This window comes from Mustela putorius, unplaced genomic scaffold (genome assembly GCF_011764305.1).
Source record: "Mustela putorius furo isolate JIRA1106 unplaced genomic scaffold, ASM1176430v1.1 tig00537291_pilon_pilon_pilon, whole genome shotgun sequence".
Taxonomy (NCBI): domain Eukaryota; kingdom Metazoa; phylum Chordata; class Mammalia; order Carnivora; family Mustelidae; genus Mustela; species Mustela putorius.
In genome coordinates, this window is record NW_025422429.1 from 130,273 (window position 1) to 202,361 (window position 72,089).

The 72,089-nt window shown below is 46.0% G+C and overlaps 1 long non-coding RNA gene across 2 annotated transcripts; it reads right to left on the reverse strand.

The window, feature by feature from the left end:
- Positions 1-42,917: 42,917 nt before the first annotated feature.
- On the reverse strand, positions 42,918-50,493 carry LOC123390205. 2 transcript variants are annotated; one of them, XR_006604873.1, is made up of 6 exons: positions 50,082-50,493; positions 49,524-49,584; positions 48,836-48,882; positions 48,395-48,452; positions 47,826-47,897; positions 42,918-47,592 (listed from the first exon to the last, which is right to left on the reverse strand). It is a non-coding gene; the product is annotated as an uncharacterized LOC123390205 (long non-coding RNA). The 2 variants fall into 2 exon arrangements; XR_006604872.1 differs by having other exon boundaries at positions 48,395-48,882.
- Positions 50,494-72,089: the final 21,596 nt, after the last annotated feature.

A 72,089-nucleotide genomic window follows, 5' to 3' on the forward strand; every position in this document is an offset into this window, starting at 1 on the left:
AGAGAATATAAAACTAACCAAGGGATAGGAAAAACATCAGAAACACAACAAAACATTCAAGACAATAAACACCCACAGAGTGTTAAGAGAGACTGCAACATGCAAGGTACCACATATATAAAACAGACTTTATTTTGGAGACATATCTAAAATATAATAAATCAAAGTCTACCATATCCCAAAATTCGTTTTTTTAAAAGGTTTTATTTATCTGACAGAGAGAGAGAGAGCTTGAGCACAAGCAGGGGAGGGTCAGAAGAAGTGGGAGAAGCAGGCTTCCCGCTGACCAGGGACCCCCCAATGCGGGGCTTGATCCCAGGACTCTGGGATTGTGACCTGAGCCGAAGGCAGGTGCTCCATTGACTGAGCCCCCCAGGCATCCTATATCCAAAAATTCTTACAAATGAGCTACGAGGATGACAGCAACAACAAAGCTAAGGGGTCCCAATCTTAAAAAAATCCACAAAAGACACAAAATCCACAAAAGATGGGCATTTCCAGAGAAGAATACTAAAAATCCATTTGGTGAAAAGATATTCTATCCACAAGTAAGCTAGAAAATGTATGTTGAAATAATGAGATACACTTCACATCCATCAAAGTGACTAATAACGGAGTCATAATAACATGTGTCAGCCTAGGTGGAGGAAACAGCCTTTTGAGCCCTTCTGTGGGAGTGTAAATCACAGAACATTCTAGAAAGGAGTCCAGGGAGCATTCAATGACAAAAAGTGTGTGTCCTGTGACCAGTTATCTCATTCCTGAGCTTCTCTCTAGAGATACTCTTAAATTCGTCCATAGGGAGACAAAGAAACAGGCTCAGTGTGTTGTGGCAGGGAATTAGAAAGAACGTACTCTCTATTGTTGGTGAACTGATGAGACAGAAGCAGTCAGTACTTGCTACAGAACCTGTGGCAGGGGAAAAGCCCTAAGTGGGAAGAAGAACCAACAACAACATAAGTAGCCCCAGAGTGCACAGAGAAAGGAGAAAGCAGAGAATGAGATTTTGGGAGCAGAACTGGAAAAGGAAAAGCACATGCTTAGGCCCCCACGTTGTACCCAGCTGCAAAGTCTTTAGGGACACACACAAACATACTAAGAGGAGTGTTTTGTGCAGAAGGGAACAGAAACATGAGGATAAGGGTGGGGAACACTGTGAGGACGGTGTTTGCGGATCCCTGGTTCTATTAACCTCTGTGCAGAGGAAGGTGACTAATTTACTCCAAGTAATGGAATTTTTTTTAATTAGGAAGCAATAATTTGGACATGTCCTACGGCCCAGAAGAGACTGGTGCATAAGTGGAATGAGGTAAAAATACGAGCTCCCGTTCAGGATACAGATAAACAAAAATGTGGTCTATCCACACAACAGACTACTATTTGGCTGTAAAAAAAAAAAAAAAAAAAAAGTACAATAAGTGCTCCGGTGTGGATGGCTCTCAAACATGTGATCAGCACAAGAAGGCAGACACAAAGGGTCACATATTATTTCATTCTATTTATAAGAAATAGTTAAAACTGTGAATCCACAGAGACATGAAGCAAGTCCGTGCTTTCCAGGGGAGATGGGGGTGAGGGAAAAGGGAGTAACTGCCTAAGGGTTTGGGATCTCCTTTGGGGGCAACAAAATTATTTTGGCTCCACACAAAGATAACTGTTGCACAAGATTGTGGCTAAACTAAATCCCAGTAAATTGTAGACTTTAAAATAGTAAGTTCTATGTTATCTGAACTCTACTTCAATGGAAGTGTGATCTCCATGGTTACCATGGAGAAGAGCAGATGAATTCTCTCTGAAGGGACACAGTCTTGTCATAAATCCCAGTTTACTAAATAATTTGTCTCAATCCCAAAAACTGAGGGAAGCACACCTCTCAGACCAATCATTTGGAGCAGAAGCAGAGTATATCTCAAGTCTTTATAATCCATAGTTTGGCCAGGAACCAAATAATGGATTTTAATAATGCCTTAGACATGCATTACTACATTAATAATTAACAATGTTTAATATTTCTTTGTGGTATAGGTATATGTGGTTATTATGCATTATATATATGTATATTTGCATTAAACATATATTATACATATAATCATTAAATTATAATATCATATATTTATGTAATCATATATTACCCATGTGAGTGTATATAAGCTTACATGATGTAGATAATTATATGCATTATACATCCTGTATCAAGTGTATTCTAGTTCTGTGTTTGTGGGGGGTGTGTGTGTGTAGAGAGAGAGATGTGCACACACTTGTGCATGTTAGGGAATGTTGCCAGAAGTGAAGTTCGGTATCTTATCCTCAAGACTTTCTAAGGTTTCATTAAGGGTCTTTCTCCTTAGCACAGGAATTTTAATGGATAGCCATTAAAATGTATTAAGAAGGGCACTGGGATGGCTCATTGGTTAAGTATCTGCCTTCTGTTCAGGTCATGATCCTGGAGTCCTGGGATCCAGCCATGAGTTGGGCTCCCTGCTCAGTGGGGAGTTTGCTTCTCCTTCTGACCCCCCCCCTTCATGCTATCTCTCTCTCATACACACAAATAAATAAAATCTTTTAAAAATGTATTAAGACAAGAATAGATAACTTTGATAAACATTTTGAAAAGACTATTCTCACTCCATGTGGAGAATAGATAGCATTAGTCTAACGTGGGTGTAGATGGGTCAGGGAGGGGTCTCCTGAGGGTTCATGGAGAATGGGCAATTTGGATCTGGCTGATATCCAGGGAGAAAGACTTTTATGGCTTGATTTGAACCACCCTCAGGATAAGACCAGAATGACTGGTATCAGGAAACAAAGATGTCAGGGATTCTGCTGGGCTTCCGGCTGGCTTCACAATCAGACAGGAATGCCAGGAGTGAGACCCTGGCTGTGTTTCGAATGGGATGGGATTGAGGTGTGTCTGATGGCTCCTGGCAGGGCTGCCACGTAATCCATGCTCCCAAACAGAGGCCGCTTATGGGAGAGGTGTTCCCCTCCTAGGGGATAAGCAAAGCCAGAGGCGTGGAGCAGATGGTTTATTGGATTTAAAGTGAAACCAGCATCCATTTCTGGTTACCGATTTAGGGGGATTGGTATTTAGGGGAATTCAAAGGGGAATTTAAAGCCTGACACCAATATTTGAGTTAAAGGGCAATTAGTATTAACATTTCATCCAAACTCAAAGCTGTATTTGAACATAACCCAACCTACTCAAGGCATTTGGCATATGCTAATTAGCGATGTACTAATCTCACTGAGTACTGATCTCACTAGCAAACAGCCAGACTCCTCTGAACCCAGCTGAATCCACAGATCACCTCCTATGTTAAGTCCCATTAAAAAGTAACATGACAGAAAGCCAACTTTCCTCCAAAAGTTCGAGCCTGAAGGAGGCAATCCCAAATGCCTTGGGGCTGGATATTGAGGATAGAAGGAACAGAAAGGCAGATCAGACACATTTGCCAAGATGGACCCACTAAGCAGAGAGTCTGCATCTAATGTGGCGGCTTTGGGTCAGTTTGTCCAATCGGTTGCTTGGCAGAAACATAACCCAAAAGGTGGCTTTTTCTCAGTAAAGCTAAAGCACCAGGCCAGCCTTGGTGTACTACAAAGGTGGAGATTCAAAGCTCAGGAGATTTGGTAGGCAGTTTGGGCTGGTGGACAAAGCAGCATGGTTGGGGACCATAATCACAGCAGGCTTATTTATTTCTCACAGTCACTGGGTCTGGAGGCCTGAGGTCAGGACACCAGCGTGGTCAGCTTCTGGCGAGAGCCCAGGTTGCAGACTGCCAGTTTTCTCCCAAGGTTTCTGGAATGTTTTTCCAAAGGGCCTTAATCCCATCCATGATGGTTGCCCCCTCCTGATTTAATCATCTCACCAAGGACCTCCTACCAAGACCATCACACCAGGGGACTGGAATTATGGCATAGGGATTTTGGCAGAGAGAAAGACTTCATCTGTTGCTGCAGGCTGGGGAAGTGAGAGTGTAGTTGTCATGAAGACATTCTGACCCACCCTGGGAAGGACCTGGGAAGGACCAGACCCCAGATCTTCCACCAGGACTGTGAGAAATCACCAGTGAGTGGAGGCTGCACCTTTGAGGGTTTGTTCTTCACCATGAGCCAGACCCTCCAGCTGGAACTGTGGCTATAACAGGGAAACTGGCATGCATTAGAATTGGTTGGATCAGGGGTGGCATGGTCCAGGGGTAGCACCCCACAACCAAAGCCACATGGACCTGCGGCCATCGTGGACAGCAGAGCCAACACAGTAATTGGCACTTGATCCCTGCATTCTAGAAAGGAAAGAAATGGTATGTCCAATACTCGACCTGTGTGAGCAATGTCAGTCGAGTGAACAGACCTTAACTTGAGGCCTGGAAACAGAGAGCTATGGCTCCTCAGTCTTGAGCCAGTTTGCGGACCCAAAACACCTTGAGTGGATGGAAAGCCAAGAGGGTGACTCTGCTGCAATGCCAAAAATTTTTACTATTAATTCTTTACCCAGACTTCCCCAAAGGAACCTCTGGCCCTCTGCAGGGTTACTGTGCATTGCAAAAAAGAAAATAATCAGGCTTTTCAGAGACTATGAACACAGGCTCCGAATTGACAGAATTTCAGGAGACCTGAAACGTCCCTGTTGTCCACCACTCATAGTAGGAGCTGACAGTCGAAGGCTGATCTCATATTTGACCCAGTGGATCCCTAAGTTTATCCTGTGGTTATTTTGCAGGTCTGGACTGCATAGTTGGGAAGACCTTCCCGGCAGCCAGCAGCATCCCTGTGTTGATTCTATGGCCTATTAATAAGTGCTATTATGGTGAGAAAGCCAAGTGGAAGCCACTAGAACTGTCTCTAGTGGAAAACTGTAAGTTATGGCACATTTCTAGAGGGACTGCAGAGATGAACACCACCACCAAGGACTTGAGGGGTGCAGAGTGGTGACGGCCAACCCCTCCCCATCTGGCTTGCCTATTAAGTCTGTGCAGAAAACAGATGGATCCTGAATAATGACTATGGGTTCTCATAAATTTACCCAGATGGTGACTGCGCTCCTGCACCAGATGTAGCCTCATTGCTTGGATAAATTAACACATCTCCCACAATCGAGTCTACAGCTATCAACCTAAAAAACACTCTCTCTTCCAACCTGTTGGTAAAAACCACCAGAAGCAGTTTCCTTTCAGCTGGCCAGGCCAAAAATACCTTGTCCTGTCCTATTGGGGTGTATCAACTCTCCAGCCCTGTGCCATGGTTTAGTTCACAGTGATCTTGACTGCTTTTCCCTTCCACACAAGAGACCATGCTTAAACGAGCCCATGGCATTGATGAATGGACCTCATGAACAAGAAGCTGCAACCACTGTAGAGTTATTGGGAAGATGTTAGTACAACAGAGGATGGGAAGTACATCAGACAAATTCAGAGGCCTTGACCTCGGTGAAATTTCTAGGGTCCCACCCTGTGGAGCACAATGAGATGTCCCTTCTAATTTGTCACTTGTTGTATCTGACCTCTCCAACAGCCACGAATGAGGCATGATGCCCATGACCTCCTTGATTTTTGGAGACAAAACAGTCCTCATTTAGATGTTGGACTCCAGTTCACTTATTGAGTGACCCAAAAAACTGCTGATTTTGAGTGAAACCCAGAACGACAAAAGGCTCTGCAGCAGGTCCAGGCTGCTGTGCAAGCTGCTTGGCCACTCGGTCCGAGTGCAGATAGGATTGCTATTTGAAGCTTTGGCCGATTCTCATAGGTGACCTGCAGTGCAGGACCTTAAAGTTTGGGGACCAAGCCCCACCATCCTCTTTGGATAATTGTTTCTTTTGAGAAACAGCTCAAGACCCATTAGAGGGCCTTAGGAGAATTACTTAATCTTGGGCTACTGACTTAACAGGTGACCTGAACATGACACACGGTGACACTCAACCATCAGGTGGGTGTCATCTGACCCACCACGCCACAAAGTAAAACATTTCAAGCAGCGTTCCATTGTGCAGCAGGACTGCTATACACATGGCTGGGCCCAGGCAGTCCTGGGCATGTAATTTACACAAATAAGCTGTCCAAGGGTGCGTGGTTCCCCACTCATGACCCGCTGCCTTCCTTCCCATTATGTGCCTATGGCCTCCTCATGGGGAGTTACCTGTGGTCAGGTGACATAAGAAGATAAAAATCGTACCTGGTTCAGAGATGCTCCTGGCAGGTACTCAGGCACCACCTGGAAGTGGATGGTCGCCTCCCTGCAGCCCCTGTCCAGGACTTCCATGAAGGAAAATACTCCCAGGGCACAGAACGTCAAGCAGCATGCCTAGGAATTCCCTTTCCTGAAAGGGAAAGCATCAAGACAGGGAATTCTATACCAGTTCAGGGGCTGCTGTCCACATTTTGGCTGGATGGTCAAGGACTTGAGCACGATTGGAAAAATTGGTGGCAAGGGAAACTGGGGAAAGTTCTATGAATGGAATTCTCTGGATGGTTAAAAATTGTGGAGACATTTATGTCCATGAGAATGCTCAGCACAGGAGCCGTTAAATCAGCGAGTACATAGGATGACTTGTTCTGTGGACCCCAGCCACCACTGCCATTGCTCAAAGGGTTCATGAGGAAAGGGCTGTGGTGGGAGAGAGTATATGTATGGGCTCAGCAACACATCTTCCCACTTAGTACTGCTGATCGCCTGATCTGCCAGCAGCAGAGTCTGACATGGCACCAACTCTGTATTTTTAAAAGGACATGGATGGCCATGTGTCGCTCCAGGGGAAAAGAAACAGGAGAGAGTGAAGTCTGAAATCCATGTCCTCAGGAGCAGAGGAGGCAACTAAGGTGATCAAGGGGAGGGAGGAAACCTGTGTGTCTTATGGGAAATAAACAAACGTTACTCAGAGACTCCGGTCCAGAACAGAGAGAGCCGGGGCTCACAAAGAGTGGGGTTTACCTCTTTAATGCTCCCATGAGTCCCTTTCTGCAGGTCGGGGCAGCTACTGGGGAGGACACTGGCTACAGACTCCTCTAATGCAGGAGAAGGTATATGGGGATACAGGAGGAGAGAAGGAGCATGGCTTGAGGCAACTTTAGCCAAAGGTCATCTGACAACCAAATTTTATAGACCAGGTACCAGAAGCCCGGGGAACAAATGAACCACACAGCTGATGGGTGCCTGGACTTCTCTGACATCCCCCAAACCTATGACAGGGCTCTGTGTCTGTGAGAGCCAGTGTGCCCAAGCATCACCAACCTCATCCCAAGAGCCTTGATTTCCAGACGCAACTTTGTCTTCTCTCAAATGGGTGGCTTTTAGGAAGCATTTTTTGTTGCCATTCCATAAATGTCTCTGCTGACAAACGGCGTCATTCCTCGTTCTGTGTGACAGCTCCATGCTTTTAAGTTTGCGAGCTCTGGCAAATCCCGTAATCCCAGAAGTCTCATCCGTTCACACTAACTGAAACTCCTCTATAAGATTTACCATTTTCTGGGGGGTTTCCCACGAAATACCCTGTTCCCTGGACTTGAGGCACTTGTCTCCATTCTGAACTCTTTGTTCACACTGAAAAGTAGATTTCCTGTTTTCAGCTGTGAAGGCCATCTCCAAAAGAACTCTTTTTCCAAACTGATTTTCTCCATAAGATAGTCATCCCTCCAACAACCCATGTGAGTGGCCAGAACAGGACATGAGCACAGTGGAGATTCGGGTCTTCTCATACAAGGAAGAAAATGTGCCTAAAAGCGGAAGTACACTTTATCATAAAATCCTGCATCCTTCATCCTCCTTAACAGTGTAAAGTATACATAGAAAAAAGTTAGAAGTAATTTTCATAGAAATGAAAAACCACAAAAAAATAACTGAGATAAGGGCTTTCTTTGTCTTACATTTGAAGGGAAGGATCTGTATAGAATGCAACAGTAGAAAATGAGAGAATAACGGACAATGACTTGAAGAGTGAATTCCTGAAAATCATGGAAACATTCTTACAGGATGTGCTTCTTACTGTCTCCTTGACATTTATGCATTTTTCTTTACCCGAGGGTGATTAGTCATTTGCACTTACCTGTCCACCCGGGAGGAGAAACTTAAGGTACGCTCTTTAAGGTAGGATGGGCAGGACCAGTGCCCATGTGGTCTACTTCTAGCTGTTTCTGAGCCTTTCTGGAAGGAGAATTCCTTAGATGCTTAATTAAGGAAGGTTCAAATGAAGAAAGCAGGTCTTCACGCCCCCCATCTGGGTCCTGAGGCAGGAAGACCCTCAGCCTCACCCCAGATCTCGGAGTAGGTTACCAGGTAGACAGCCACAGCTCTGCAATATGGCTCCTGGTATCTGGAAAGAGGGGATGGGACCATTTGGAAGCTCCCCAAATACATTTTAATAAGGACAAATCCAAATTCTCAAGATGGCATCATTTGGGCCTTGATCTATAATTTTTTTTTTTTTTTTTTTTTTAATCACTCGCCAATGATTTAAGATCTCAGGTAGGGTGAGCTCAACTTGTCACCGTTATAATGTGCAGCACGAGGACACCCCCCCCCTCCCGCTTTCTGGCATCTCTTATTATGGTGTCTTTACCTGGATGTGTGGGGATATTTAGCTGCTATGTATCCCTCTCCCCATGCTGTAATGTGTCAGCTTCTGATAGGTGTCCAGATCTGAATCTAGACAAGGGTTATCATAAGTGAAAAGGGGAGGAGGGATGGCCAGATATCAGAGTCAGAGAGACGCTATCAGAAAACACTTGACACAGATTTCTCAATGTAGTTTTATTTTGAATCTCCCTGATGGCTAGTGATGATAAACATATTTTCACGTGTCTGATAGCCATCTGTATGTCTTCATTGGAGAAGATTTCTCTTAATGAGTAAATGAACATGGGAGGAAATGAGTGCTTTCCAAGCCACTCACTTATTACCCAAACTCGCTTGGCCAGAACATACTTCTCTTAAAAACACAGGAATTTAAAAGGAATAAAACCATAGGTAAAGATTCCCAGAAGAAAGAAATTAAGTATAATTTTCTAGTATGATCTTCAGCAAACACTCTACAGTTCTGCTCAAAGATGAGCAAAATCATGACAGAACCATCAACAGATCTGTGCCTTTGTTTGAATATGGTAATGAAGAGAAAGGAATGTGTCCTCACCGCCAAGGGTCCTTACAAGCCGATGCTTCGAACATCTAGTGACGAGTCCCTCCAGTTTCACATCTCTGTTAGGAGGGACTATACTTAACCTCTATCAGAGCCAAGAGACGGCCAGATGATTCCACAGCAAAATGCTAAAATCACAAAAGAGGAGCCAGGATAGTGCAAGGAGAAACTGTCTTCCTCAAGCACCTTCCAGAACAATTTTCACTGGTCAAAACAACCCTCCCTTCCATTAACCATTTAAATGCTCTGTCCATGTAAATCACACACACCAGATTTTTATTTTATTTATTTTTTTTTTTTTTTTAGAGAGGACAAACGGGCAAAGTGTAAGGTAGAGGAGGCAGAGAGAGAAGCAGGCTCCCCCCTGAGCGAGGACCCCAATGCAGGACTCAATCCCAGGACCCTGGCATCATGACCTGAGCTGAGGGCAGCAGTTTAACTGACTGAGCCACCCAGGTGTCCCACACACCAGATTTTAAAGATTAAAATTTTTTAATCTTTAAAAGTTTTGACCACAAAGAAAAGGTAAAATATCTCCTTTACATTCAACACACCTCATTGACATATTTGGGTATATGGGATTAAATAAAACATATTGTTAAAATTAATTTCACCCATTTCCTTTTTTTTTTTTTTTTTTTTTTTGATTCAACTACTAGGAAGTCCTTAAACTATGTAAGTGCCCACCTCTGAGGCCAGTGCTTGTGCTCTTCTTGCATAGTTCTGGTCTAAACAGAGCTTGAGTTCCCTCCAAGCTCTGTAGCCTGGTTCCACCACCCAATCATAATAGGAACGGCCTGGGTCTGCTCCAGTCGGCCATGACAACAAAGCAACACCAACTGGGAGGTTTCAGTAGAAGCCAGAAGTCTAAAATCCAGGTGAGACAGATTTGATTCCTTCCAGGGGCCATGACGGAAGGATCTGTTCCAGTCTTGTCTCTGACCTGTAGATGGCTGTCTTCTCTCTGTGTGTCTTTATGTGTCTTCCCTCCTTGGGTCTGTGTCCAAATCTCATCCTCTCTAAGGACACCAGTCCTACTGGATTACAGCCCAGCTCAATGCCCTCAAAACAACTGGTTCCCTGTGTCAAGACCCTCTCTCTCTAAATTAGGCCACCCTCTGAGTTACAGGGAGTTAGGACTCCAGCACATGAATTTGATGGCAGGCACATGATGCAGCCTGAAACAGGACGTGAGTCTGGAGAACCCCCCCCCCCGGATGAACAGGGCAATTTGTCAAATCAAAGGAAACCATCTCTGCATGGAGGGCTCTCTTGTTTCCTTTTCCATTTGGTGGCAAGTTCTGACCATGCTACTGGCCCATTCCATGCTGTTTTGTTTTACAGTGAGAAACATCCACTCAGAGCAATTTAATTCTAATCCGGACAGATTATTCTAATGTTGTGGAAGCTTCTGGAAGAGCTCCAGATCAGATTCAGTCCCTCCTTTTCTGGGGGACAGGGAGGAGTCTGCAGCAACACCAACTGAACAATATGGGGAGTTCTTACCTCTCGGACAGAAGGAAGGAAAATTCACCATCACGTCACATCTGTGGGGCTCAGAGCCCTTCCCATGTTACCTAGAAAGATCATCCTTTTTATGAACTTGAGAATTTAAATAAACAAACAAAAGTGTCTTGGGTTGCAGTACAAACCACAGGTGATGCAAGGACCAGATCAGGGCGTGGGGCATGGCTGGGCCAGGATGGCCCCTCTCCCTTCACAGTGCACTCAGCTGGCCAAGCCCCCTGGTTTTTTGAAGGTAAAACTTCACCATTCTCTTTTCCACATTGGTCTTCTCTTTGACCTAATTCAGTGAAGATTTTGCCCAGATAGGTTTCCAAAAATTAGTGAAAAAAGAAAAAATAAAATTTAAAGCCCAGATAGAAACTTCATCTTTTGAAATTCAGCACCAGATCCAAATTTACAACCTACATCCATCAGATGATTTATGCGTGGACAGTGAGCCATAAGATTGTTATTCTCATAAGGGAAAGGTAGCATCATTTTAAGGGAAGTTAAATAAATGAATGTGGGCTGCTCTGAAAGATAAAGGAGAGGCCTCCTCATATGGTAGCTCCCCAGAGGCTTTCTGCTCTCTTCCTGAACCCTGTAGGGTTTGGAATCTCAGAGCTAACGATGGAAAATATAATAAACCAGGAATACAGAGTTGACGTCAGATACAAAGTCCTTAGAAGATCTGACATTTCGTGTCCACAGAGACAAGGGAAGACAGTTCTCAGACCACTTTCCTCATTCGGAACAGCCTTACAACATTATCTGAGGCATAAAAAAAATGGAAATGGAAGAAAGGCAGCTTTTGCATGCAAAGTGTTAAGAGCCATACAGGCAAAGTGCAACAATACAGACTGAAACAGGAAACCGTTTATTAATGGGTGAAGTTTTAAGGAAAAGTGAAACAGAGGATAATTAATTAATCCAGATGACATGAGCAGACTTACAGTGGATTTCTTTGGAGAGGATTATGAGTACCTACAGGTCATCATTGATGCTAAGAACTTATTAAATGGCCCATAAAGCAAAGACTGAAGACTCTGACACTGTCATAAACTTAATTTACTCTTTTGCCTAGTTGTCTCATTTCTTTGTGTTGCAAAGAATTTCCAGGAGAAATAATGGCATCATAGTAATGTTTGTTTTTCCTGCAATTGATATATGCTTACCCTAAAAATGTCCCCGAATTTTCCAAGAATAGATACATTAGTGAACACAGTCAAGGCCCTCTTGTATGTGGATGATGGGTACAATTCAGACATGCTATAGCAAGAGAGGCATCTTGGCTTGTGTAATCCAAATGTTCAAGATGAGGCTTCAGGTACAGCTGTATCCAGTACACCCACAATCGTTTGGATCGGGTCTGACTATCTCCACCCTTGCCTTCTTCGGATTAGCATCATTTTCTTCTGTTTTCTGCAGTGACTCCTCTCTGGCTTTCTTCATGTGTTGATATCTCTTAGTTACCTGCTCATGTTTGTGGAGTGGAACCATGACTGCTGGAGAGCTGGTGTCTATCGCCTGAGCCCAGATGAAAACCCTCTTCTCTGGATATGGATGTGATTTGGATAAGAGGAGGCTAGCTCTGGGTGATATATGGATGGTGCAGGCTTTCCTCCAGAGTGTGGGCATCTCTGATTCAGGTACTTTCCTGCTCTAACCCGCATTACCCTCCTGTGGCATTGCCCATCTCTCTCCCACACTCAAAGGCAAAGGGGCATGGATTCTTCATTTCCCCATCTTCCACTCACCCTGTTGGACTTCTGGGCCCCTCATGCCACCAAACAGCCCTCCTGATGACGCCCCCCATCTTGTAATTGTCTTTTCCAGTAGATCTCAGGCACCACTGTACCAACTCTCAGCACCAGGGGACAATTGTGACAGCTCACATCTTAAAGCTCTCTCTGTGCCACAAACCCTCCTGATTTACTTCTTGCCTCCCAGAATGTCACAACTCCCTCCAACTCCTGAGCATGGGCTTCCTACCACACTCAGGACTGGGCATTCTCCTTTCCTTGTTCTCTGTCCACACCCTTGCCTGCTCCCCTCATCTATGCACGGAAGACACGATACACACAGGCACTCCTGTGCTGATGAATGAATGAATGAATGAGCTGCCAGGTTGGACTGAGCACTCCAGAACTCTAAATAACTCCTTCCAAGCCTGGGGGGCATTGACATCTGCAGGACCACTCAGAACACCCCCACTAGGAGCTCCCCAGGGCATGACTCTTCCCCGCATGAGTTGAAATGGCCCCAGACACGTGTCAAAGCAATGATGCTAGTGGTCCCCACAGTTCATTCCCTGTTCAGAGAAGGAGCACCTGAGAACCTGATGCTAGTTGACAACTTCAATATATGATAAGTAAAACAATGACATTGAATTCCCACAGGTGTATCACAGACGACAATGCTTTCTTTAAAAATAAACACACCAAAAAATGTGTTTGATTTTCTGCAGTTGTCTTAAAACAGAAGTAACGAGTAAATGGTGACAAGTCAAATCCATTCAGAGCAAAGGCTTTTCGAATTCTGTATCACAGCAAAGCAATATAAACACATCAGAACCTTCAAAAGCCATTCTGACATGCAATGTTATATTTTCTGACAGTCTACATTATCAATTTTGTTAGCAGCCATTATCTAAACATAAAAAAAGAAATTTAAACTATGTGGATACTTTTCTAGTTGCTAAGAAAAAGAGAAATATATGTGGAAAGATCAAAGGTTCTTTCATGACAAAAGAGGTCATTGTCTTCCCCCTTGTAAATACTACAGTAAGAACTATGTATTTATGTGTCTAGGTGTATGCATGTGTGCTCTTTTAGATAGTGATGCATTTTCCTTTTATATACTATACATGGAATTTGAAACTGAAAATATGTGAAAGAAAAATGAATAACCCTCAAAAAAGAGGAAAATGAAGAATAACATTACCAGGATAATTTATCTTCACAATTTTTGTCCTGAATATTTTTATCGTATCCAGTGCTTTTGAAACCTTAATATGGATGTATATTCAAAAATGTCCACTTCCACAGAACTTTTCCATTTGATTTTTTGTATTAAGCAGTAAAAGTCTCTGGGTGCCTGGCTGGCTGAGTCAGATGAGTGTGCGACTCTTGATCTTAGGGCTATGAGTTCAAGCTCCACATTGTGTGTAGAGTTTACTTAAAAAAAAAAAAAAAAATCTTTTAAAATAATGAAAAGTCTCTGCAGAAGGGCAGTGTGTTCTGCGCTGTACAACATCTCCACCTAGTGGCCATGTGGCTTCATTACATAGCAGCCCAAAATGAACTTCACCACCTTAAAGAGAAGAGGTTATTTTTAAAAAAATCATTCACAACCTTCATTGCTTGGGTGGCTCAGTAGCTTAAGTGTCTGACTTGATCTCGGCTCAGGTCGTGATCCCAGAGTTAGGAGTTTGAGCTCTGTGGAGCCTACTTAAAAAAAAATGTTATAAATTGTAACAACCATTAAAGCAAACATGTAATTCATAAGCAAAGACTCAGAACCAGGATATTTACATGTGTAGCACACATCAAATACATTTTAACATTTTGTGATGTAAGAATCTTTACATTCCTGAACAGGCTAAAATGTTCCTTTTCCTGAGGTTAAATTCTGACAGGTTTTTAAAAGAGTATTAACTAGATTACACAGAAAAGTATGAAATAGCTCTTAACCACTAACATATAACAAAGCAAAAAGGAAAAGAAATGTAAACTGATTTATCTGTGCAAAGTAATTTCACCCATTAATTTACGATCTTCTACCATTTGGGTGTCTCACCTGCCATGAAGCATGGCAGATGCTGTGCACATCTCTGGCCGTTCCAAATGTGACTTTGCTGAACACACAGTGAATTGCTGCCTGCTCAGGCTGCCCTGTTTCATATTCCTGTGGTGTGGCTGTGTCCCGCCAATTTCAAGAGAGCCGAAGCAGCCACCGCCGCTATTCCTTCAAGTATAGGAAATAAAAACACATTTGGGTGACAGTCAAGAAAACATAGCTAAAAGGAGATCTTAAAAAACTAAAATATTAGGTCCAACATGATGTTATTAGACCTACAATCCTCACTGCCTCCTGTGTCTTCACAGGCAGGGGCTGCCAGCATTCTTCATATGGCTTAGCATTTCAAAAAGCCTGTTTACAAGTACCACCTGCTCCAAGGGAGACCAACTCTCAGAGGCAGTGCACCAGGTTCCCCTCAAGTCCACACTGGCTGCAGAAATGATTTCTGGTTTAGGAATCTCAGAGTCCAGCCACAGGGCCAACCAGGCAAACACACGCTAGATAGTTCATGAAGGTAGTCTTGTCTGTCTTTTTCTTTTTTTAAAAGATTTCATTTACTTAATTGATAGAGAGCTAGAGCAATGACCACCTGGGGGGAGGGAGGCAAAGGGAGGAGAGGCTGGTTCCCTACTGGGTGGAACTCAATCCCGGGACTCCAAGAACATAACTGGAGCCAAAGGCAGGTCTTCGTGGACTGAGCCACCCAGGGGCCCAAGAAAGTGATCTCCTGAGCACGAGCGGAGCTGGAAAGAGAGCAAGGGAGACTCTGCCCAGACAACACAGGGAGGTCGAGCACAGAATCCTCTCCAGCACAGAGACGGGGAAGCCAATGCGTCAGTAGAGCACAGGGCATGTCAGCGGTCACTTCTACAGAGAAAAGAAAGCCTGGTTCGGGGAGCGCCAGTGTGTCCGGCGTGAGCACTGGGTGTCAGAAGGGGCAGCAACGGGTGCTGAAAAGCCTGCAGCTAGTGCCGCTGTGGGCAATGATCCTCAGCGGGGAAGGAAGGGTGAGTTGGATTTCTGGGGATAGGAGTGCCGCGGAGAGGTCAGGATGGAGACTAACTCTCAGAAGAGGGTTCCTGGGGCAGGAAGCTGGCCCGAGGTTGAGGGCTCCATGGGGCCCGGAAGAGGGTAGGGTCGGGTCATGTCTGACATCCTGGATCCCGGCGAGAACGCTGACTTCGGCCGTGGTTTATTTAAACATAACTACACAAAACCAACAAGGCAGTTCGCCCATTTCTCTGGTTCCTCCGCCCCTGCCTTGAGGCCCACCCACACCCCACCCGTTCCCTGCCCCAGAGCGGCTCTCGGCTGCTGCGGTGGTGCTGGAGGTCCGGCCAAGCTCGGCGCGCGCGGAAGTCCACTCGGACGGCATCTGCGTCTGTCCCTGGCGGACTGCGGTCACTCGGCGTCATGGCGGCGGCCCCGTCCATGCGGTCACTCCGTCTTCCGCACGGTCGGCTGATACGTCGGTGTCTCCGTGCGGGTGCATGTGTCACATCTCCTCCCATAAGCGCCTGCGGGCGCACACCAAGCTGTCCCGTCCGGGCAGTCCTAAGCAACGACGACAATGGCGCCGTCCACTAGGAGCGCAGGGCAGGACCGGACGCGGCCGCTTCTTCACCTCCTGCGGACCCCCAGCGGCGCTCCCTGCCATCCAGCGGCACGCAGGGCGGCCCTGACCCGCACTCCGACTGCACGTCCGCGATGGGGCACGGCGGCCGGCGTTCTGTCTCGCCCGCGGGCCCACGTGGCTCCCCGGTGTCCGCTCGCATGTCCACACGGTGTCCCCGGGGGTTCCGGCAGCGGCCGCACCGCGGTGTCCAACGGAGGGACAGATCAGGCCCTAGAGCCGCCCTCCCAGACCCGCGCCAGGTCTGCGCTCCCAGGACACACAGCGTCGGAGCCTGCCAACAGCCGGGCAAGAAGAAAGCGTCTTCTCCACATCGACGCCCGCACGTGTCCACGGCTGGACCCCGCAGGCAGCGCCCTCCGCCAGGCTCCCAACCAGCAGCTGCCCCAGCCACGCCGTCCACAGACGCGCCCCCACCTCCCACTCCTCCTTGGCTGCCAGCAGTCGCCCACGGCCCCCGCGTTCCCCTGAGGTGTCCCCGCTCCCCTGCAGCCCGGCTTCGTGGCCCCGCAGGAGAAGGCACCTGCTCACACCACACCGCGCTGCACCCACCTAGCAAGCTCCCGACGCCCCGCCCTCACCGCCTGAGACAGCTTACGGGGTGGGGCTGCGCCTGCGCCTGCGCACAGGACTCCACGAAGTCTTTCCCAGAGTGCTGTGCGCTGAGCTCCCGTGAGGCTCTGCGCGGCCTCGCTCCACGCGGCGGCACAGGCGACACGTGAGAGGCACAGTGTCTGTTGCTGCGGTTCCCGACGAGCGTGGGGGGCAGTGGGCCTGGTCCTGCCCCGCGTGGGGCCCTGGCCCAGCCTGCCTTCCGGGAGCCTCTCCGCTGGCCCATGGGGCCGACAACCGTCGTCGTCGGGACCGTGAGGAGCGGTAAGCTACGGGCTGCGGGTACGGGCTGTGGGGTCGAGGTGCTGCACAGGCTGCGGGGGTGGAGCACGTGCAGACAGCCTGCTCGGTGGCCAGGGCCGCGGGACTCGTCCCCTGTAAGCGCGGACGTCCTGGGCGGCCTTGGACTGCGCGAGTGCCAGACCTCCCGGTGTCTGCCCCCGAGTCGGTGCCTGGTTCCTTCCGCGTGTCGGGCCCTCCTGCCGTTTCCCCTCCCTGGCGTCCCGGTAACCCCGACATGTGCCTCCTGATGCTCCAGCGCCTTGAGACCCAGTCCCCCCACCGTGAGCGCCTGGCCGCGGCCTCCTGGCCGCTGCCCTTGCGGGCTCCCTGGGTCTCAGACTCAGCCCCTTGCCGGCGTTCCGGACTCACGGAGCTACGGCCTCCCCGGCTGTCAAGGCTAAAACCTGGGCTCATCCTCTCCCCCCAAATCCAGATGGTGGTTTCGTAGTTGGTCTTCTTAAAGCCTTTCTTACCTCATGTGCGCCCCATGCTCCCCCGTCTGGCTCTGACACCACCGCGCAGTCTCTTCACACTGTGTTGTTGGTGACAGTCCTCCGTGAGCGCGCCCCACGCTTTCTGTCCCGCATGGCGAGCTCCAGACCCTGCTGCAGGGCAGGTGGGACCCTGGGCTGGTTCCTCACAAACACGGCCCATGTCGTTCCCGCCACACAGACACAGTTTGCAGAACGAGTCATGGTGCCTCACGCACCAGCCTCAGTGTTTCACTCGCCACACGATTCACATCTTGGGCCAGATTCTTCTTCGTTGCAGGGCCCGGACTGGTGCTCTGCAGGGCGTTCGGCAGCCTGCGTGTGCTCTGCCCACTGATGCCAGTACCGCACCTACCCCACCTAGTTTTCACAACAACAAAAAACCCCACAATCCGTGGGATTTTAGCAAATCCGGAGACCTGAAAAATGATCTCCAGGTGAGAACAACTGGTATTCGCATTTGCAAATGCTGTTCGTTTTGCTTGTGTATAATCCGTACTTGATAGGTAATCCCAATTTGAGACTTGATAGGTAATCCCAATTTGAGATTATTCAATGAAGGAATGAGAACAATAAAAATAAAACAACTTCACAAACTTGAGTCATTTTGCAAACAACAACTCTCATTTCTTCAAAAATAATGTTTTACCAGGCAGAATGAATCATTAAAAATCATTAAAAATGAAGACTGCCAAAAATGATAAATATGTGGGTAAATATTACATTGTTTTACTTTTTAAAAATAAGTTCTTGGGGGCGCCTGGGTGGCTCAGTGGGTTAAGCTGCTGCCTTCGGCTTGGGTCATGATCTCGGGGTCCTGGGATCGAGTCCCGCATCGGGCTCTCTGCTCAGCGGGGAGCCTGCTTCCCTCTCTCTCTCTGCCTGCCTCTCCGTCTACTTGTGATTTCTCTCTGTCAAATAAATGAATAAAATCTTTAAAAAAAAATAAGTTCTTGGTAGTTTACTGTTTAAGCAGAAATAATACACAAGTGTGATAGTGTAATAAAAATAGGACACCAGTACCATGCTGTCTTGGTGATCACAGCTTTGTAGTAAAGCTTGAAATCAGGCAATGGGATGCCCCCAGTTTTGTTTTTTCCTTTTCAACATTTCCTTAGCAATTCGGGGTCTCTTCTGGTTCCATACAAATTTTAGGATTGCTTGCTCCAGCTCTTTAAAAAATGCCGGTGGAATTTTGATCCAGATGACATTGAAATATAGATGGCTCTGGGCATTATAGACATCTTAATAATGTTTATTCTGATCCGTGAGCATGGAATGGTCTTCCATCTTTTTGTGCCTTCTTTGATTTCTCTCATCTCTAGTTCCTTGAGTACAGATCCTTTACCTCTTTGGTTAGGTTGATTCCCAGGTATCTTATGGTTCTGGGTGCTATAGCAAATGGAATCAATTCTCTAATTTCCCTTTCTGTATTTTCATTGTTAGTGTATGAGAAAGCAGCTGATTTCTGTACATTCACTTTGTATCCGGCCACATTGCTGAATTGCTGAATTAGTTCTAGTAGTTTGGGGATGGAGTCTTTTGGGTTTTTCATATAAAGTATCATGTCATCTTTAAAGAGAGAGTTTAACTTCTTTGCCAATTTGAATACCTTTTACTTCTTTTTCTTTTACTCTCTCAGCTCAGCACACTACTCTCTCATCTCACACACTACTCATGTCTCGCACACTACTCTCTCATGTCTCGCTCATTACTCTCATGTCTCGCTCACTATTCTCTTATCTCTCGCTCACTACTCTCATGTCTCACACACTACTCTCTCATGTCTCACTCACTACTCTCATGTCTCACACACTACTCTCTCATGTCTCACACACTACTCATATCTCGCACACTACTCTCTCATCTCGCACACTACTCTCTCATGTTTCACTTACTATTCTCTTATCTCACACTCACTACTCTCATGTCTCACACTCTACTCTCTCGTGTCTGACACTACTCTCTCATGTCTCACTCACTACTCTCTCATGTCTCACACACTACTCTCTCGTGTCTCGCTCACTACTTTCTCATATCTCGCTCACTACTCTCATGTCTGACATACTACTCTCTCATGTCTTGCACACTACTCTCATATCTCGCTCACTACTCACTCATGTCTGACACACTACTCTCTCATGGCTCGCTCACTACTCATATCTCGCACACTACTCTCTCATCTCACACACTACTCTCTCATGTCTCACACATTACTCTCTCGTGTCTCGCTCACTAATCTCATCTCTCGCTCACTACTCTCTTTCACTCCACTCATTCATCTCATGACTATTTCACATAGGCTCTGGAGTCAGGGTCTCTGGCTTGTTTCTTTGTCTATCCTTTGTACCTACTTCACTAAAAGTAGGATTTTTTTAATTCCTTGAAAGAGCATAAAAATAAAAATTAAAATATCCTTTTTGTGTTAAGCAGGAAAAGTGAACAATGGAAAAATTAAATTCTTACAGAAAAGTTTCTGCAGCAGCACAGTCATTGAAAGGAAACATCATTGAGCTGAGTGAGTCTCAGGGAGGCAGAAGGCAGGGAAGCTCAGGGAATCTCTAGCAGAGTCTCCTGGAGATTCTTCCCAGCCCCTTGCAACTCAGGCAGCTGAACATCAGAGGATGTTGTACCAACACTTGGTCTCAGATGGAGGGCCCATCAACTCTACACTTTCTACAACTTGCAGATACTGTAAATATACAGAATGCGCAAGTGTGGTGTGTACTTATGTATTCTGTATATGTACAGTATCTCTGCAAGTTGCAGAAATTGTGCCTGCCTGCAGTTAGAACAATTTTCCACCTTTGATGCAGAGCACATTTTATAAATTTGTATAGACAAAGGCAACAATGAAATAAATAATAGTATTTTGTAGAAGAGGATGACAGGTTTTCACTGTTTTTAAAAAAAAAAATGTTAACATAGCTGGTCTTAAAACTCTGAGATGATGAGAATTTCTGATTAGCAATCCTCAAACTTTCCAGCCAGTACTGTTGGGGCATCAGTTGAGAAGCTGGAGGTCCTCTAAATACGTTCAGATTTCTCACACTGAGAGGACTGCTGGTATGTCCCAGGGGTCTGCTTGCTTGTTCTGTAAAGGGGCAGATAACAAATGTTTTCAGTGTTGTAGACCATACAGTCTCTGTTATAGCGCCTCCCTTGTGTGAAAGCAGCCACAGGCATTGTGTAAGTGAAAGAGTTTGGCTGTATTCTAATAAAACTTTATTTACAAAAACATGCACCAGTTGCATTTGCCTTTGGGCTACAGGTTGCGTGATCCCTGGTTTAGTGCATTTTGTATTTGTCTAAGGCATGAGGTAGGGATCTGTGCTTATGGATTTTTCCAGATTGCTGCTAGTTGCTATGGTATCATTTACTGAGCAGTGTTATGCAGGGAACAGGATTAACAAGGATGAAAAACAGACACCTGCTTGGCAGTCTGAAGGAGACCAGTGTTTTTCAACTTTTTGTGATGAGGTCTTATGGGTGACTTGTGTTAATAATGGGTTGTCTTACACAGGGGAAAAGTAGTCTTTCCCCTTATTGTTTGTTCATCTCAAGATTAAGTTTTAAACTTCTACTTCTGCCTTATTTCAGAATTTGTGTCAGATATAATCAATCTGGGATTTCCTTTACTTTTGAGAATTTGGAGGGCTTTTTAAAAGCACTTATCTCACATGACCTTAAAAGATGAACATGGTAAGCCCTCCTTTCTAAGCCTCTAACCTTACATTCTCAAGTTATGAAGTACATTCAGAAAGAGAAGGAAATAATACAAGAGGCATAAAAATTAGAAATGAAGATAAATTATCATTGTATGTTCTTGGAGAACCATAGAAAATCTCCTGGGAAATAATTTTGAAAAAATAACCAGCAATATACCTTCTTATGAAAATAATTTCCAAAATTAATTAATTTCTCTTTGTATCTATAAGTAATTAGTTAAATGATGAAGGAGCCATGGACTTCATTTATAATAGAATCACAAACAATAAAATTGAGAAGAAATGCTCAAAAGTACTTAAAACACCGTTAAGGAGCATCAAAGAAAAGTGGGATTAATCCTTGTCCTTGGGTATCAGGACTTGATAGTGTAATGATGTATGATGTATGCTCATCCTTAACTAACCCTGAAATAAAATAAAATGAAGACTCTCTTTTTTCTCCCTCCCTCTCTCTCTCTCTTTCTTCCATTAGTTCAATTTTATTTATTTGACAGAAAGAGAGAGAGAGTCAGCGAGAGAGAAAACACAGGCAGGGGGAGTGGGAGAGGGAGAAGCAGGCTTCCCGCCGAGCAGGGAGCCTGATGTGGGCCTTGATCCCAGGACCCTGGGATCATGACCTGAGCTGAAGGGAGACGCTTAACCACTGAGCCACCCAGGCCCCCCTAATATGAAGTCTTTCTAACTTTCATTTTAAAATGTTTGCATGAAGAAGTAGCCACAGCAATTGATAAAAAGAATATTATTAAAGGGAATTATTCCTATTAAGTTAGTAAAATGCCTTACGAAGCTTACATGTAGATGTTTGAAACTACTTAATATTAATATTGTTTATATTAGCATATTAATGCAAGATTAGTGAAGAAACATAATAGGGTTCATTAAGAAATATATTTACAAAATTAGCAAAAAATAAATGTGGCATTTCAAATTAGTGATAAAAAATTGATTATTCAATAAATGATACTGGGACAACCTGGAAAAAAATTAATAAAGTTGGGTCCCTATTTTATATCTCAAATCGATACAATTTAAAATAAGTCAGTCACAGAGAAAGGACTAGATGCAATTAGAAAATGTTTTGTTTGGCTTATTGGAAAGAGCATGCTAAGGAAAATGGGAAAACCAAATGCTACAAAAAATAAAAAAGATTGATAAATCGGATTAATTTAAAAATTATGTGGGGAAAAAAATTGCTGTGAGAAAACACCAAACATAAATTGAGGAAAATTTAAATATATGTGACAAAGAAAGTTTTCTTCATTTATAAAGCATTCTTGTAAATAAATGGGTAAGATTTTAAAAATGGGTAAAGATAGGGACGCCTGGGTGGCTCAGTTGTTTAAGCATCTTCCTTCAGCTCAGGTCATGACCCCAGAGTCCTGGGATCAAGTCCCACACTGGGTTCCTTTCTCAGCAGGGAGCCTGCCTCTCCCTTTGCCTGCTCTTCCTATTCTGCCTACTGCTCTCTGTTCTTTGGCACGCTCTCTCTCTCTCTGACAAATAAATAAATATTCTTGAAAAAATTTGGGTAAAGATAGAAATAGGCTGTAAACAAAATGAAAGAGAGAGTTTTATAAATGCATGAAAAGTTGTTCACTCTCACAAACCCTTGGAGGACAATTTCCATAAAATTAAGTAAAGGGGTTCCCAAACACCTGCTTTGTAGCTCTGAAGATGACAGGCCAGAAAGGGCAGGACCTTAAGTCCCTTGGTACACTGTCTACACCGAGTAGAAACTCCACTCCTAGGAATGAATCCCACAGGGACACGTGAGCTGCACAGAATACTCCTGTGAGGACAGTGCTCACATCCTCATAGTCACGGTCTAGTGCTCTGCCGCTGGCGAGTGCAGAGATAAAGCATGCTACAGTGCAGTATTGCATAGAATGCCTTCCTTTGAAAAGAGAGAGGTGAATCTATTTATTGATAACGAGCACACTGTGCTCCCATCCGAAGTCCCTGAGATGAACATGCACATATACATGCATGTGTGCACACGCTATAATTCTGGAAGGACACACAACAAATTAGTAATAGCATTTCTCACTCTGTGGAAGGGGCTGGGGGCTAAAAATACACAATAATTGTTATTTTTAAACTACATGTATATATTGCTGTTCGGTTAAATACTGGTTTGAAAGGATTTAAAAAACAAAATACAAAACGGTTAATTTTTATTGTGGTAAAAAGCACATAATGTTAAATTTACTATTTTAATGGGTTTTATGTGTTTAAGTATAATTACTGAAGATAATTATATTAAGTTAATATATTAAGTATATTCATGTTGTTGAGCAACACATCTCTAGAAGTTTCTCATCTTATAAAATGGAAGGAGGTCTGAACACACTGAACACCAAGTTCCCCTTCCTCCTCTCCCCAGCACTCAGAAACCGCATTTCAGTAACTGTGTCTAGGACTTTGACTGCTTCAGGTGCTTTGTGTAAGTGGAATCCTATAGCATGAGTTTAGCTGTGGCTGGCTTGCTTCACTCAGCATAAGGTCTTTGAGGTGCATCCATGTTGTAACATGGGACAGGACCTCTTTCCTTGTAATGGCTGCATAATATTCCATTGTCCTGATACACTATCTTTTCTTTATCTGTTGCAATGATCTGAATGTTTGTGTCCCACCTGAAGTCACTGCTCTAACCCAAACCCCCAATGGTGATGATGGTATTAGCAGGTGGACTTCTGGGAGGTGCTTAGGTCATGGGAGCAGAATCCTCTAGAAACAGACAGTGCCTTATACAAGAGGCTCAGGCACATGCCTACCCTCTTCTGCCCTGTGAGGATGCCGTGAATGTGTGTGGCCCAGAAAAGGGTCCTTGCTGGTCATGTTGGTACACCAGCCCCATACTTCCAGCCTCTAGAACTGTGAGCGGTAATTTTCTGTCATTTAGAAGGCACCCAGTCTACATTGTTTTGTTCTACCCACCTGAATGGATTGAGATATCCCTTCATCCATGAATGGCCCCTTAAGTAGCTTCTACCTCTTGGCTAATATGAATAATACTGCATTAAACATGGATGTGCACCTGTTTTTTGGAGATCCTGCTTTGAAGTTTTTTGGACGTATCCCTGGAAGTGTAATTGCTGGATATGTTTATTCTATTTTACGTTTTTGAGAAAGCTCCAAACTCTTTTCCTCAAGGGCTGCACCATTTTGCATTCCCACCAACAGCACACAGGGGTTCTAATTTCTCATCTACATAGTGTGTTTCTATGGTTCTCTTACCCTTGAGCTTTGTAAGGACAGGTAATCCCCGGTGGACCCTGAGCAGCCCCACACGTCCTTGCTGGGTATGCCAGGAGCGCAAGACCTTGGAGGCCATTATCAGGGTGTATCAGAATAACAACCCTGAGAGCTGAGGGGCTGCCTCCCCAGACCCAGTCCAGGTTTGCTTCTGCTCACTCTACATGGATCCCCCCAAGCTCTGTGCTCTTGTCCTCTAAAGCAGTAGGACCCTTTGCATCTCTGTGGTTCTCAAGAAGGCATGATGAGCTGACCCCATATTCATGAAGCCACGTCTTCTCTGTTGGGTGAATGGCTCCCAAAACAATGTCATTCCTGTTTTTATTCCTGGATGATTGTGACTTCCATGATGCCAATATTTCCCTGATGGCATTTGGAAACTTCCAGTTACTGACTTCTCTCTTTCATGGTGCTCTGTGCTGGCCCTTCTCCCTGGATTACACCCTTTACATAAATTGTGTTGATTCTAAGATCTACAGGCTAATGGCTACAAGTCATATCATTCCTGCTGTTTTTATTACACATAAAAAATAAAAATATGTTTGCTAATTATTTGAGATAGTCATCTGAAATGAGGATTTAGCCTTGAGTGTCCTTCATGTAAATAGAATCTTAAGCCATCTGTTACTATATTTCTAATACAGGCTTTTTTATGATACAGATAGGAATAAATACTATTCCAATTTAAGGAAAACTTCTTTAGGTGACTTTCATCTTGCACATAAAAGGGCAAGCTGCCTCTAGAATTATAGTACAGAGGCCTGTGTGTATGGAGATGAGTGTGTCTCTGTCCCATTCCTGTCTGCCAGCTGAGCTCCACACTGGAGACACGAGATCTCCTGCCAGCCATAGTCCCTGTGATGCTGTGCTGTGCTCAGAACTCTTTTTACTTTCTTATTCGCATAACCTTTTTCCGTATGCCCTTGAGGATAAATCAGTTAAAACTATCAAAAGAGTCCAGTTTTGAAAAAGAATCCAAGGTCAGACTCCTTTTCCAGGAGGAGAAAGGCAGGCAGCAGATGCCACCAAACTTTGCCTCGTGTCACATCTGTGACCAAGAGAGAAGTTTAAAATCCTCCCCATTTTATGTGCATTAGGCAAAGGCACTTTATTTGGATTTGATCCCATCTTCTATTGTGTATTTTTTAATGGTCTTAATCATTCAAACCCAAGTGGCTTATCTTCTTTTCGGAGTTTTGATCACTGACCAATTCAGTAGCCGCCTTTTTTAAAAGAAGAGAAAATTTTCAGGACCACAGAAAGAGATCCCCTCCACACCCACCACCCACTCCCAGAGCGGGACGCATTCTGCAGTAAGAGCTTTATTACTGGAAGTTCCCACTGAAGGAAGATTCAGACCAGGCACAAGCTCCTATTTCCTGGGAGGAAATTTGAAGGTTAGCAGAAAAATGTCTCAAATGGAAGGCAAAGTTACTGTGGTAGTACTTCTTTCTGTATGCCCCCAAATAATAACAAGTAAAATGCTCAGTGCATTCATCACCTTGTTGAAGATTTTCTACCCTTAAATTCAATAAATTCATTAATTGATTATTAAGGAGGCACACAGTGAGCTTCTGGCTCTCTTGGAAAACCTGCCTCTCAGACACTCCTGGGCACCTTGAGGTGGGAAGGAATTAAGTCTATCCCTGTAAGATATTCCTAGGTACTGTTACTAAGTACCTCAGGCTTAACACAACAGAAATTTATTCTTGCATGAGTCTGGAGGCTAGAAATACAAACTCAAATCTGTTGTCAGGGACATACTCCACCCAGAGGGTCTAGGGGAGAACCTTCCATGTCCTTCTTTTTTTTTTTTTTTTAATTTATTTTTTTATTTATTTTCAGCATAACAGTATTCATTATTTTTGCACCACACCCAGTACTTCCATGTCCTTCTAATAGTTTGATGTTGGTGATTCTTGGGGCCCCTGGCTTGTCGATGGATCACTGGGATGTCTGTGTCTGTCATCAGAAGGCATCTTCCATGTGTCTTCTTGTTGTCTCCCCTCTACTTTATCTGTCTTTTAAACCACCCACCCAGTCGGACTGGATTAGGGCCCATCCCAGTGACCTTAACTTGACTGTTGCAAAGACCAGATAACAAACAGGGTCACATTCACAGGTCCCAGAGCTGGGATTCCAACACATCCCAACAGTGACAATGGCCAGGAAGGACAAAGGCCGCTATAGTCAAATGATAGTTATGCCCTTCCAGTCCGTGAACAGGAGAAGAATTAGGCACAAACAAGTCAGCTGCAAGAGAAAGGGAGCAGAGGACAACAGTCGAAAAGACTGCTGCACCAAGCAACTCCTCAGTCTCACTTTTATTAGATAGAAACAATAACCAACAGAGGAGTCAATGAAGGTCAAACATTAGTCACACATCTTGTGGACAAACAAGAAGGAGGGTAAAGTTTATAGTTAAACAAGCCCATTCAAAGGACACATCTAACTAACAACAGGTGCTTTTGGGAGGAGAAAGGAGAGACAATGGAAAAAGAAGGCAGGCAGCCGGTCAGCCCTGAGCAGGCTGGGCATTCCCAGCTGCTTGGCTTCCAGGAAGCTGGTGGCATTCTGCTCTGAGCTAGCTGGGCATCCCCAGCTGCTCAGCTTCAAGGTCATGTATCGTCCTTTCCCCCAAAGACCTGTTGCCAGTATATGTTTTTCTTAAGGCTGTATCTAAATGTGCTTGGTAACTACTAAAATCATCCAGGGGTTATAGTTTAAGTAATACATTGTTCTGAGGGGCAGTTGCAGAGATAGACTTTCTCATTTTGTCTGTTGTGAGCATTTTTTATAAGGGAGGAAGAGCAATAATCTGGAATTCATAGGGAATTTAAGAAAAAAATGCTTTTGAAGAATGTGGGAAGATGATCAAAGAGCACCACAAGTGCAACGTGCAGTGGGACTCAGAGAGGAAAGCGGGTGTGTGAGCCAAGATGATGCCCGGGGCCTGGAACCCAACATTTAGTGAGCATTTACTATGAGCCAGGCGTGATTTCAAGCATTCCAGGTGCTTTATGTCATTTGGTCTTGTTCAGCAGGTGTCTTCACGTTGCAGAATGAGAAACTGAAGCTCCGAGTTGCACAATGGTCAGTTTCAGTGCTACCCTGGAATAGTGTTAGATAAGATCAACATAGTTGTTTATTTTCCTTTTCGCTCTTGTTCTTGTTACCTGATTTGAGATCCATTCCCGGCACATGCAGAAGAAAGCCTTACAGAACAGGGGGAGGAGGCACGAGAGGAAGGCCATGCCCTTGGGGAGGTAGAGGCAGATCTGGGTCCCCCAAGGCTTGGGTTCTGCAAGTGAAGGTGCACCCAAGGACAGTGGTCAGGAGATGTCTGGGCACTTGCTGACATTGGGATCCTCTGTGGCATTCCAGAATGATGTGTTTTGGCTGCTGTCCCAACTTCTCCTGGGCTCGGTTCCTAGAGCTCTGCCATCTTATTCAGAGTTCCCCCACAGTGCCTCTGCTGATGGTTTCTCTCTGGTGGGAGTGAAATGCAGAGCAGCCAAGGCGGTTTCTTCCAGGTTTGCGTGCCAGCAAAGAGAGCTGCTCAGCATTGGGAAAATGCATCGCCTGCCTCATCCTGGGCTGGGGACTTGCTCAGCATCTCAGGGCATCTTGGTTCAGGTAAATACAAGGCAGTGAAGATGGCCATCCTAAACTTGCATCTGGCCTGGACACGGTATCTCTGAGTTCACTTCCCTCTCTGCCTTTCTGGCTTTCATATCCTTTCTCTCTGAAGCCACTGTCTTAGGAGATCCTCCTATCCAGCCCTTATACCTCTTGTTCTCTGGATCACTCCAAACCTGGAGCCTGATCCTGAAGAACCACTGTAGGCCAGGAATGAATCAGAAGGATAGGGGACACAGGGGAGAGGCAGATGGAAGTTCCCGGCTCCATCACCCCATGCAGAGCCTCAGACGCCTGCCACTTGACTGCCAGTCTCCCCGCAGCTCCTTGGGCAGGGGGCTGGAGAGCATTCCACAGCCAGGTCTCTCCATTCAGTTCCGTGTCATTTTCAACTCTCATTTTAAGTTTCTCCTTCACACTTTGCTGCTGAATGTGCTTCGGTTTTGCTTTCTGCTTCTTACTCCTGATTTTAGCATTGTGACTCCCAAGTTATACTTTTTTTTTTATTAGACATTTTATGTTTGCCAAAGACAGATTTTGTTACCTCGATCCTACTTAGCCTATTGGGCAGCCTCTGGAGATGACCCTTTCCTGCTTTGCAGTCCCCAAGAAGCCCAGTGGGGACAGGCTCACAACCTTCTGGGAGAGGCTGCTACCTGTTCTTGGATGGGGGGGGGGAGTTTCAGTGAGACCTGACTGCTCAGCTGTACGTCTTGCTCCCATGCAAATCATAAGGGGGTGAGAGGGGAAGCCTCTGCTTTTATCCTAATGGAGTCATGGATTGTTAACTTCTGTGTTTCACTGCTCTGTTTGGATTAATGAGTCAGAGTTCATTACCCTGAAGATAAAAGTTGGTGGTAGCTACATCTAGGATAAGAGACTGGGCATTCTGAGCACCTGAGGGGTTCAGATGGTGAAGCTTCTGCCTTCAGCTCAATAATGATCCTGGGGTCCTGGGATCGAGTCCTGCCTCGGGCTCCCTGCTCAGCTGGGCGGCTGCTTCTCACTCTCTCCTGTCCCGGCTCATGTGCTCTCTCTCAGTGGGGGCTGGAGAGCATTCCAGAGCCAGGTCTCTCCATTCAGCAGTTCCGTGTCATTTTCAACTCTCATTTTAAGTTTCTCCATGCATTCTCTCTCTCTCAAATAAATTGGCAGGTGAGTCCCATGTCACTGCCATGATGTTGGGGGTGGGCATGGTGGCTGATGCACAAGGTGACCAGGAGATCTGCACTGGGGGGGTGGGGTTGGGTGGGGTTCCCCATCACCCCAGGAAGTGTATGTGCAGGAATTGGGTTTCTCACTGCATCACAAATCAGGCTGGGTCTCATTCACGTTAATGAAGCGCACTTTTTGTTTAAATATTTCTTATTGTGGTAAAACAGACATAACATAGAAATTAACTTTGTAACTATTTTTAAGTAGATGGGTCAATGGCATTAGCATTTTCACATTGTGGTCTCTTCAGAATCCTTGCCATATTGCCAAACTGAACCTCACTGCCCTCTAGAAATGAATTCCCCATCCCTCCCTTTCTCCAGACCCTGGCAACCACCATTCCACTTTCTGTCTCCATGAATTTGACTCATCCGGGCACCTCACCTAAGTGACGTCATACAATTTTGGTCCTTCCGTGATGGGCGGATCTAATGTAGCATAATGTTCTCTAGGTCGATCAGTCCTGGGGCGTGTGTTGAATTCTGATGAATGTTTTACAGTCAGTATATATATGCCAGTTCTGCTCATCTCCTCTCCTGGGGGATCCGTGGACTTTTCCACCTTTTGGCTGTAGTGAATAAAATTTCTGTGAATTTGGGTGAACAAATATCTTCGAGACCTTGCTTTCAGTTCTTTTGGGTGTATTCCAACAAGTGCAATTCCTGGATTCTGTGGCAATTCTATTTTTAAGTTTTTGAGGAAATGTCTGCTTTGCTGTGTTACATTCCCACCAGTGCACCGTGGCTCCAACTCATGCTCATCAACACATCTTATTTCCCATTTAAAAAAAAAAAAAAAACAAACAGCGAGGGCGCCTGGGTGGCTCAGTGGGTTGGGCCGCTGCCTTCGGCTCGGGTCATGGTCTCGGGGTCCTGGGATCGAGTCCCACATTGGGCTCTCTGCTCAGCAGGGGGCCTGCTTCCCTTCCTCTCTCTCTGCCTGCCTCTCTGCCTGCTTGTGATCTCTGTCAAATAAATAAATAAAATCTTAAAAAAAAAAAAAAAAACAGCGAAAGGGTGGGAAGTGGTGTTTCACTGTAGTTTTGATTTGCATTTCCCTGATGACTTCTGATGTTGAGCATCTTTTCATGTCTTCATTGGGCATCTGTATGTTTTCTTTGGATAAATGTCTATTGAAGTACTTTGTGCATTTTAAAATCAAGGTGTTTGATTTTTTTGTTGCTGGGATGTACAATGTTCTTTATATACTACGGATATGAACCCCTAATCAGATAGAGAATTTGCAGGTATCTTCTGTCATTCATGGGTTGCCATTTTACTCTGCTGATGGCATTCTTTGAAGCACAAAAGTTTTAAATGTTGATGTATTTGAATTTATCTATTTTATCTTATGTTGTCTGTGCTTTTAGTGTCCTATCCAAGAAATCATCATCAAATTTAATGTGATAAAGCTTTTGTCCTGTTTTTCTTCGCTAAGAGTTTTTATAGCCCTAGGTCTTATGCTGAGAACTTTGATTCATTTTGAGTTAATTTTTGTATGCGGTATAAGGTGAAGGTCCATTTTTATTCCTTTGCATACTGTTATCCAATTCTCCTAGCCTCATTTGTTGGAAAACCATCCTCTCCCTGTTGAGTAATCCTGGCACCCATGTTGAAAATTATTTGTAGATCCCTTTGCAAAACATTAACATCTTAAAAATATCAAGGTTTCCAAAACATGAACATGGTATAGCCTTCCAGTTATAAGTGTATTCTTTCATTTCTTTCAGCAGCATTTCATAGTTTCCAGTGTACAACTCTGCTACCTCTTGGTTAAGATTATTCCAATGTATTTTATTCTTTTTGCTGTTGTTACACATGAAATTGTTTTCTTAGTTTCCTTTTTAAATTATTCATTGCTGGGGTATTGAATTGCAACAGATTTCTGTATGTTGATTTTGGTCAGCTATCATTGATTAATTCTAAAAGTGTTGTTGTTTTCCTGGAATCTTCAGGGTTTTCTACGTATAAGATCATGCCATCTGCAAACAGAGATATTTTTACTTATTTCTTTCCAATTTGGATTCCCTTTCATGCCTAATGGTTCTGGCTTGTACTTCCAGTATTATGTTTAGTAGAAGTGACAAAATCTGGCATCCCTGAATTGTTCCTGATCTTAGTGGAAAAGCTTGTAACTTTTCCCTGTGGGGTATGATACTCACTGTGTGTTTTTCATATAGCTCTTATTATGTTGACATAGTTTCTTCTATTCATAGTCTGTTGAGTGCTTTTAGCATGAAAACGTGCTGAATGTTGTCAAGTGCTTTTTCTGCATCAGTTGAGATGATCATGTGACTTACCCTTCCTTTTGTAATGTGACCTATGACACTGAATGTTTCTTGTGTATTGACTCATTCTTGCATTCCAGGAATTAATCGCACTTGGTAATGGTGCATAATCCTTTTCATATGCTACCAAATTCAGTTTGCTAGTATTTTGTTGACAATTCTTGCACTGATTTTAATCAGGGATGTTGGTCAGTAGTTTTATTTTCTTGTAGTATCTCTGGATTATGGAGTAATGCTGGCCTCATTGAATGAGTCAGGGAGTTCTCCTCTTCATATTTCTGGAAATGTTTAAGAGGATTGGTGTTGGCTCTTCTTTAAATATTTGGTAGAAATCACCAGTGAAGCCATCAAGTCAGGTATTTTTCTTTGTAAGGAGACCTGATGACTGATTCAGTAGCCTTACTTGTTATGGATCTGTTCATATTTTCTATTTCTTTTTGGGTTAGTCTTGGTGAAATTTCATATTTCTAGGAATTAATCCATTTCATCTCAGTTATTCAATTTGTTACTATACAGTGTTCACAGTATTCTCTTATAACCCTTCCCTATCTATAAAATCTGTTGTAATGACCAACTTTCATTGTTGCCTTTAGCTGTTTGATTATTCTCTGTTTTTTTAATTAGTCAGTGTCACTAAGGGCTTGTCAGTTTTTGATTTTTGAAGACTCAACTCTTGATTTTGTGGATTTTCTCTGTTTCTATTTTCTATTTTGCTTATCTTGTTTTGTTTATCTTATTTTATTCTCTATTTTGCTAATTTTTATTATTTTTTTCCCTTCTGCTAGCTTTTGATTTCATTTGTTCTTTTTTTCCTAGTTCCTTACGGTGTAAAGTTAGGTTGCTGACTTTGAGATATTTCTTCTTTTTCAATGTAAACATTGATAGTTATAAATTTCCCTGTTAGCAGTTTTTTTGCTACACCCCATAAGTTTTGCTAGGTTGTGTTTTCATTCCCATTTGTCTCAATAAATTTTCACATTTCCTTTGTGATTTATTCCTTGACTTATTTGTTGTTTAAGGTAATGTTCAATTTCCACATATTTGTAGATTTTCCAGTTTTCCTTCTGAAACCTTTCTGGTTTCATTTCATTTTGATCAGAAAAGATATTTTTCACGATCCCCACCTTTCTGAATTTTTTAAGACTTGTTTTATGGGCTAACATCTGGTCTATACTGGAAAATGTTCCATGTCTTTTCGAGAAAAGATGTGTATTCCACTCTTGTTGGATGAAGTATTTTGTAAATCTCTGTTGTGACCAATTGGCTTATAGTCTTGTTGAGGTCCCCTAATTTTTACTGATCTTCTGTCTGATTATTCTGTTTGTTATTGAAAATGTGGTATTGAAGTCTCCTTCTTTTATTCTAGATCAATCTATTTCTCCTTTCAGTTTTGTCAGTTTGATATGTAGGTGCTCTGATGTTGGTTGCACATTTACTTATAATTCTTACATCCTCTTGGTGAATTGACCTCTTATCATTGTATAATGTTCTTCTTCATTGCTTGAAACACTTCTTGCCTTAGTCTGTTTTATCTGATATTAGTATACCCAACCCTGGTCTTTTGGTTACTAATTGCATGGAATATCTTGTTCTACCCTTTTTACTTCCCAATCTATTTAGATGTAAGGACACATCTAAAATGAGAATGTTATAGAGAGAATAAAGTTGGATCCTGGGTTTTTTTGTTTTAGTTTTTTGGTATAATTCCGCCAATACAGGCCTTTTGATTGGGGAACTTAATTCACTTACATTTAAAGTGGTTACAGGTAGAATGGCCTACTATTGGCATTTTGTTATTTGTTGTCTTTATGTCTTAACAGTCTTGTTCCTCCTTTATTGTATTCTTTTGAATTTAATTTTTTACTCATTTTGATTTAACTTTCATTTTCTTTTCTGTAAATTCTATGAATATTTTCTTTGTGATTTCTATGGGGATTACATATAATATCTTAAAGTTATAATAACCTGTTTTTACCTGATATTTAACTTTATTGCATACAAAAACCCTTCTTTTAGCTCTTCTACCCACATATTATTTATTTGTTTATTTATTCACACACACTTTACCTTATTTACATATTATATCTTTATATATTTTGTACTTAGTAACATAGATTTATAAGTATTATATATACTTAAATATATACTTATGGCTATTTGTTGCTGATCTTGTAGAAGAATAAAAAGTGGAGTTATAATGGATGTCAGTAATTTCTCAATAAGAGTGGAAAGGAGTAACAATCCAAAAGTATAATAATACTTGGCTAGTTTTTGTATTTGTCCATGTACTTGTCTCTCCTGGAGAGACAAGTTACTCTGTCTATTAATTTTCTGATATTTTCATATGGTTTTGAGTTGCCATCTAGCATCCGTAATTCCAACTTGATAGACTTTCTTTAGCATTTCTTCTATGGCAGGTCTAGTGGTTATGGACATTCTCAGTTTCTGTTGTTGATCTGGGAATGTCTTTCTTTATCACTCATTTTTGCAGGACATTTGCCTAATGTTGAATTCTCCCTGACCTGTCTTTTTGCCTGAGGAACCCACTGATAGTTTTACAGAGGCTGCCCTGTATATGATGAGCCACTCTTCTTTTGGTGTGGGTCTGTTTGTGTTTATCCTACTTGGCATTTGTTAAGCTTGTATTGCTATATCCTCGACTTTCCTCAGACTTGTGAAATGCATGGCCATTACTTCTCCGCCTTTTTCTCGGTCATTTCTCCCCTGCATGTCCCATAATTTCTATATTGGTCAGCTTGATGTTCTCACGTCATAAGTCTCTCAGGCTTTGTTCACTGTCCTTTTTTTCTCCTTTTACTCTTCGGTCTCAATAGTTTCAAGGGACCTGTATTCAAGTTTGCTGAGCCTTTCTTTCTGTTTGCCTCTGCTATTTAACCCCTCAAATGATTTTTTTTTTCAATTCAGTTTTGTATTTTTCATCTCCAAAATTTCCATTTGTTTCTTTTATTTTTTTTAAGGATTTTACTTATTTATTTGACAGACCAAGATCACAGGTAGGCAGAGAGGCAGGCAGAAATGGGGAGGAGGGTAGCAGGCTCCCTGCTGAGCAAAGAGCTGGATGCATGGCTCCATCTCAGGACCCTGGGATCATGACCCAAGCTGAAGGCAGAGGCTTTAACCCACTGAGCCACCTAGGTACCCCTCCATTTGATTGTTTCTAATAATTCCAAATTCTTTGTAAATATTCTCATTTTGCTCATATATTTTCTTGATTTCCTTTATTTCTTTTGTCCACTTTTCCTTTAGCCTTTAGAGCACATTTAAAGCAATTGTTTTAAAGCCATTCTCTAGTAAGTCCAAAGCCAATGTTTCTTTTGGGATGTTTTCTGGAGGTGTATTTTGTTCCTTTGAATGAGGCATATTTTACTTCTTCTTTGTATAGCTTGTGATCTCTTATTGAAAACTGGATATTTTAAAAAACAGACCCCTCTCCCAGGCTTTGCATGCTGGCTTCATGCAGGGGAGACCCTTGCTTATCAGCCTGGCATGCACTTTTTCTCATACCTGTGTTATCCCTACATCTGTGCACATGCTCTCTTCCCAGGTCTCCCATTGGTATGGCTGCTTTTAATGTCTTCCTCTGTAAGGCTCACACCCTTGCTCATTTTAGGGATGTTAGCTGTTCTATTGTATTTCTCAATCTATAATCACTTGCCCCAGATGTCTGTGTCTGTAATGACCTTTAGGATGGTTTTCACAAGTTGTACCTGCTGCTTCCAGTGTTTTCCCCCCTTCTGAACCATGAGCCACTTTTGGTTGTCTGAACTCTGTGTTGGGTGTCCCAAGACCAGTCCCTCAGGTATCCCCTAGACAGGTTAGAAATCAAAGGGTCCCCGATTAGTCCACTTTGCTCTCTCTGGTTTGCAAAGGGGCCTAGCTTATGGTGACTACTGTGCTCAAGGTGTTCTGCCCAGCACGGTCATGGAATTTCCTGCCCTGCCACATGTGGCTCCTTCTTGACCAAGCACTCACTTGGTTGCTGTGACTCTGTGGCCATTCCCATCGTTCCCAAAGGTTATTTTGGTCAGTGTCTAGTTGTTTTTGGTGTTACTGTGGAGGGAACAGGCCTGGAGTTTTCTTGTGTGTCATCTTACTGACATCACTCTCCTGAATTTTTAAGTAAGTTTTTTAAAGTATCCAGTCTATTTCAAAATGTGCTGGTGCATACATGTTCGTGTTCTGTTATTTATGTCTCCCAGTTTCCATATTTTTAAAATGAAAACACAGTGTGCGTGGGTTCCCGTCACTGCTGGAAGAAGAAGTCTTTACCCTGTCAGACTGATATGTGTGATGCCTAAGAGGACCTTTAAAACGATTGACCGTGTGTGAGTGGAGAGGCTCCTCCTTGCACATATATGTGCCTCCTGCACTGAGGGCTGGTATCCGTCTCTCCAGTTGCTGCTGGAAACACCATGTGTCTGGACACTCATAGCATGAAAGGGCACTGCCAAGGCTCCCGGGAACCAGGGATCATCACACTGGTGCTCAGGCCATGATAGTTACTGTAATAACACACTGGCAACCAGAGCAGCCTTCCCTCCTCAGGGGAGGTTTATGGACAGTGTGTGACACTGACGGAGAGCAGGAACCCCACCTGGGACGCAGCACTCAGACAGGCTCCTTCCATGTCCCTGCTGACCCCCAGCCATGTCCTGTGTACTTCTATCACTGGCTCTGCAAAGCCCCTCTGCCCTTCCCTCCAGCCCATTTTCAGGCACCCATACTTCCCATTTCCTATGAGATGTTTTCTGAGGGCCAGCTGGATGTGACCGTCACCCAGGGTGGGGGGAAACAGTGCCATCTTGAGGACTCACTAAATTACTTTTGTGGAGCACATCCTCACAGCCCAGGGACCCCAACAAGTGCAGCAGCGAGGCCACTGGCAAAGAAGGGACAGGTCCACAGGCCCCCTCTCAGGGCCCTCTCCAGGGCACCTCCTCCAGAGGAAGGAAAGGACAGTCTTCTCTCTGACTTCAGCCTGTGGAGGGTCAAGGACTCGGGATCCACGTGAGTCTCTCAGGGCGCAGGCCCACCCCCTGGGATCCCTGGGTGAGCTGCATCCACATGAGAAGATGGGGACCCTGCTTCACGTGGCCCCCACCCATGCCCAGCTAGTCACTGGAGCTCTGCCAGATGTTGACTTCACAGCAGCTAGTTGGAAAAGAAGGGAAACTCAACAATGACAAAAGCCAGGCTGGACACCAGGAGGCACACCACCTTGCAACTTTCCAAAAACTGGTCTCACTCCATTTCACTCAGTCCTGATCACTAATTAGCTCCATTTCAGATACAGTCTGTAAAGATAGATTCCCAGCCCAGGTTCACAGCAGCCCCATTCCCCTCCCTCAACCAGGCCCTGCTGGGTCATCCCACTGGAGCAGGTGCTGGTCTGCACCCTGAAGCCTCCCTGGGTTCTCCTTGTCTGGGGACTGCGTCGCCCTTCTGGCTTGGACACTCAGTACCCCTCACAGTGCGACATCCTGACCCGGTTTGCAGGTTCGTCCCCTGGCCAGCCCGTGTCCTAAACATCCTCCCGTGTCCTGGGGCAGCCTGCCAGCCCCCTGTGTCCTCCTTCCAGCTCGGTTTCTTCCCTGCAGATGTGCCCTGCCCATGTCATCCCTGCTCTGGTGGCCTCGGTCTAAATTCTGTGCTGTGGAAACACCGCATACACTGCCTCCTCCTCCAGGGAGTACTCCCTGACTTCGGACCAATGCACCTACTGTATTTCGCTGTGGACCCCAGGCTCTGGGGCTCCCAATCTGTTGTGCTGGCTCCTGGCCCACAGCCCTGAGAGCCTGGCCCCGGCCTCTTGCACTTGGTGTCCGGTATGTTTTCTCACCCATCAGTCATTGGAATCTTGTAAGGAACGTATTTATTGCATTTTCAGGTATCCTAAAGTTTCGAAGATATCGAAGTTTCTTGGTGTTTTAAGAGACTGTGGCAGAAGCATGACTTCTTCTGTCTCAATCATTTGCAAGGTCCTCCTTTTAGTGTATTTTACACAATCGGAATTGACTAGTCACAAGCCCCGGCTGATGGTCATGAGAACAGTGTCAGTCATGAGCAGGGAAGCAAGGAATTGGGGTAGAGAGGAAATGAGCTGTTGTGATCCACTGTGCAGGAAACGGGCTCTCTGCGTTCATCAGGCATCTAGGCTGCAGGACACCTTCTAGAATTCTGGTTTAGTGAGTCGCTTAGCTTTCCCAGACCACATGTATTTGTAATGAAGATTCTGTTTTCTGCCAATAGCACTGTGTTGTGAGTGGTGGAGGTTAGTCCTTCTTGTGGGGTGTTTAATGTTTAAGGTGTTTGTGTTTAATGTTTAAGGAACATTCCAGCATGGTTGTGGAAGTCACGCACAGGAAAGCTAAGAAATGACCGGACTTGTTACTCACAGGTGCTAGGGCAGGAGGCACAACAGGCACTCCTTGCTGGTGGCCACATGGCATGCGGGCCCAGGAGGTGACTGTATCCAGCAAGTGCAGACCTGGACCACTGAGAACCCCTGGGAAGCTCCCTGTATTTCAGGTTGGGATGGCCACAAAGACTTGAGGGGATTTCACTGTTACATTTGGAGTCCCTGGGTTACAGACCGGGGAAGGTGAGATGGGGACCTTGTGACAGAAGCCAGCCTGACCATCCTGGTGGGCCCAGGAGGGGGCTCACAGCCTCTGCCTGGTGATGTTGAGTCATCAGGGAGAGAGGAAATGCTAACAATTTATGATCAGTCTTCACCCTGTATTCTCATTTTCAACCTTACTTTCCTTCTCAGGTAAGAGAACCAAGACTCTGGTACTGCCCTGGACAGTTCCAAAATATATAAACAGTCTTTCATCACCTGAATCTGACAGAGAGGAGACATTTCAGTTCATTAATGGTGATGTGGGACTGAGATTTGTGCATTCTGCTGAGGCTCAGGGGTCTGTGGTGTCCACAGGGCCCTGGATCCCAGCTCCTGACCACCTTTCAGACTCTGTGCATCTGTTACTCTCCGAAAGAAAAGGACACTGCATCTTTCTGTTTTTGTTCCTTCCTTTACTTCTTCCTACCTGGCCTGGTTCCACAAATCATTGCCCATGGGATTCCTGTGCTTTCCTCTCAGTCTATAAATCACAAGCACCCCTTCCCTCCTCCATGGTGGGGCCTAGCCAGGGCATCACTGTCCCTCCAATTTTGCATGGAAAGAGTGGAAGTCCATGAAAAAAAAAGATGTAGGCATGGACACTGCAGGACAGTTGAACTCTGCATTAGAGCTAATTAACAGATACTGTTTTCTTCCCTGGTTCGCCACTGCCTCACTAAGATGACATGTATGTCACATGTGGGCAGAAGGCTCTTACAACCCTAGTTTGTAGCAGCCACCACTGTGTCCTGGGAGTGGGTGGCCCAGAGCTTAGGTGGGGTGCTGCCCTGGCAAGAGGGTGGGGGCATGGAACCCAGGGAAGCAGTGCTGTGCATTCTCTTGGCCATTGATCTTCCCTGTTACTACTCTGTGGGCAGATCATGTGGTCTCCAGGTCTCTCCCAGTAGGTCCAGCTGAGAAGCCAGAATCCCAGAACACAGACCCCCAGGAGTCCGGTAAACTGTTGGCGACACAGAGCAGGGCAAGTAAGCCCAGTGATGGGACAGGCAGAGCCCCCACAGAAGCATCTGTGGTATTATGGTCATTCACCAATGCCCAGGAGTTTAAAGGACAGCAGAGAGAGCCAAGATTCCAAATCAGAAGAAGCCAGGGACATCTGGAGGAGAAAGGTACAGCTACAAACTAGGGGGTTGTAAGTTTTGAATGAAGGAAGGACGGTCTTTCAATGCTCATGGGAAGGAGTGCCAGAATTTTCTGCCTTTCTTTCCACGCAAAGCAGGCCTGATGAAGAATCTTGAAGGCTTAAGTGAGCCTTCAATAAACAGGCATTGAATGGAAAACACCACCCTTGTATCAGGACACCCAAGCACACTTACATCACTTTCAGTGCACAGCGTTCTCAAAAACACAAACTAAAAGTCTTTGAGACATGAGAATGGAATGAGAGAATTATATCTTTTAATATTTCCACAATATTTGAAGTGGGTTTGTAGAGTGAAAAAAGGTAGTGAAATTATTTTTTTTCTAAATCACTAAGCAGCTATAAACATTTAGAAGTAAAACAACCCAGGACAGAAATCTGATAGAGACTGCACACATTCATGAATCTGTCTGACCCCTAACAAGCTTAGCTTGGGAGGTATGGAGCGTTTCCTACATTAGAATCATAATTATAATTCGTTAAATTGCCCACTTGATCACAGTACAGAACATTTTTATGGCTTCACTTGAATGCTCACTTAAGAATTTTCTCTGAAACGTATTCAGAGCAGAGACAGTTAAACATAAAAGTGAGGTGTTGCAAGACCATAATACTGACTCAGGAATAGTTGGGGTAGAAACCACTGCCACTGGCTCAGCCTTTCTGCATGTTACATTTCTTTTTTTGTTCATTTGTTTTTTGGGGGAGTTGTAAGTTTTGAATGAAGGAAGGATGGTCTTTCAATGCTCACGGGAAGGAGTGCCAGAATTTTCTGCCTTTCTTTCCATGCAAAGCAGGCCTGTGAGGGACTAAGCTGTAACTTTCTCCTCCAGATGTCCCTGGCTTCTTCTGATGTGAAATCTTGGCTATCTCTGCTGTCCTTTAAACTCCTGGGCATTGGTCAACTCTTGTCATGGGGTCTGTCTTTTAGTCAGAGTTTGTAGGGCTTCTAAGCCCATCTGTCCGAACCCTCCACATGCTGACATGGGTAGTTGTGGCATGAGACAAAGGGTAGTTTGAAGGCATGAGACAGATGAAGGATTGACCTAAGACATACAGTCACTCAGCACCCTAGTCTCAATGTCTCTTTTTTGGCGTTTCCCCTGAGAATTCCTACTTAGTGTTTCCATGACTCAGCAGTCCTATTTGGTAGGAAAAGCAAGGAGCATGTGTAGATAAAACCTCCTGTCAGTAAGTCCATTCCTCCCAGCAAGTGCCCTAGTATGGGGAACATTGTTCCAGAAACCTTCCACCCTTGGTCTCAGGGGCAGGCCTCTCTGTGATGACACCTTGGCCAAGAAACTTTCCAGACCTCAACCTGTTTTTCTTTCTTTCCATAAAAAACAGCCTGATTAACCTTAACACACAGTGTCATGGCATGAATTTCTTGAGATCCTGCTTAAAAGGAAAAAAAAATCACATTTAGTGTCCTGGAAACAGTCAGATCTCAACACAGGTGGGCCCTTTTCTTTAGTTCTCTGTGTGCTTCAAGCCCCACATCATAGTTTACCCCATGATTGCAAAGTCGACGTTGCTTACGTGTATCATCCTTCTCTGTAGCTGATCACTGCTGTCTTGCTTTCTTGGCATTTACATGAATGAGATAAATCTTTTATTCATGTGTAGAAAATATTATGTATTATATTGGCATTTCTGAAATGTTTGTAGGAAATTTCTGAAATGTTTGTAGGAAAGTTTTGTGATAAAACGTGGGAAGATCCACTCTTAGATGAGGGAGAACTTTCTTCTAAAGCTTTGTCTAATGTCTGTGAAATAATCCAGAAGAGAGGTGACAAGAAGCAATCTTGTTTTACAAAGCAGACAACAGCAAAAAACTTTCCTGCTCTTCATCAGTCACATGGATTGATTCCTTTGAAGGTGGGAGTGGTTAGGGGCGTGGCTAAAGGAGGGGTTAGAGAAGTCGTTGGAGGAGGGGTTGGGGAGGGGTTAGGGGAAGTGGTTAGAGGAGCAGTTAGGGGGGAGGGTTAAAGAAGGGAGTTAGGGTTGTGAGCGAGGTGCTCTAAGCCAAGGTCCTGACTCAGGGCTTCATGAGGAGGAAACCCTCCACAAGCACAGAACATCACCATCATTACTATTTTGTGAATACTTTCGAATGTATTTTCTCCTCTCTTGCGTACTTCAAAAGTTAGTTCAAAAATCTCGGGAGCACCCAGCTGGCTCAGTCAAGTAAGGCACCAACTCTCGGTTTCAACTCAGGTCCTGATCTCAGTTCCTGAGAACTGGTGGTCCCAGGCTCACTGCTCAGTGAGGAATCTGCTTGTCCTTCTCCCTCCCTCTTTTGCTCCTTCCCCATGCCCCTTCCCCCCAATAGATAGAGTCTAGAAAACAAAATTTTCAGTTAATGTAAATTTCACGAAATTTTGGAAACCGATGGTCTTTCATTACATAAGTGGCCAAACACCATCCGAAATGGACTGCGAGGATGTATAGCAAAACTCCTCTGTCACGGGGGGAGGTGTGGTCCGTAGTGGTGTGCACACAAGCTTCCAGGGGAGATTCCCATCATAGGAGTCAGTGTGCTGGATGCCTGCCCTCAGGGCGCCCTCCCCACTCCCCTGTTCACACCGGGGCTTTCATGGCCCCTGCCATGGTGTTTGTCACAGCCCAACAGCAACAGCTGCCAGGTATCTCTTAGTATGGGATGGGCTTGGTCTCTGGGTGTTTCTGAGAAGGCCTTGCTGTCTACAACGTGGATGATCATAAGTAATGGTATCATGATAAGCAGAAATTTAGCCCCTGCCCCTGTGAGTCTCTGGCAGAGATCTCGTGTAGGGTCGTGCTGAGGTGTCTCTGTGGAGTCTCTGTGTGGGTATCTGTCAGAAGTCTCTGTTAGAGTTCTCTGTGCACTGTCTCTGTGTTGGATCTCTGTATGGGTCTCCATCAGAGCGGTGTGTGGGGGACTCTGGACGACAGTGTTGGGTAGGGAGCAGACACGCGGGGGGTGCGGGGCTCTCCTAGACTCCACCTTCCTTCTGGACACATCCCTTCCATCTGAGGGCCTCCTGCCCCTCCGGGCTCTAGGGTAACCAAGACCAGGAGCCAGGCCACTCCCTTGGCCTGAGTACCCACCAGTCCCCTGGGAGCCATCCTTGGGCCACACGTGTACATAAAGGTCACAGACCACAAGTCTGTCTGGAGCCCCCAGTCCTACAAGCTTATCAAATTATGCAGAAATTAACTTCTCTGCCTGAAGGCCTTGCTGCCTCTGGGCACCTGGCAGTCTGTGTGGTAGCTCAGGTGGCTTCTGTACAACCCCCACACCACTCCCTCAACCCCCCCCACCCCGGAATTGGCAGCTGCAGTGGGGCGCAGACCCTGCAGGGACAGCCGCAGGACCTCTAACTTCTCCCCTCTGGGCCCATAGGTGGCAGTGGGACACCAAGGGTCTTCAGTCCTCATATCAGGCATGGGCACACTCTGTCACTTGACCTCATTCCTGGCATCCCACCCTAAGTATATGGACCCCTGCCCACAGCCACACTCCCTCAATCCCCCAAGAGGGGAAGGGGGTGCTGGTGGGCAGGCCCCTTCAGTGGCCTGGGTCTGGGAATACGGGTCCCTGGGGATTTCTGTGGCAGGCCCCACACACCCTCAACACTGGTTCAAGTTTGTGCCTTGCGGCTCTGTGTGAGAAGAAGGGCTGAGGGAGCTAAGATGGGATTCCCTGGGGTGAGAAGGCTCCTGGGGTGGCCCTCCTCTACTCGCTGCAGGAGACTGTGGGGGGGTGGGGCAGGATTTCTCACCTCTGCCCTCAAGGCCAGCCTTGTGTCTCCCAACTGCAGGCCCAACTCTGACCTAGGATTCCATCTTCCTAAAGCCTACGCAGGATTTCTGCCTTGGCAAACCCTCCCTAAAGCCACACAAGCTCCAGGTGGAGGGAAAGCAGGATGGGCAGAGCAAGGTCCCAGTCTGGGTCTTGTTCACCTTGTCATGGAAACTGAAGGAGAGGGAGGAAGGGAGCAGGGTGGACCCCCGAGATAAACCGTCCTCCAAGGCCCCACTCATTCTGGAAGCCAAAACAGGTCCTCAGGGAGAGCAGACCCTGATCCTTCCCTCCCAACGCAGCAGGGCACACACAGAGGCCAGCGCCACTCATGAGGGAAAAAAAAATAAAATTATTTTGGGGAAGCTAAGTAACTGTGGTATGAAGAAGCCATTAGCCCATAGATGATGTACTAACATGAGGGAAAAAAAAGTTTTTATCTGCACCGTTTGTGTTTTTTCTTGGAGGAAAGTTGTCCTGCTGGGAAAGGCATGAGAAGCACACACTGGTTGGCCAGGTGAACTGTCTTTTTTAAGGAGGCAGCGCCTGGGTCAATGGGCCTGCAGGGTGGGGCCTGAAGGGCCCGGCACCAGGGACCTCATTCTGGCAGGGTCTGCTCGGGCACTCTGGCACCCTGGTGGGGAAGGGCCACCAGGTATAGTTGTGGCCCCTGGGGGTGCCCTGTGGACTTGCTGTCTCCCTCATGACTCTCCTCTGCTCTTGGTAGGAGAGAACCCTGTGGTAGCAGACATTGGGGTCTACCGAAGCCTGGAGATCCTTTTTGCACCAGCCGACCTCCAGGACCCTGAGTCCCTGGTAAGGCAACATTTTCTCCTCTACGATACGCCCAACAGCCCTCACGACCACCTGAGCCTCCGCAGAAGCGCTGTCCATGGCTGACCTGCCCATGACTTGTCCCTGGCCCTGGGATGATGAAGCCTTGCCCTTTTGAAGGGAATCTTTCCCTCTGCCTCTACTGGGAAAGAACCACTGGAGCAAGTGCATTATCCTTCTCCTGAATAGTTTTCCGGAGGCGCCTTCTCCTTCTTCAGCAAGCTCTCACAGGCCTTGCTTCCCGAGGCCTCTCCTGACTCCTTGCTCTGGACTGGACGTCTCACTTCAGTGATCTGGAGGAGCTTCATTTCTGAAAACTCTTTGTCAGGCTCTCTCGAGGGGGACCTCCAGGAGCTCGCTCTCCTCTCACAGGGGACACATGACCTGCTCAGGCTCTTACACTGGTGCTGCAGTCCCAGGGGTCCTAGCTGCCTGTGGGGGCTCTGGTCATGGGATCTTTTGCCATGCAGCACCTCGGAAGTAAATGTGTCTTCACTGGACCTGCTCTGGAAGCTAGACAGAGATCCCTGAGAAGCCAAAATGTCAGCAGCGAGGAACATGTTGGACTGACTCTTGAAGGAGACTCTCCATCGCACAGTCTTGAAGGAGGACCCCGGCTTCACGAGGCCGGTTCTCTGACTCCAACTTCTGGGACTCCGATCCCCTGCACCGTACCTCAAGGTGTAGCTCTTCGAGGTCTCAGGTGACCAACTTTGTACGTTGCAAGGGACTGTCACTTTTCCCTGAAGACCCTGAACTTCTCAGCTTGCCACGGAGGCCTTGGTTGTTGGCCAGCACACAGGATTCTAAGGTGACTCCCCAGGCAGGGGCCTCCTTGAACTCCCCCACCTCCCCAGGATCTTTGGCACTCAAATTCTGGGGCTTTAAGTTGAGCTCTAGCATGGTCATGTCCCGTGAGGCCAGACCCCCATTCACCCTCCTTAGCTCCTTTGTGGCCATTGCTGGAATTAGACTTGACTCCAAGTTGCTGTTCATAAGTGTTTTAGAGGCAGTCTCATTGTGCCAGATTCTTCCCACAAAGCTGTATGTGAAGGTCCGAGAAGGTGGCCTGGGCCCCTGTACAGCTAGAGGGCCACCCCCAGGTGAGGTCCCTTCCAGAGCCTGCTGGATTTCCTCACACATAGGCTGGGGAGCACCAAGGGGACCCCCCCCAGGTGGGGTAAGACTCTTTCATCACCTCTCCTTGATAGGGCTGAGAAGGATTTCCCACGAACTTGGTGCCTAAGCCAGCCTTGGATATGCAGGTGGCTGAGCGGGAAGGGAAGGACTGGAAGAGGAGGAAGCCCTTCTTCAACTTGAAGAGGTTTATAGTGTTGAGAACCTTGAGGGGGAGGCCCCAACGGTGCTACACCCTGAGCCTTTTGATATGTGCTTCTAGCATCCGCTGAGCATATGGACTGAGGATGGAGAAGTCGTGGGAGGGCTCCCAGCACTTGGAAAGCGCTGGCTTTCCAGGTTTCCCATGAGGGCTTGGCTTTCCGGGAAGGTCCGAGGCGTGGTGGGCAGCAAGCCTGGAAGGATGAACATCCAAAGGCATCTGACCCTCTCTGAACTGCCCCAACTTTCTGAAATGGGCTCTCAGGTCCTTCTCTACGTGCTTCTCATCTGTACTGCTTGTGGAGGGCTTCATGTCTGTGTCTGACTCCTCAAGATTTCTTCCTGGAGCCTTCTCTGGAGAGCTCTCTGAGCCCTTGTGTAGATCTTTCCGGATCCTCCCTGCACTGGACCTTGAATCCATGCCCAGTCTTTTTCCTGGCATGGTCCTTCCTGGGTACCTGGACCCAGTCTTCTGTGTGGCCTGGCAGCTTCCACTCGTAGACTCAGACTCGGCCTTGGGACTGTGCCAGCTGTGTGCCTGGGGAACCTTCTGGAACTCTTGGTGAGGCTGTATCTCTAGGGATAGCTGGATCCTGCAGGATGGGCCCCTTCCTTGCTTCATGAGCCTCTTCCAAAGGTGTCAATCTGGTTGCTCCCAGAGCTCAGAGTCGATCAATTCTCCAGGAAGGACAGAGACTGACCCATGGCCCTCGGGGGCCTGGCCACCCTGCAGAAGGTCAGGAGGACCTTGGGTAAAGACTTGCTGAGATCTTTTCATCATAGGGGGTACCTTGCCCCTTTCTAGTTGCCTCTCCAGAAAGTGACATTCCAGGTTTTGAAAAGTAGTTGGCATGTAAGACAGTGTCTTCTGGGCTACAGGGCAAGACACCTCATACCTCCCCATCTCGGGTGGCAGAGAGGAGCTTCCAACTGGGACAGAGGGTGTAGGGCCTGCCTGCATCTGGGGCTCAGTTAGGGGTGGGAGCTGGACTGATCCAGAGGGAGGGGCTTGGGCTGAGTCAGAGGGAGGGGTTGGGGCTGAGATGGAGGAAGGGGCAGGGTATGGGACAATCTCAGGGTCAAGGGTTGGGGCTGGGCCAAAGGGTCATTTAAGTCGTGGGTCAGGGAGAGGCGTGGAGCCATGTTGCCCTGAATCTGGAGTGGCAAGGCATGAGAGAGCTCATTGAATATGACAGACGGGAACTCCAGTGGGGGATCAGTCACCCTGACAGTGGCCACCAGGGACTCGCTGTGCAGAAAGGGGAGACCCCAGAAGAGCTAGAGGCATTTCTTCTCTAAATTGTCCCTTGGAATCTTGGGACGTGGGGGCTTCTCAGGACCAAGCAGCTGTTTTGCTTTGCCCCTCATGCTCCAGAAGGACAGGCGGCCCATGGTGTCCTGCCCATCACCTGGGGACTTGAACATTCTCCCGGAAGAGGTCAACTGGTATTTTGACCTTTCTTTCTTGTCCTTCTCCCTCCAAGACCTCAGTTCTTTTCTCTTGGCAATGAGTATTTCCAGAAGCTTCTGGACATCCAGGTTGATGGAAGAGGGGGATCCTAGTCTCTTCCTGTCTGTGTGTGGAGTCTCCCCAGAACAAGGCTACTGGTGGGCCATGGGACAGAGGCGCTTGACAGGACTCCAAGCGTGTTGAAGTGGACAGGTTCCAGGCATTGTCAGCTGCCTGCCACCAGGACAGGGCCGAAATGGGGCAGTGTGAGCGGCCCAGGCCCGAGATGGCTGGGACAGGAGAAGTTGACCTGTCAGCTGACCAAGGCATGTGTAGAGCTGAGCTCTGTGGGATGAGGCACGGCAGGGGTGCCCTTGAGTCACACTGAGGGAGAGTCAAAGGAGAGTCTGGCCACTCTGGGGCCAAGGAGGCTATCAGAGGCCCAGGGGAGGTCTCTGAAAGAGAGAGACATGGTGGGGAAGGGGGAAGAGCAAGTGGCTGGTGTGGAAAGCCATCCCGGGGGAGGAAAGGCTCTCCTAGCCAGGAAGTAGTCAGGAAGGAGTGTGAAGCAATGGAAATTGAGGAGGTCATTGGTCCTGCTAACAGGGTGGAGGCCAGAGGCCGAGGGGACACCATCACTGGAGTTAGGGCAGGTGATGGGGCCAGAGCGGGAGAGGCATCTTGCAGAGGCTCCCTGCATGGCTGATGGGCTCCAGCTGGCACCCCTTGTCGCACCTACCCAGGGGCTGCTTGTCGTAAGAGCTGGTGAAAGCCCCTCTGGTCAGAGAGCCTCTCCAGGTGGCTGTGGGAGACAGGAGGCATGAGCTGCCAATGTAGCAGTTGGGCCCAGGAGCGGACCCCACAGCCCTACACGCACACCCCCACATCATAATGTTCCTGATTTCCCTCAGCCCGGGGCTTTGGTCACAATCAGTCCCCACGGGTCCTCCCAGTCCCTGCAAACAGCCCCAGAAGATGTTCCCTGCAGCCTGGGGATCACACTGTAGACTTAGAAGAAGAGGGCATATTCTTTACCTTTCCAGAAGGGAGAACAGGTCCTGAACCTCTTCCAGATTGTTCAGAAATTCTTCAGAAATTCTCTGAAACCTGGAAACAGGAGACCGGGTCACAGCAGAAGACAAGGTCCAGGGATCTTACAGTAGGCTGGGTTCAATGTCCCATTAGGGGAGACCTTTGGGGGATTGGACTCGGGAGCCCCAAACAGCACTGTCCAAGGCCGCATGCCCGCATGGTGACTACAGGATTCATGATGGGGATTGCTTTGTCTTTTCCAAAGTGCTTCCTCATCCATGACCTTGCTGGGGGAGGAAGGACTACTGTAGCCTCCAGAGGAATCTAAGCAGAGTTGAACAGCTTGTCCACAGTGGGAGTGGTAGGTCCTGACCCCAGTCCCGGCCCTGGGGCGCCTGGTGAGGGATACCAGTTCCAGCCCCTCAGGGCTTCATTCTGGTGCAGAATCTGGGAAGCCTCCGGGTTCACTCTCCCAGCTCAGGCCCTAGTGTCCTGGAGACAGTGGGACTGGGCCTTCAGAGCGGGGGGCACAGTGTAACTGGGGCACGCAGTGGTGAATGGCAGACACTCACCTTTCACGGTCTGATTTTTCTTGCTTGTGTTGCTTCTTCTTTGTGGCTCCACTTGGTACTGAGATAGGAGAACACAGGGAGGCTGGGGCCCCCACCCCAGCAGCAGATGACCCAGCGCTCAGGGGCCTGACTTCCACTAGAGAGGCAGCTCTTAACCTCCGGTCCTTGGCCACCCGTCACTGTGTTTGGGATGCTGCCCTAGACCCCACCACCACCACACCTGGACTCCGGCCCGAGATCTTCAGGGAGAAATCCTCATGTCCCTCTAACCCTTGCCTGGTCTGGCTTGTCTTGGATGGATGGTGGTCTGCTCTCTCCTGAGAATACCCATTCTATTCTTTCTCATTTCGCGAGTCTCTCCAGTGACTCGGAAAAGTGGAAAGAATAATAGAAAAGAAGATAGAATCACACTCTACTGGGTCGGGGCCGAGGGTTTCTTACCTTCCGCTCTTCCTTTGTTTCTTGCCTCGTGGTGAGGACGGATCAGGCTGGAAGGAGTTTAAGAAGACAAAAAGCCCTAGTCCACACACAAAGGCAAAGGTGGCATTAACTGCCCAGAGAGTGGGACTGGGGCTCAGCCAACGATCAGTAAGGAATTCCTGAGGGAAGAGATAATTCTCCATCTCTTCCCTCTAAAAAGTATTAATGTCCAATCGCACGGCTGCCCTCAGGTAGCTGAGCCCTGAGAGTTAGTGACCGATTGCACGGCTGCCCTCTGGCAACTGATCCCTGGGTGTGTCCATGCAGACACAAGCCCCATGCCCACATCACAGAGCTGTGGTCTGGTCACAAAGGGCCCTTGAGGACAGGTAAGGAGGGACACAAGTAGCCGGACCACATCCCCTCTCCACCGCTAGCCCTGTAGCTCTGTCATCCCTCCGCCCTCCCAGGCCTGACACTGCTACCTGCTCACCCTGCTAGAGATAGACCTTTGTCAATTCTGTCAATGTTGCCTTTGTCAATTTGCCAATGTTCCTGCTGTCCCTCAGCCCAGGGCTTTGGTCACAATCAGTCCCCATGGGTCCTCCCAGTCCCCGCAAACAGCCCCAGAGGCTGTTCCCTGCAGCCCAGGGGTCACACCGTAGACTCGGGAAGGCCCACCTAGGGGGGAAGGGGGCAGATTCTTTACCTTTCCAGAAGGGAGAACAGGTCCTGAACCTCTTCCAGATTGTTCAGAAATTCTCTGAAACCTGGAAACAGGAGATTGGGTCACAGCAGAAGACAGGGTCCAGGGATCTTATGGTAGGCTGGGTACAATGTCCCATTAGGGGAGACCTTTGGGGGATTGGACTCAGGAGCCCCAAACAGCACTGTCCAAGGCCGCATGCCCGCATGGTGACTACAGGATTCATGATGGGGATTGCTTTGTCTTTTCCAAAGTGCTTCCTCATCCATGACCTTGCTGGGGGAGGAAGGACTACTGTAGCCTCCAGAGGAATCTACGCAGAGTTGAACAGCTTGTCCACAGTGGGAGCGGGAGGTCCTGACCCCAGTCCCGGCCCTGGGGCACCTGGTGAGGGATACCGGTTCCAGCCCCTCAGGGCTTCGTTCTGGTGCAGAATCTGGGAAGCCTCCGGGTTCCCTCTCCCAGCTCAGGCCCTAGTGTCCTGGAGACAGTGGGACTGGGCCTTCAGAGCGGGGGGCACAGTGTAACTGGGGCACGCAGTGGTGAATGGCAGACACTCACCTTTCACGGTCTGATTTTTCTTGCTTGTGTTGCTTCTTCTTTGTGGCTCCACTTGGTACTGAGATAGGAGAACACAGGGAGGCTGGGGCCCCCACCCCAGCAGCAGATGACCCAGCGCTCAGGGGCCTGACTTCCACTAGAGAGGCAGCTCTTAACCTCCGGTCCTTGGCCACCCGTCACTGTGTTTGGGATGCTGCCCTAGACCCCACCACCACCACACCTGGACTCCGGCCCGAGATCTTCAGGGAGAAATCCTCATGTCCCTCTAACCCTTGCCTGGTCTGGCTTGTCTTGGATGGATGGTGGTCTGCTCTCTCCTGAGAATACCCATTCTATTCTTTCTCATTTCGCGAGTCTCTCCAGTGACTCGGAAAAGTGGAAAGAATAATAGAAAAGAAGATAGAATCACACTCTACTGGGTCGGGGCCAAGGGTTTCTTACCTTCCCCTCATCCTTTGTTTCTTGCCTCGTGGTGAGGACGGATCAGGCTGGAAGGAGTTTAAGAAGACAAAAAGCCCTAGTCCACACACAAAGGCAAAGGTGGCATTAACTGCCCAGAGAGTGGGGCTGGGGCTCAGCCAACCATCAGTAAGGAATTCCTGAGGGAAGAGATAATTCTCCATCTCTTCCCTCTAAAAAGTATTAATGTCCAATCGCACGGCTGCCCTCAGGTAGCTGAGCCCTGAGAGTTAGTGACCGATTGCACGGCTGCCCTCTGGCAACTGATCCCTGGGTGTGTCCATGCAGACACAAGCCCCATGCCCACATCACAGAGCTGTGGTCTGGTCACAAAGGGCCCTTGAGGACAGGTAAGGAGGGACACAAGTAGCCGGACCACATCCCCTCTCCACCGCTAGCCCTGTAGCTCTGTCATCCCTCCGCCCTCCCAGGCCTGACACTGCTACCTGCTCACCGTGCTAGAGACTGACCTTTGTCAATTTGCCTTTTGTCCTGCGTGAAGCTCAGAGAATACCTGTTCCCCTTGAGATCTCTAGGAAAAAAAATAAAGAAAGTAGATAAATCTGGACCTTCCTTGGGATTTTGGTTAATTCCAAGAACTTTTGTCTCCTCTGTGCATCTCCAGTCTCCCCACATAATATGTTCTTTGCTTGCATCACCCTAGTACAAAAAAAAACCTCAAATTTCTTTTGTGCCTCTTTAGCCATGTCCATTTTGAAAACAACTTAAGATGTTTTATTTCAATTATTCTTCACTAACTTCAGCTAGAGGGACTATAAAATTAATGATTATTCAAAATTTACAAAGATTGAGGAAGTAGGTAAGGACTTCCAAATGAGTTCACATTTCTCCCAGGCTTGCAGTGAACTGCTACCCAGCAGCTCAAGTTTCTCACCATTCAAGGTGTTGTCTAGAAAGTAGCTTCAGTTCTGAGAATGTCTTGGGTATGGAGTGTTTTGCTGACACCACGGAAAGTTGCCTGTGTGGTGATGTCATGCCCCTGCCCATGGGTTCTGACTGTGGTAGGGCTGTGAGTTAGAGCCATCGCTTTTGAAAATGCTTCACCAGGACCTGGGCCAGACTGAAGAGAGCAGGCCTTTTGAACGAGTGATTCTGCTGATAGAGCTAGAGAAAACCTACCATTTTGTAGTAATAAAGAATGGGGACCAACCCAGTCCTGTCGAGTGGAAGGTATGTGCTCTGCAGTATCATGCTCAAGTTACAGTGAACTACAGTGAAACATTGTAAGTTTACATTACTTAGACATGCTACTGAGGAAGAGATAAAAGCGACTAGCAGAAAAATTGTGAAGAATGGTTGCATTTGTTCTAGTTTTGAAACTATACAAAATAAAATATGATTTAGCGATGCTTTTACTTTGGTAAAAATATAAAGTAAAAACAGAGAATAGAGAACAGGACTAATAGACCGGAGAAGAGAAGTACAGACGACTCCAAAGATGTGGATGATACTGCATTTCTTAGAATGGTTGGGATGTGTACGGGTTTCTTTTCCTTATTCCTTACATCTTCTATATAATTTATAAATGTCACCTTGTAGCTTTTAAACACTAAGATACACTATAATGTAAACAACCCCTTTGGAAATAAAATCAGACATAGCAAAAATGAAATGGCCAATAGGAAGGGAGGAGAAAAACTGATTGTAAGATGTTTTGTCCCCTGCAGGGGTCTTTGTTGCCAAGACCTTAAAGATCCCAGTGTGACTTTTAGTTTTGAAACCTCCCCACTGCCCTGTTTATGACAAGCTGAATCCAACTAAGATCACTTTCTGATGGTTCCCAAACCTAAAAGAATAAAATGCAGGCTTTTGATTCTTAGTGGATGGTACTTGCTTTCTCCTGGCTGGAGATTTTTAGCAGTAAATGAAGGTATTGGGCTGTGGCTGTTAGCAGGCTGCATTCTGACTGTGCCAGGCAGCAGGGCCTGGTTCTGGCTGGCCCACCACCAGGGCTCGTGGAACAAGGTGACCGTGACTCAACAGAAAACAGATCAGACCAGGCCTCACATTTGGGGATGGATTTTATTAAATCAAAGAAAAGGAGGTGAAAATGTATTTGAATTTAAGCCAGGGATTTTCAGACTAACAAGCCCTGAGCTTGCCAAGTGATGGAGAAAAGGGAGCTTTTCATAAATAAAACTTGGAGAAAAGTAAACATTTGAGATATATAGCAGCTTTTGGAGAAATTTAGATGGGGCTTTCATGTTTGGAGCATTTTGCTTGTTCACGTTATAAACACTGATCTCCATATTTAGGTATAATGTGTATCTTTTTGTAAGAAAAGCACAATGTTTCCAGGTATTTACGCTGGGCAGACATCTGAAGTGCACTATTACATGCCTCGTAATGGCACGGATGCTCACAGAGATGGATTCCACTCCTGTTTTCTTCTTCCGTGTGCTTCATCTGGTACATAATAAAATCTCCAATGATAGAACACAGGGTGTACCACCCTGCCTTTTCTAAGATGAATGTCAAGGTTTGAGAAATGTTTTACCTGGGAGTGCTCACTCAACAGCCCAGGTTATAGCACTGAGCACACCTGTGCCTCTGTGTCATCTATTCAAATCCGGGAAGGTCAGTTGAGGTCCTGCCCAATCTCTGGGCCGGAGAGACACAAGCCCCAGATTCTAAAACATTCCCTGAAATAGACAAGAACTCCCAAATGGTTCTGCATTTCTCCCGGGCTTACAATGGAACCTTCTTAATATTCATGTTAGTATCTAGAGAAGGAGTTTAGCTTCCAGTATAAATATTTTTTTGTAAATCCAGTTTGGTGAGACCTGGAGGATTTTTGTGGTCCCTTTCACTACATAGAGGATGCTTCTGCTTCATATCCTCTCTTGCCTTTTAGCTTTCTAGGATTAGTGAAGTTGCAACTACTTTGCCTCCTACCTGAGTCTTCCATCGACAGAGCAACTGCACACATTGGAGGATGTGATAATGTGTTTCAATTCATCAGATTGGCTAAGCTAAAAAATGCTGGGGAAGGAGCAGGATCACAGGTGCTCTCATATGTCCTGGTGAGGCATGAGTCGTGGTCATCCACTCCAGAATATTCCAGGAGGAGCTATTGAATTTTAAAAATGGGCTTACGTGCATGTTCTCAGAGCACTGAAAAGTATGGCACACAGAAAAGGAAACCATCAACATGATGAAGACAACCTACCAAATTTTCCCAGGATCAGAGCAGGATATGCAGAAAAGTTTCAACAATTTGGGTTATTGTCATCTTTAATTGACAAGGAAATGACAGTCCCTCCCTAGATATGATGTTGGGAGATATTTTTTTTAAAGATTTTATTCAATTGAGAGAGTACAAACAGGGCAGACAGGCAGAGGGGGAAGGAGAAGCAGACTTCCCACTGAGCTGGAATGCCTACATAGGGCTGTGTCCCAGGATCTAAAGATCAGATAGAGGCAGACACTTAACCATCTGGCCCTGAACCCCCATTAGGAAATTTTTATGAAATGGCACTAATTAGCTCCTTGGATCCTCAGATGTCCAAGCAAGTTGAAGTGAATCTGAAGCACGCTGTATTAGGACATTGGATCGTGCTGAATGTCAAGTTGATAAGACCTGGTCTATTACATCAAGGCATTTGTAGATTCTGATTTTGCCACTTAAAAGAAAGCAAATGATGCATGGCTCCTCCTTGACAGTGAGATAGTCAGAGGTATTTGTAGGGGGCAGGAGCAGGAAGTTGCCAGGACTCCTCTCTCTGCCAATGTTTACACACCATTAGAGTAAGTTTCCTTTAAAATGCTCTTCTGTGGGACGCCCGGGTGGCTCTGTTGGTTGATCCCCGGAATCCCGGGATCATTTTTAAATACCTTTTTGAGAATTCTAACACCTATGTCTTAACAGGTCCCACATCTTGGATCCTCAGGATGTCCAAGCAAGTCGGCGCCCGCCCAGCTCCATGGAGATTCTGCTGTATTTCATTGGATCCTCTGAATGTTCTCCTGGTCTATTACATCTCATTTGCTCTCTCTTCACTAAAAAGAAAGTGATGCATGGCTCTCTCTCAAGTAAATAAATAAAATCTTTCAAAAAAAATGCACTTCCGTGGTCCGACTTGACTCGGACTAACTCCCTGGCCCCAGCGACCCCAGCTACAGTCACTTGCCCAACTTGCTGGTCACATGTGTTTCCACCTGCGCCATTGGTTACATGAAATTATGGGAATGCTGTGTGGTCACGCTTTGTGGATCACAGTGGTGCTCGTCCTTCTCTGGAGAACACAGAACGCAGAGTGTGAGTTTCCCCAGGCCTGGTGTGGAAATGGATAAATCCGTGCCGTGGCTACATTCCCTCTACCCCTGAAGGGTGGGGGGGGGTGGGAGGTGGCGGTACCAGGTGGTGGGTATTATAGAGGACACGGATTGCATGGAGCACTGGTGCAGTGCAAAAATAATGAATACTGTTATGCTGGAAATAAAAAATAAATTAAAAAGAAAAAAGAAAGGGACTGAAACTAGTTCCTAATATAGTCTCACTTAAAAAATTATTTTGAGCAAATGTGTGCTTTTCTGAAGCTCCTAGAGGTTCTTGCAGCTTTATTCAACAGCATAAACCCATGTGTAACCCCCAGTTTTTCCATGATGCTAAGTGCTGACTGTCCCTTCAGGTGGTACATAACATCCGAAATGAAAAATAGTACTTAAACTCTTCAAAGATTATTGCTTTAATAAAAATGTGCAATTTACTTAACAGTACTGAGCTCTAGCCCTCTCTCTAAACAGACCTGGGAAGATAAGCCATAGCCCACAGCTTGGCCCCTGAGCCATAACCATAAGTATACAGCACCCCACAGATACCATTACAGTCATAGCCAAATTGACAAGAAATCCTGAAGCACCAGAAATTGCCTTAGCAATGCCTTCTCTGATGCCAGGTTCATGGCTTCTGCCTGTTTTCATGTTCATGCTCTATGTAACAGCATTCATTCCATACCTGTGCCAAAAACATTAATAAGAAGCCCAATGAGTGAGTAACGGAAGATGTCCTTGGAAATATTTTCCAAGGGCACATTTTTTTTTAGATTTTTTAATTTATTTATTTGACAGACAGAGATCACAAGTAGGCAGAGAAGCAGGCAGAGAGAGAGGAGGAAGCAGACTCCCTGCCGAGCAGAGAGCCCGACGCGGGGCTCGATCCCAGGACCCCGGGACCACGACCCGAGCCGAAGGCAGAGGCCTTAACCCACTGAGCCACCCAGGCGCCCCCAAGGGCACATTTTTTTAAAGGCAACAGATTTTTTTCCCCCCGGAGTTTGGCATGTTTTGGAGGATGAGTTGTTCTCCACTTTCTTCATTATCATTTTGAAATCTGAGATGTCATGATGACTCACTGCCTCTCACTTTGTTGAGCCCTGCAGCCTTTCTTATCCTTCTTTAAAAAAAAAAAAAAGATTTATATATTTATTGGGGAGAGAGTGATAGAAAGTACAACAGGGAGGAGGAGCAGAGAGAGAGAGAGAGAGAAAATCTCCAGCTGACTCCCTGCTAAGTGCTGGTTAGCCCAGCTGACGCTGAGATCCTGATGTGAGCTGAAATCAGGAGTCAGGCCCTTAACCCACTGAGCCATCCAGGTTGAGTATCAGTCATCCAGGTTGAGTATCAGCCAGCCACGGGTGTCCACGTTTATTTCTTTGTTACACATCTCCACCCTGCTCAATCTGACACACTTCTTACGCTGATCAGGGAGCTAGTCAGATCTCCCAATCCATCCTGGGAATAGCTGACCCCAGAGCCATGTGCCTGGCCCAGTGTTAATTCCAATGTGAGTCGCCTGGCTTCCAAGCTTCCTAACCAGGCTCTTCTCCGTGAGGATACTGCACTAGGTTGGGGGGTGAGAGTCATTCTTAAGAATCACAATTGTGGCTGACACTGCTATTCTTCATGCTAAGGCTCAGGCTGGGTGGGTGACAGATGGTCTGTCAGCAATTCTTTGAAGGAAAGAAAACCATGCCTGGGTTCTTCAGTGGGTAGCTCTCTGCCAGAGGATCAAACCCAGACTGGCCTGCTCAGAGTTTGGGGAAACCCAGCATCCTGGCTCCATTGCCTCCAGGAGAAGCAAATCCCATGCTCATGTTTTGTTGATGTCTGGCTATATGTCCCTTCTTAGTTGCAGTTGTGTATGTTTCTTATTTGATTAATTTTATTCTTACGATCACTTTGCCTACTACTTTATGCAGTTACTGGATTTTCATTTTTTTTTTTTTTTTTCTGGGTTTTGGTATATAGCCTAGTCCTTTTCTATACTTTCTTTGATGGTGCTTGTTGAGAATTTACTAGAAACTTCTGTTAGAATTTTTATAATTAATAGCAAGGCACATGCCAGTAATTCCCAAGTAAATATGATGCCCATCTTCCATTACTTATTCATCATTTTCTTAATTACAAATGTGAAGTACTTTCTGTAGTAGGGTTCTAGAATGTGTATATGTGTTTACTGAGAGAGAAAAAGAGAAAGACAGAGACAAAGAGAGAGATTTAAAGAATTTGCTGACTGTGAAAGCTGGCATGTTTGAACTCTGCTGATTGGCGGCAGACCAAGCTGATGTGGCAGTTTGAGTCTGATCCCTTCCTGGAGGCAGAACTCCTTCATACTTGGGGACCTCAATCTTTTCTTTTAAGACCTTCAACTGAAGCAAGAAAACAGATGGATCAACACAAAAATACTCATAACAAAATAAGGAAGAAATACTCATAAGAATTAGAGTCCTGGAATGCCGGGGTGGTTGAGTTTGTTAAGCCTCCAACTCTTGGTTTTGGCCCAGGTCATGATGTCAGTGTCGTGAGATTGAGCATGTGAGATTGTCAGTGTCGTGAGATTGAGCACATGGGGCTCTGTGCTCAGCATGGAATAGCTGGAGATTCTCTTTCCCTCTGCCTCTGTCCCGCCCACCACTTGCACTCTGAACAAAGGAACAAATGAACAAAATCTTATGAAAAAAATAATTAGAGTCCTTATTTCTGTAACTGGTCACATGGTCATAGCTGGTATTCTACCTGCTACTTTGGCTACTTGTTCTACATTACATTCACTGTGAACAAGCACCTCAGCTGGTCATGATTCTTTATCTGGTGGAGTGACCCAACCCTTCATTCGTGACTTTTGTGGACTACCAGTAGTTCTGCCTCAATTGGGCAGCTGTTGTTTATCACTGACTTTCATACCAGGGCTTGCTGGTTCAAAGGAATCTCTTATACTACAGACATGCCTTCCATTTCCTCCATGGTGGATTAGCAGTCTCATTTTTCTGCGTAGTCAGGATCATTAAACACCTTACCTCTCATCATGTCATCTGTGAAGAGATAAGGATTTGGGCAAAAAGCTCCTGTGAATTGGCCAGAAAACATCCAGCAAACACGCTTCATGTGCTACAAGTCTGCAGTGCTGCCCCCTGGGCGTGGCCTGGGATCCCGAGTTCCACCAGCTTGAACCCTGTGAGAAAGCCCTCAGTGAGTCAGGAGCTGGTGAGGCCACCACCTCCTGCTACTCAGCCTCCTGGGGTACCCTCCCTGGAGCAGGCAGATGGGACCTGGGCCCTCACCCTCACTTAGATTTTCAGCCTTCCTTTTCCAGGTTCCTGTCCATCGAGCCCTCCAATTGAGGAACCCTGAGTCACACCCCATGGGTCCACATGTCAACCAGGAGGAAATGGTTCCTTTCAGAGCTGTTGAATACCCTCAGAAACTTTCATGTCCCCACTGAGGCCATCCCCAACCATTGGTGCCACACTGGGCTGAAGAGTCAGAGGCTGATGCCCGGCCATACTCCGTCCCTCAACTGTGCTCCCTGAAAGCTCCCCTGCGCAGGAGCCCTTGGGTGGGCAGCATGTTCTCGGCATGTTTTCCAGATGGCCGCGACATGCACTGAGCGAGAAAGCACTCTAGGCCATGAGAGACAGTGCGGTTTGAATAGTCACCCAACACCTGCCAATTCTCACAAGCTCTCTGCCTAAATCGATATCGATATCGATTTGGGCAGAAAGCTCATGAGAATTGGCTGGAAAACCTGTGGCAAATTCACGTCATGTGCCACATGTCTGCAGGGCCACCCCCTTAGGTGGGTGGCCCCTTAGATTTTCAGCATGTCAAGGATCCTGGGCCTTGCACAGGATCCTGAGTTGTCCCGGCTCGAACCCTGCCAGTAAGCCCACAGTGTGTCCACCGCCTCCTGCTACTCAGCCTCCTGAGGTACCCTTGGTGTCACCAGTAGATGGGACCTGCCATGCCCCTAGGCCAGGGCCCTGACACTCACGTTGTTTATCAGTCTTCCTTCTCCAGGGTCCTGTTCCCAATGAATCCACCTGCCACAAAAAGGAAATGCTGCCTTTCAGAGCTGTGCAAAAACCCTCAGAGCAAGAGAAAACTTCATGCCCCCACTGTCAACTTCATCCCCAACAGTCAACACCAAACTGGAAGGAAAAGTTGGAGCCTTATGCCTGGCCCCAAACCCTCCCTTAACTCTGCTCTTAGAAAGCTCCCCTGGGCAGGGGCCTTTGGGTGGGCAGGGTCATCTCAGTGCATTTTCTGGATGGCTGCGACATGCACTGAGCAAGAAATCGCTCTAGGCCACAGGGGACATTGCAGTCCCAATTGCTGCCCAACGCCGGCCAATTCTCATGAGCTTTCTACCCAAATCAATGGGGGACAGGGCGGCCCTTGGGACCGCCCTGTCCCCCGTGGCCTAGAGTGCTTTCTCGCTCGGTGCATGTCTCGGCCATTGGGAAAATGCACTGAGACAACGTGGCCCACCTGGGAGCCCTGGCACAGTGTCCCAGAGCAGAGTTGTTGGAGGGGTTTGGGCCGGGTGTCAGCCTCCAACTTTTCAGCTTGCTATGGCACCGTAGTTTGGGGATGGCCTCAGTGGGGGCACGAAGGTTTCTCTCACACTGAGGGTTTTCCGAGCTCTGAAAGGCACCATTTCTGGCTCGGTGACAGGTGGACTCGTGGCGTGGGACTCAGGGTTCCCCAGTTGGAGGGCTCGAGGGACAGGACCCTGGAAAAGGAAGACTGAAAAACCAGGTGAGGATTCAGGCCCGGGACTAGGGGCATCTGCCAGCACCAGGGAGGGGACCCCTGGAGGCTGAGGAGCAGGAGGCATTGGCCTCGCCTGCACCTGACTCACAGAGGGCTTTTTAGCAGGGTTCGAACTGGGACAACTCGGGATCCCAGGCCAGGCAGACATGCGTTGCATGAACCAAGTTTGCTGGGGGGTTTCTGGCCAATTCTCACGAGCTTTCTGCCCAAATTGATAAATATTTGGGCAGAAAACTCATGAGAATTGGTCGGTATTGGGCAGCCCTTTGGACTGCCCTGTCCCCTTGGCTTAGAGCGCTTTCTTGCCTAGGGCATGTCTCTGCCATCTGGAAAACGTGTGGAGACGATGGGGCCCACCCGGGGGTCCCAGCGCAGGGGAGCTTTCCTGGCGCAGAGTTGAGGGAGGGGTTGTGGCCAGGCGTCAGCGTCTGACTTTTGACCCGGCGTGGTGCCAGAGCTTGGATATGGCCCTGTTGGGTCACAAAGGTTTCTCTCACTCTGAGGCTTTTCCACAGTTCTGAAAGGCATCGTTTCTGCCTGGGTGGCAGGTGGACTTGTGGGGTGTGACTCAGGGATCCCCAATTGGAGAGCTCAAGGGACAGGAACCTGGAAAATGATCCCCCTTTCTCCATATCTTCTCCAACACTTGTTTTTTCCTGTGCTGTTAATTTTGGCCATTCTAACTGGTGTAAGGTGGTATCAAAGTGGTTTTGATTTGAATCTCCCTGATTATATGATGATGACCATTTTTTCATGTGTCTGTTAGCCATTTGTATGTCTTCTTTGGAGGAGTGTCTGTTCCTGTCTACTCATTTTTTGACGAGATTATCTGCTTTTTTTGCCTGTTGAGTGTTGAGTTTGAGGAGTTCTTTATAGATCTTGGATAACAGCCCTTTGTCTGTACTGTCATTTGCAAATATCTTCTCCCATTCTGTGGGTTACTTCTTTGTTTTATTGACTGTTTCCTTTGCTGTGCAGAAGTTTTTGATCTTGATGAAGTCCCAAAAGTTCATTTTTGCTTTCGTTTCCTTTGCATTTTGAGACATGTCTTGAAAGAAGTTGCTGTGGATGATGTCCAATGAAGAGCTTACTGCCTATGTTCTCCTCTAGGATTTTGATAGATTCCTGCCTCACATTGAAGTCTATTATTCATTTTGAGTTTATCTTTGTGTATGGTGTAAGAGGATGGTCAAGCTTCATTCTTGTTTATATAGCTGTGCATTTTTCCCAGTACCATTTATTGAAGAGACTGTCTTTTTTCCACTGGATATTTTTTCCTGTTTCGTCAAAGATTATTTGACGATAGAGTTTTGCATCCATATCTGGGCTCTCTCCTGTTTTCCACTGGTCTATATGTCTGTTTTTGTGCCAGTACCATGCTGTCTTGGTGATCACAGCTTTGTAATAAAGCTTGAAATAAGGCAACGTAATGCCACTTGTTTTGTTTTTCTTTTTGAACATTTCCTTAGCAATTTGGGATCTTTTCTGGTTCCATACAAATTTTGGGATTGCTTGTTCCAGCACTTTGAAAAATGCTGGTGGAATTTTGACTGGGATGGAATTGAAAGTTCCATGGAACCAGGATGGAATTGAAAGCTCTGTGCAGTACAGACATTTTAACAATGTTTATTCTTCCGTTCCATGAGCATAGAATACTTTTCCAACTTTTTGTGTCTTTTTCATTTTCTTTCATGAGTATTCTTTAGTTCCTCAAGTACAGATGCTTTACCTCTTTGGTTAGGTTAATTCCAAGGTATTTTGTGGCTCTTGGTGCTATAGTAAAGGGAATCAATTCTCTAATTTCACTTTCTGTATTTTCATGGTTAGTGAATAAGAAAGCAAGTTATTTCTGTGCATTGATTTTGTATCTTGCCACATTATTGAATTGTTATATGAGTTCTGGTAGTTTGGGGGTGGAGTCTTTTGGGTATAAAGTATCACAACATCTGCAGAGAGAGAGAGTTTGACTTCTTTCCCAAATTGAGTACGTTTTATTTCTTTTTGCTGTCTCTTGTTTCTAGTACTATGTTGAACAGGAGTGGTGAGAGTGAACATCCTTGTCGTGTTCCTGATCTCAAAGGGAAGGCTGTCAGGTTTTTCCCATTGAGGATGATATTTGCTGTGGGTTTTGCATAGCTAGATTTGATGAAGTTGAGGAATGTTCCCTCTGTCCCTATACTTTGAAGCATTTTAATCAGGAACAGATGCTGTATTTTGTCAAATTCTTTTTCTTCATCAATTGAGAGGACCATGTGGTTCTCTTCTCTTATTGATTTGTTCTGTCACATTGATTGATTTGTGGATATTGAACCACCCTTGCATCCCAGAGATCAAACTTACCTGGTCATGGCGGATAATCCTTTTAATGTACTGTTGGATCCTATTAGCTAGGATCTTGTTGAGAATCTTGGTGTCCATATTCATTGGGATATTGGTCTGAAATTCTTCTTTTTCATGGGATCTTTGCTTAGTTTGAGGACCAGGTTAATGCTGGCTTCATAGACAGAGATGAGAAGTTTTCATTCTCTATTTGTCTCTTTTTCTATTTATTTTCTTTCTGTTTTCTGTTTATCTAAAGAACCACTTAAGCATTGGCATGGGATCATCATGTGAAAGGTCCTACAAATGCTGGTATGGCAAGTTTTTAACTCATGTTGACTGTACTTCCCCAATGGCCAGTCTTACAGGTAATGCCCAGAAGTCAAGAAAAAGATTGTGAGCAATGAGCATCCACTTGGACCCTGTGCCTTCTCTTGAGGAAAGCCTGGTGATGCTTGGGTCTCAGTTTATTGTATACCAAGTAGCACCTCAATAAACCTGGGGATAAATGTCATCACCACTGGAAAACATGTTCACAGGGTGGTAAATGAACAAAAACCACACTTCAGAATCTCTTTTAATGAGTCAGTAATAACTTCATCTAACAGTAAACCTCACCTCTGAGCAGGCTTTAGATTTCCCTCATGGCATTTGATCAAGCATGAGAAAAGAAAAGGCACCATCATGGTCTTTGTGTGCTGTGTGAGGGAACAGACCTGAGGACTACTATATGATATGAGAAACTGGGCACTGAAGTTTTGGTTCCTTGTTTCCAAAGCCCAAGCACTTTCTCTCACATCTTCACTGCCTGGAAGAGACTATAAATTTCTACTGAGTTTGGCATCAACTATGGCTTTAGTCCTTGCTTGAGAGAGCCTCCTGTGGGGACACATGCCAGGTGCAAGACATCAGACCCAGTCCTTGCTCAGCATTCAAATACTTTGGGCATCCAGTGGGTATTTTCCACACTGATGCTTCACTGTTTCTCCTTCCCTCACTCACAAACTCTTTTTTGATTACAGGCAGTTTCAGAGTTAATCCTCCCATAGTCTTCATAGTCTGGAGTTCTGGAGCAGTGTTCCTTGCTGTAGCAGTCAGGCCCTGGGGCAGTCACATCCCACATTCACCTCTGGAAGGAGTTGAGGAAAATTCGCTCCAAATTTCCCCAATTGGGATCTAACATTTCACCTCAGATAATGTTGCCAAAAGTGGAAATGCAGTTCCCCTGTGGGTAATCTGTCTTCTTCAACTGGGCCAGCCATTGTTTCTGTGTGATTATCAGAAGACCCTATTCTTCAGGGATTGAGCATTAAGGTGGGCACCTGGCTTCCTTCCAAAGAGGAAGAAAGAATAGGTTATGTGTTGCAAGTTGGAGGAAGAAAAGGTAAGTGATGGGAGAGGAAAAACACCACCTAGATTTCTGCCAAAATGACCACTTAAAATAGGCTCTTGCTTGCTTATGTGGACCTTTTGAAGAAAACAAACTTAGGTCATCATTTTGAATAAATATAAAGTGAGACAAATTATGATTTAAATTTTCCTTTTTGATCATGTATATGTATGAAATATCTTACATTTGAATGGACTTTGTTTGCCCTGTCAGTGTCAATGTTTCCCTCCACAAAACAAAATCTGAGACAGCTAGACTGATATATATCACTTATTCACTCCAGAAACTCCTAGAAATCCATAAACTCCAGATTATTGTTCCCAAGCTATCAACAGGGAGACTCTAAGGATCATGAGGGTTACCTGGTGGACTCCATGGGTTAATGCAGCACTCAGAGCCAAGGACTGGACCTTATGAAGAAAAAGATTCCTGAGAGCAGAAGGAAGACACCAGGCACATCAGACCATGAGATAGATGAAGGGTCTAAGGTTTCAAGATCAGAAGACTCAGTCAGTAGAGTTTCCTCACTTCCAGATACTGTTGAGGTAAGAAGGAAATAGCTGCACGAGTAGCAGAAGACTTAAAGCCAGAAACATTTTGGTGATCATGTGCATCTGACTTGGCTGCTTGAGGGACAAGTGTGGAAGGAATTTGCACAGATCACCTTATGGCTCATTGGATACAGTGACACAGCAATAGCCAGGACATGCTCCCTGATCAGCAAGTATACAGGTTGGGAACCTGTGCTTGTGAGAGCATTCTGCTAAGTAGTTAGTAAGTTCCTGTGACCCAGGCATGTTTATAGGGGGCAGCTCAGGACATAGCTTTGGGGCCGTGCTGACTCATCAAGTCCTGGGTCATTCAAACCACAAACCATCCCAGAGGATGGTGGGCTGGGTCTTGAAAGACTGGGGAGGCAGAGCTGTGGGTACAAGGGGAATAGACTGAGAGCTAACTTGTCAGAATCTGAGTAGAGCTCTGGAGGAAAGTTTACCTGAGCCTTGGTGGCCAGGGCCCTTCACAGTCTACTTCAAAGGAACAGAGACTCTCAGTGCTGGAATGAAACAGCAGAACACATAAAACTATATGCTTTCATTTTGTTTTATTTTTTAAAAGATTTTATTTATATATTTGACAGAGAGAGAGAGACATCGAGCGAGAGAGAGAGAGAGCACAAGCAGGGGGAGTGGGAGAGGGAGAAGCAGACTCTCCACTGAGCAGGGAGCCCAATGTTGGACTCGATCCTGGGACCCTATGATTATGATTTGAACTGAGGGCAGACGTTTAACGACTGAGCCACACACGCACCCATATACACCTTCATTTTAGAAGAGAGAAGAGAGACTGAGCCACACACGCACCCATATACACCTTCATTTTAGAAGAGAGACTTGGATTCATTCTAATATGTAAGGGAATTGCTGGATGATATGGTTGTTCTATAACCATTTTTAAAGTACTCTCTACCCCCAACGTGGAGCTCAACCTCATGACCCTGACATCAAGTGCCTCACTCTTCTGACTGTGTCAGCCAGGTGCCCCTATTTTGAATTTTTTTTTTTTTTAGAAAAATTGATAATGTTTTCCATAGTGGCTGCACCCACTTACAGTCCTACCAGCAGAGCCTGTTTACAGTCCCACCAAAAGAGCATAGTTCCCTTTCCTCTAGATCTTGGCAAACCTTCTTGTTCGGTCTACTGGATACTAGTCATTCTGACAGGTGACAGGTGACATCATTTTGGGCTTTGATTTGCATTTCCCTGATGATATGAGTTCTTCAGTATTTTGGATATGAGACATTTAACAATTAGGTAGTTTGCAAATATTTTCTTCTCTTCAGTATGTTGTCTTTTCAGTGTGTTGATGACTGGAGATTTCCTTTGCTGTACAGAGGCTTTTAGTTTGATGCAGTCCCATTTTATTTTTCATTGTAGCTTTTGCTTCTGATGTCAAATCCAAAAATCAGTGTCAAGAGGGAAGTCAAGAAACATTCTTCTAAAAAAATGTGTTAAGGGGGATAAATAAATGGATCTCTGCTGATGCCTCTGTGCCCCATTGTTTTAATAGATTCTTGGCTGGCTTAGTTAGCACAGCATCTGACTCTTGATCTCAGAATCTGGAGTTCAAATTTTGTTCATGGAATTTATTATAAAAAATCAGGGGTGTTAATAACATTCTGCCCAATTTTCAGCTACGTATTTCATGGCTGTAGCTGTTTTGTGGAAGTCCTTGACACATTGTGACTTTGTTGTTGTGGATCGGGTGGGATAGACATTCAGTTGCATTGCTTTACTTCAGGCTGCCCAGTGTTTCCAAAGCCACTTTTGGTGGAGACTGTTGCTTCCTTATTTTATATTCTTGGAGATTTTGTTCTAAATTAATTGACTACATATGTGTGGGTTTTTTGCTGGATTTTCTGCTCTGAAAGCATGATGCCTCCAGTTTTGTACTTTCCCCAGATGGCTTTGTCTATTCAGGGCCTTCTGTGGTATCATTCACTTTGTAGGATTATTGGTTTTATTTCTGAAAATGGCATTAGATCTTGATGGTGTTTTCACCAAATATTTAGATTACTTTACATAGTGTGGACCTTTGGATTACGTATATTCTAGGGATCCATTAGAATGGGGTGTCTTCAGACTTAATTCTGGCTTTTTCAAATTCTTTCATTAATGATTTAAGTTTTCAGTATGCAGGTCTTTCACCTCTGGGTGAAAATAATTCCTATGTATCTTATTCTTTTTGAGTGATTATCAATTACAAACTATTATCTTAATTTCTGTTCTTGACAGCACATTATTCGTGTATAGAGATGAAACTCATTTTTGTATATTAAATCTGTGTCAATAAGTTTAGGACTTGGGACGCCTGGGTGGCTCAGTTGGTTGGACAACTGCCTTTAGCTCAGGTCATGATCCCAGAGTCCCGGGATCGAGTCCCGCATTGGGCTCCCAGCTCCATCTGGAGTCTGCTTCTCCCTCTCACCTTCTCCTCACTCATGCTCTCTCTCACTGTCTCTCTCTCTCAAAATAAATAAAATCTTTAAAAAAAATCTTAAAAAAATAAGTTTAGGACTTAATCCATCTATTAGTTCTGCAAGGATTTTTGTAAAGTCATTAAGGGTTCAATATATGACTTCATCTTCTCCTAATAAGTAAAAAATAAGCTGGGAATATAAGTTGATGTCATCTAACTGGGAAAAGAGGATACAGATATGCTGAGTGATAGTTTTCAATTTTTCTAAAATGATTTATGGTTAATGTAAGCACAAGAATCCATAAATATGGCTTTTTTTTTCTTTCAACTGGATATACAGAGCTTCGGTGTAGACCAGTTATCTCTGTGCCTCTTGGGAAGCATCCACCATTCTCCCTACTTTCTATCCTGAACTCAGGGCCTGACTAGGCTTCTCAGAAAATGTTTCTCGAAATAGTGCACTTTTTTCACAGATTTCCTAGAAGACACCCTCCAAAACATTGAATTTTACAGAAATGTTTGGATCTCTCTGAATCCTTGAAGATGCCCAACATTGACTGTGGCTTGCTTTGCAGACACATCAGGGAACTCCTGCAATGTCTCCTGTGGCCACCAGAGGGGGGAGTGTGCTCTTAACGAGGACACTGCTCCACCGCCACACAAGATACAAATTAACCTCCTTTTCACAATCTCAGCGAATTTCTTTAAAGATAGAATAAATATTATTCTACAAATTCTTGCGGATCTATTGACCAGTCCCTTCTTACACATACAAATACATAAAATTATAAATGACTGAAGGAAGGTCCATGGACCCTGCCCTCAGAGGAGACACAAAATGAACCCCATATGGGTCACAATTTTAATTTAAGAGCTAAAGCTATAAACCTCAGAGAAGAATGCCTAAGAAGAAATATTCCTGACCTTAGCTTTGGCATCTGTTTCTTAAGGACGACACCAGAATCAACAAGTGGAAGGACAGGTGCATGGGTACATTGGTCACTGACAAGAATGCCTTCCCTCTGGGCTCCACACGTGCTCCCAGGCACCAGGCAAGAACTGTAGGAGTCATTTCTTTCTACATCCCACTTAGCAGTACCCATTACATTCTCCAATTTAGGGAAGAGGTATGTAGCTTCAGAGCCCTGCTTGGGGTCACCCAGCGACAAAGAGGCTGAGTGGGGGCTAGAACTGCTGTCTCTCTGCCATTGGACTCTGTGTTCCATCCACAACTCACTCCTGGAACTCAGAGTGCAGAAAGATCCACAGGCCTGGAGACCTCACTGAATCCAAGGGGCAGCGGTGCCACCTCTGACTGGGCCTTGTCCCGCATCTGTTGTCTGATGATGCTCTGCCTTGGCACTAAGGATTCTCACAGTACCAGCCAGCTTTTGTCTGGGTTGGAGGAGGTTTCTCCCTGGGTACAAAGGCTCATGTAACCTCAGAGTTGAGAAGTCTCTTCTGAAGCATCTGGATGCAACTTTCTCGTGAGGTCAGGCCCATAATGCTGGAAGCCCTGGGTTCAAATCCTGCCTGGGACTCAATGTGGAGCATGGAAAGGGGCAGTTCCTTAAAACCTTCATTTCCTTCTTCATCAAATAGAGACAGTATTTCTACCTTCCTCATGGAAATGTTAGGGGGATTGACTGACATGATTCATTCTCTCAAAAGATACTGAGTAATCCTTAGCTTTGCCTGTTAAAATTAGCCCACTGGGAGCACATTGCTGTCATGGGCTCTGGGCTTCTGCCTTACTGTGTCCCTTCAGCCTGCCAATCCAGGCTCCCCTGACTCAGTTGTCCTTCCAGAAAGCCTTCATCCCCTCCAGTATGGGATCTCACAACACTGGGGCTCATCCATCAGACCCAGGCCAGCCCTGGGACCAGATGTCACCCAGAGCTTGTGTCAGGAACATGGAAAATCCTCATTGTGGAGACTGGCAGGCAGGAGCCCCCTCAGCTGTCACCCGTTTTTGGAACAAATATTGGGGTGCCTTATGATGGGGCTCTTTCTCCCCAAAGCAGGGAAATGAGCTGCCCTCAATTCCATCACAACTGTCCCGCTTTTCCCCCACCGTGTAATCATTGGTACATAGCGTCTTGGGCCTCCTTGGCTGCCTGGGTCCTGCGTCCCAGAGCCTTTTTGTAGTTGGAGTTGAAAGAATTTTATGGGCATCATTTTGGTTTTTGTTGGACCTATTAGTAGGATGAAGCCTGGCCACTCCTTACAAGCCAACACAAAGCCTGTGCCATGGACCAATATGGCAGTGCCCAGCCCATGGCAGCCCTTCCCTTAGTGCTCAGAGTTCTCCTTTCTCACTGAGTCCCACTCACTGGTGTTTCTCTCTTCCCGCAGAGAGAGCCCCAAATGTCCTCTCTCTGAATATGTACCTTCTGTGCCTGGTTAGCTCTGTGTTATGGCAGAGAAGACAGGAATTACTGACGATGACCTCTATTACAGCATCAGATCAAGTGGACTCTCCTTTACCTGACTTTGTGGGAGAAAAGGGGTCTCAGCAGGAAGCACAGCCCCCTCTCTCAGACAGGCTTAACTTGAGGGATGCCAAGTTTGGGGTTGGAAAGGTCAGAAGGTAACAGCTAGAGGATCCTGAGGGGTGTTGACGAGCTGTGTCCAGTGCCAAAGCCCCTGGTTGAGGCTCTGTCCATCCTGCAGCTTCCATGAGCAGCCAATGTGTTTTGTAAAGGCCTCTCTTGCTCACACAAGTTCAAGTGGTTCTTGCTGTTGCCACTGAAACTACTGGATGAACACTTGTCTGTAACCCACTGACATGCACTGTCCTTAGTGGTTCCTCCCTGAGAGGATGGGGTTTAGCCAGGAAGGACAGGGATCAAGCTGAGAAGAGTGGTCTGGCCTGAACCCCTCTGCTGGCCTGGAGCAGGGTGTGGTTGCTCTAGTTAGAATCTCAGTTACAAAGCACGGGGGGCTGGAGGGGCTGGAGTGTGTCACCAGACAGGGCATGGGTGAGGTGTGTTCCAGGACACAAGGCAAGGAATCTTGTGGGAGAGGACATATGCGGGGCATTGTGCGCAGGCTCTCCATGCTCTATGGTCACTACCAATACCCCGATGGCATCACTGGTGGCTTGTCCTCCTCATGATTTCAGTTCTCATCTGCAGAACCTGGGATCCTTCCTTTCCAAAGCAATGCTTCTCCTTAATAAAGAGGGCATAGAGGAGCCAGCAGCCAGTACCCCCCAAATGTGGTTAAAGTGTGTTTCAGTATTGGTGTTTATAGGAATAATTTCTAAAGAAACAGAGATTTATAGCACAGACATGCTTATCACTTACATTATGAGAGTCAAATAATTGGAAATGACTTGGTTATTCAATGATAGGGTCTGCTGAGTGCTGTCACTGAGAATGCCCAAGGGGACAGCAGCGACAGTGCCTGTCCACTGTGGGGACATAGGGTAGAACAAGAGCTCAGTCCTGGAAGCTTCCCTGACCCACTCTGACACACACACACACACTACACTTACAGGGAAAGGCAGGAAAGAAGGACACTGTGTCTTATGGGCAATTATTTCTTGGTAGAAGGAACGTGCCTTTTTTCATATTTAAATCATTATTTACTAAATAAACATAGTCTGGATAAAACCTAAAGAACCATTTACCTTATTACCTAACTTATTAGCAATAAATGAGAATATTTAAGATATAATTTTAATATTTTATAATATGCCCATTAGAATACTTTAAATGTAGACTATCCAGGAAAATGAAAGAATTGAAAGGTGTCTCATGGACCCAGACATTTCTCTTGTGCTTTCTGCTTTTCAAAGCATCCTTGTAAAAGGGAACCCTATCACAGATAATGAAAATAGTTCATTTGGGGGATTCCTGTGATCTTTGTTCTTTCAGGAACATTCCTATGTAATAAAATGTTATTTGTATAAAAGAATTAGAAAATGTGAATCACTCTTATGATCTGCAGACACAGATGCCTATATTACAGGCACATGAAAAACCAAGACGAGGTAAAGTACCAGAGACAGAGAGAAGAGCAGTGGTTTCAGGGACTGGAGTGACGGAATGAGCAGTGAGTGATTAGTAGCACAGGTATCTCTGATAGAAATGTTGTAGAAGTAAGTGGTTGTGCCAAACTCTGAAAGTATCTAATGAGACCTCGATATACCATTGAAAAATATGTGAGTAAAACTTTATGTAAACTCAAATTCTACTTATTTAATGAACAAAATCTATTACAGCATTACACAGTTGTATACAAAACACAAATATTATAAAGAAGGCAATGACAGGGGAGGGGAAGGCATTGTTTGGGGCCACAGCCCGCACCAGCTAATGCTCAGGGTCTAAGGCTGGTTGCTTCACTGAGGCAGGTGGTGGTTTATGCTCTTTAGGAACCCCAGGAGCAGGGGCAGGACCCTGCTGGACCTCCAGTTCAGGCAAAGGGGTTGATGGCTCTTCCATCTCAGGAGAGTGAATTAGAGCCCTGACTACCACCTGCGCTGGTCCCAACAGGGCAAGTGCTGTCTCTGCTTTTCCTGATGGGTGAGCCACAGCAGCTAGGATGGTGAGGGCCAGCTCAGGCTCCGAAGACGCAGCAGGTGGCAGAGCAGGTTCTGAGACGACCTCCTGAGGTGGATCAGGACCTTGCTCTGGGGCTGGTGCTGTAGCTCCAAGAAGAGAAAGTATCAGCATGACCGACTTCCCTTTTGTCTTATAATAAAAGAAACTTTTCCCACCACTCAATGTGGTCTGTGTTCAAGACCCAACTTCTGGAAGGTCTCCCCAACTGAAGCCCATGGGGACAGAGATCTGAGACTACTCACTCCACTCGGCCCAACCTGTAGCCCACACTGTCTCCTTCTCAGGCTCACATGAGCCACCCCCAGACCTCCTCACCCCGAGGCTCTGGCTCTGTGGGCTCAAGCTGCTGCAGCTGTGAGAGCACAAGCTGGACACGGCACTCCAGGTCTGAGCCTGGCATATTAAGCCCCAGGAGTGCTAGCAGCATATTCAGGCTGTGTAATTCTGGAGGCTGGAAAAGATCCCCAAGATATTGTTCTAGCCATGTGCTCAAGATGGAATAGAGTGCCCTAGGGACAGACAGGTAGGCAGAGAAGTCAGAGGACAGGGCACCCCATCCTAACCAATATCCCAGGGAACCCCTGTGGGAAACTGGGCCCCTGGGTTTCCAGCTCCTGTCAGAGTCCAGTCCTAGTCCTGGTCCACCTGTGATCTGGCAGTCCTGCCTGAGACAGGCCTGGTCACAGACAGCAGGCTGGCAAAAAGGCACTGTGAGTGGGAGTCCTTGATTAACGGTGTGACCATTTCTGTCCTTAGACCGAGGAGTGTGTCCAGCTCCCCTGATGTCTCCTTGCCCACTTGCCACTTGAATTCAACTGCCGGTGCCGAGGAGGGGTGGTGTCTGGCCTCCTAATTACCCTCACTGCACACGCCACTGCTCTGTGAAGATCCAAACAAGGAGGGAACTAAGGGACTTTGTCTCTAGCCAGGCCTTCCCAGGACCCTCCCAATGCCTCAAACGTTACCTCCTGTACGCATGTGCTGCCTTATTCACTAGGTGCCATGAGCGGGTCTCCTTCCACTGACACTAATATCCCACAGAGTGTGGGATGTCTGCTCCCTTAGCTCTCACTGGGTCTCCTGAAAATCATCTGAGAACCCAGTGTCCAGGTTCCAACAGAATGCTTTGTGATGGTTCCTAAATCCTCAGTTCAGGGTCCCAGAATTGGGGGGGTAGAGAGAGGGCCAGGAGAGGGCAGGGATGAATGACCCTCTTAG